Source organism: Mustelus asterias, chromosome 5, assembly GCF_964213995.1.
Source record: "Mustelus asterias chromosome 5, sMusAst1.hap1.1, whole genome shotgun sequence".
Classification (NCBI taxonomy): Eukaryota; Metazoa; Chordata; class Chondrichthyes; order Carcharhiniformes; family Triakidae; genus Mustelus; species Mustelus asterias.
Window position 1 is genome coordinate 93,092,610 of NC_135805.1, and position 72,089 is coordinate 93,164,698.

Here is a 72,089-nt window from a genome sequence, read left to right on the forward strand (position 1 = left end):
TTGATAAAATTCAACAGATGCACAGTTCCCAATTTAATCCTGGGTGACAAGTTGAAAATCTAGTCCAAAGTATCATATTACAATACATATATTTAAGAATGTCCAACTGAACATTTTATTGAGCCTGTAAATTAAGCTTGCCTTGGCTTGTCTCTTTTTTGAAATCTTTGAAAGTTGGGTTCAGTTATTATTCATCTATGACATTATGAGAATCATAGATAGAGTTCACTGTCAGAATCTTCATCCAAGAGCTGAAATGTCTAATACACGGGGGCATGCATTTAAGGTGAGAGGGGGAATGTTCAAAGGAGATGCAAGGGGCAAGTTGTTTTACACAGAGAGTGGTATGTGTATGGAATGTGCTGCTAGGGGTGGTGGTGCAGGTAGATACAATTGGGACACTTAAGGGACTTTTAGAGAACCACATGAATATGCAAGGAATACAGGGATATGGACCAAGGGTAGGCAGAAAATATTAGTTTAGTTTGGTGACATGTTTGGCATCATGGACCAAAGGACCTGTTCCTGTGTTGTACTGTTCTATGTTCTATTTCAGAATGTAAAACACTCAATTTCTTTACACCTATTACATTCTCAAATATATTCATCTCAAAATTGGCATAGCTGTGTCACTGGTAAAATGTTTTACAAACTCAAATCCAAATAGATTTTAAAAAATAAAGTGCTTTTACAAATATGCACTTTCGTGCAATCCAAACCACCAGCTTAATTTAACATTATGAAATCAAGTATTGACCTAAAATTCCTAATCCTTCGTTCTGCTGAAATTTGATTCTCCTGTGCACCTGTGTGTGAAATAAGTAATTAAAAGAACATCTGGCATTAAATAAAAACGTACTTTTCTCAAAGCATATTGAAATGTCACAATTATCTTCTCATTAGCTGCTTGGAAGCAGCACAGCCAAGTATATTTCATCAAATGTAGCATATTGTTTTGAATGTTTACAGTGCAACCATACGGAGGTTCTTGGCAATTTTATTTAAGAAACGTAAATAAAATAAATGTTTCAAAAATACTCAGCTAAAACATAACCCTTTCCATGGTGAATAATGTTGGGTGGGATTCTCTGATCTCGTCCCTAACTGCCCCGCTGCCAGCAAGAATGAAGAATTTGGCATTCAGCCAAAACTCCATTGGCACCGGAGAGTCCCAGCCGCGGACGTGGTTGGACATTTTCGGCGATTAGGTATATTCTGTATTGTGTAGATATAATACAGAATGTACACACTCACGATTTTCCAAATGCATAGCCAGTGGGTGAGCTACCCCCATCCCTTTGCATGTGCAAACACAATATAAAATGTGTCACCTTTTCCAAAACAGTGCATGCAGTACATTGAGTATTAAGTTATAGCACATAACCTAAGTTGTCATTCCTCCTAGAACTGGTTTCAACTCATTGCTAAAAAATTATAACACCAGTGCATAAATTATAATAGAATTTTAGAAATACACTAGAATTTTAAAAAGATGCTGAGCATTGATTGACAGTGGGCAAGACATTCATTTGCCCTTGGAAGGAAGTCCTGCCTTGGAGAGCTGTCAGCCAATCAGATTGGCTGACAGCTCTCTAACCCATCCAAGCACAGCACTGCATGGGGCAGAAGCGGTATTGCAGCATTCTGCCTGGAACTAAGTCCCAGGTCCATTCCCGAGTTAAGTACAGTGGTCCTGGGGATGGGATACTTGGAGAGGCCCCAGGGGGTCGGGAGAAAGGCGATCATAGCAGCAGGGTGTACGCCAGGTGGGGAGGGAGGGTCAGAGCTCCCAGGTCCCAGAGTGGAGGGCACCCCAAATCTGAAGAGGCCTTCAGATTGAGGCGCCCTGCCACCTTTCATGTCCATGATTGAGAAAGGTTGAAAAGCGGATTGCCCACCTGCCTATTCTGCCCGTGCAATGACCTAAGAATTGCACAGGAAATATTATATTCCAGGCAATAAGGCAGATAATTCCTTCAATTGGCTCAATAATTTTTGTTGGTGATCCACTCTTGTGCCCACCAACCATTGGTTGCAGCAGTGACCTAGAGCAAAGGCTGATGCAGCTAAAGAGCAAACGCGGGATGATGTATGGATGTGCACCCACAGTCATCACGTGCTATTTTACACTCTTCTGGGTCAGGCATGCACCCGCCCAGAGCACGTAAAATTCTGCCGTCAGTTTCATAAATGTATCACTTTTCACATCAGTCTACTTTTCACTTCCAGCAGCTACAATCAATAATGTTTATCTTCCTGTGTTCTGTTGCAAGCGCTTACTATAAATTTTGGATATTGTACATAGAAATGACAGCATGCTTTAAGGTATTCTATCGTCCTTGTCCATATTTTGTGCTGAAGCCAACAAATGCTGATAGAAAACCAAGAACAGTAACCAATAATTTAATGAAAAATGACTCAACCTAACATTCACTGCCTCGTGTCAAATTTATTAGCTGGAGGCTTTCAAAGTTTCATTCCATGCATTTCTTGAATTAATAAACAATCAGGTAATCAGTCTTGAAGTCTGCATTCAAGTTTTGAAGATAATACAGAGATAATATTGATTGTTCATTTTGCTATGACCTGTTTTGAAAGAGAGCAGCAAATCAGTCTTCGGTGGAACGATAAAGCCAAAGGATTAGGAGATGGCTGAATGACAAGATATTCTTGAGACATCTGTTGCAGGTCAACAAGCCTACAAACACTCAGTCAATTCAGAGAAGCAATGAATCAACTACTGATGGCAACCTGGTCAATTCATTTAAGAGAAGTCGAATGTGGGAAGGAAATTGGAGAAATCTATTCCCAAATGCTACTTATTCAAAACACTGGAACATATGAAAATAGCTTTGAAATGCCTGATTGCTCACTCACTGTATGATCTTGATTTTTAGTTAATGTAAATATGCGACTTCACTCTGAGAGGGCTGTCCTATGATGAAAGGCTGAATAAATTGAGTTCATGTTCTCTGGAGTATAAAAGAATGAGAGGTGATCTCATTGAAACATATAAGATTCTGAAAAGGCTGGAGAGAGGGTAAATACTGAGAAGTTGGGCTGCATTTTCAGCCCCCCCTACCAGGCATGTTTTGGGGAAGGGGAGGCATGTATATTACATTGGGTGGCTAGCCCACCGCATTCCTGCCCACCTCCGAGCTGACTCCCATTACAGGCTAGGTGGGTGGGCACCAAAATCGGCAGCCTGCCCGTCACACGTAAATAAATAAAGGTCTATGGTGAACGTGCAACAAAGCTTTGAAGTGCGGAGACAACGCACAAGTAAGGATATGATAAACACACAGGGCCCTTGTGGTGAGACTGCAGCATTCAGCCTGACAGTTCAGTGAATGAGACAGTCCATCGAGAAGACCAGCATCGGGTTAGCTGAGTGGGAAAGGCGAGTGACCAGGGTATGGGTCGGATCGACAGTGAGCGAGAGAGTGGCAAACAAAAAAAAAGCACAAAATCTTGTAAAACTCAGGTGGGAAAAATATTGGGCAGAGCTTCGGAAAAATGCACGAAAGAGGCTACAGTAATGCTCATCCAGGGTACTATATGAGAAGGAAGGTCAAAAGGATATGGTCAGAATGTCCATAAAGCTGAATTGGGATGCAATTCAAAATCTTTAAACAGCGTACAGAGCGATGGCTTCTTGATTCAGATGTATCCGAAATAGATAAGTAATCCATTAAAAAAATCACCGAGCAATTGGGAATAGAGGTGTACACAGGCTGAAAACATCAACAGAAGAAGAACTAAAGGATCCGCAGAAGATATGAACTACATTGGTAGACTGGTTCAGAATCAAGTTAAACATCCCTTTTAATTGACCAGAGTTCATGTCATTTTGACAACAACTTACAGAATCCATAGACTGTTTTGTCAGCAGATGCACAGAAAAGTGTACGTACTGTGATTTTTCAAATACAGAGCTAGCGAACAGATTGTTGAGTTAGTGATCGCAACCACTCCCATGGAAGCTTTCCAGAAAGACCTGCTAGACAAGCCCAAGATGTACATCATCAAAGAACTACTCAAAATGTATGTAAGCACCAAGTGATTCTCATAGGCGATTGAAGTAATGTCCTAAATATGAACCCAAACATTAACATGCTCAGGAGAACACCCAAACCCCACAAAATATGTGGAAGGTGTGGACCTCTGCACGCACCAAGGAAATGCCCAGCTTTTCGTCAATTCTGCAATGGAGGTTGCAGAAAAGGCCATTGGTAGCAGCAGTGACCTAGAGCAAAGGTTGATCCAGCTACAAAGAGCCAGATACTGATCCCGCAATGGGCATCTTCAAGCAATAAATATGACCATCTGGTATCCCGTTATAAACATGTACACAAAGTGAGAGACAAATCAGAAACTGATGATAAAATGTACAATGAGATGAAGGGTGGTGAATACTGGTTTCACATTGTCAATCTTGTGGGAAACATAAATACCATCACACCGTCCAAAGCGCTTGCCAAAATTCAAATTATCTGTCCAGCAAAAGTTGCTAATCACTTGTTATTGGTCAAGGTTGATACAAGTGCCAACATGCCACCCTTGAGAATTCTAAAAGGCATGGAAGGCCATGATGAAACCTGCTACTGTACAACTTGCAGTTTACTAATTCCATAGTCCTGGGGTGCAAGTACCCCAATCAATCCTCCTGGGTGCCACAGATATTCTATCTACATTGTGGAGCCGAAGGACCAATAACTACAGGCGTACCAGCATGCCGTGATTTCACACTAGTTACAATCCACAGAATTAGTCAGATCTTGTACGACAGATTAACTTCAGAAACTGCTCCTATTGCATCAGTTCAGGGCCCAATATTGAAATTTTCAACAAAATTGGCAGTTTCAAGGGGGCTGCAATGTTACGTTTGCAGGAGAATGCAAGCCTATTAATTGATCTGGTACATTTTGGCACAAAGCAAATGCCAGCAGCTCCAAAAGTAATGCTGAAAGATTCTACACTACAGAAACTGTGGAAAAGCATAACTGAAAGATAGCCTGATCAAATTCAGCATGTCTACCAACATATGAGGCCAGTTAGCCTTACTGGAATGAGCTAGGCATATCCCAGAGAGTCATTTTTAAAGACAGGCAGGTCATCATATCGGAATCTTTGCAACCTGATGTTCCTCAACAACTTCATCTCTTACAGATGGGCATATATCGGACAAGAAGACTTGCGAGAGAGACAGTCTATTGGGCAGGTATGAACAATGACATTGAAGATATTGTCAAGAAATGTGAAGCATGTCAAGAGCATATGCTAAGTCAGCACAAAGATTCACTGCTTCCCCATGAAGTTCCTACCCATCCTTATCCAAAATCACATTTGACCTTTTTCATGTCCGTCGCACTGACTCCACCTTCATTGTTGACTACTTTTACTAAGTACGCTATTATTCAACAATTGCACAATACATCAAACACAACTGTTGCTCACCCTCTAACTGCTATTTTCAGTCTATTTGGTGTGCCTAAAGAGATCATGGATAATGGTCCACAATTTACTGATAAACCATTTTAGGACATGTGGAATAGAACAAGTGGAATTCCAGTCACATTATTACTTCTCCTCATTACCATTGATCTTATGGCAAAGCTGAATGAATTGTTCACACAGTGAAATCCTTAATTCTCAGCTGTAGATAGACCAAGCAAGAGATACACATTGCAATCATAGAATCATAGAAACCCTACAGTACAGAAAGAGGCCATTCGGCCCATCGAGTCTGCACCGACCACAATCCCACCCAGGCCCTACCCCCATAACCCTACATATTTTACCCACTAATCCACGCATCCCAGGACACTAATGGACAATTTTAGCATGGCCAATCAACCTAACCCGCACATCTTTGGACTGTGGGAGGAAACCGGAGCACCCGGAGGAAACCCACGCAGACATGAGGAGAATGTGCAAACTCCACACAGACAGTGACCCAAGCCGGGAATCGAACCCAGGTCCCTGGAGCTGTGAAGCAGCAGTGCTAACCACTGTGCTACCGTGCCGCCCTGTTACATCTGAGAATGACACTTAGTCCAGCTATTCCATCACCAGCAGAGCTCGTGCCTGCAGACCAGTGCATACCAATTTATCTACTCTTACTCATTCTACTCTCCCAGAAACTAGAGAACAACTTTTAAAACTGCAAAAGAAGGTGACCAAATTTGCACAATAAAACTACAAGTACAGAATTACCACATTTACCAGTTGGACAAGTTCACATCGAGGATCCCACAGAAGGCACATGGCAACCAGCTAAGGTGACAAGGATTTGTTTGGAACCAAGGTCCTATGAACTCATTACAGACAAAGACTTAATAGTGTGGTGTAACTGAGGACAATCAGATCCATTTAGGTCCTCAGAAATTGTGCAGTTCTATTGCCTCTAGGATAAAATCCCAAAATACAACTTGGAACAAGACCCATTAATGACAATTCCACAGATCACTATGAGCAATTAAAGACACAACCAGACAAGCCCACCATTACAAGATTGTACCAGTAGATTACCTTTACACGTTAGAGACTCACAGATTTACCAGTTCTATACACATAGGTAATAAAAATGAACATGTATTGTAAATAGTTATATTTCATTGGAAGGGGGGGAAAGTATCTTTAAAAAGAACGGGGAATGTTGTAATATGTCTTTAAGAGAGAGCAGTAATCACTTTTGGGGAAGTGTGTCATGTGAGCCAACCTCTGTTTCACTTTGTCCTGGAGCAGTGTACAGTAGGCACAACCCTGTTCTTGATGTCTTCAAGCTTTCTATCCATGTATATCTGTTCACATATGCCTAGAATTAATAAATTAATCCACATCATATTTGTAGAATCCCTTTTGAGTGATTGGTGCCTCTATATCAGTAAAGCACACAAGACAGGGTGGGTTTCTTCCAGGTGTATAGGCTTCTGGCCACCTTTCCTTCCAGGGGTATGAGCAGTCCACCCCAGTATAAAATGCAGCCAGTTGTTTCTGCTGGCTGGGGAACCTAGAACACTGGGACACAATATCAGGATAAGGGAATGACCACCTCAACATTTTCTCCAGTAAATATTGCGTATTGAGGAAAGGAAAGGTAAGTATCCAACTTTGTGTTGCTGACAAAGAACTTCACCTTCAGCTCATATCCAGCACAGGCAGTGCAGTTTTCCAATAATTACAAGATTGTACACAACATTCCCCAACATTTCCAATATATCCTCTCACTGCATGAGTCTCTTGCCAAAAGCTCAATATAAGAAAATTACCCTCAGTGTGATAGCTTTATAATGAACACTTTATAACATTAAGTAATGGCATTGCCCATGCCACTGACTAGAAGGATATTTTCTCAGTCAATCAGTATTAATGCTGTCTATTTATCACTGAACACACAACTTTCACAAATTGGCTGATACTATGAATGTGAGTTAAGACATCCAATTAACACGATCATAATTCTGCAAATATAATGACCCAGACTTTGTTGCCAAAATAATGGGGAGTTTAATGGAATTCTCCATTATTAATCTGTAAATCTTTTTGCAAATTGTGATGAGGAAGCGGTACTGCATGAATTCCAAGTTGCCACAAGTTTCTGGATGGTTTGTGCCCCACAACTGTGAGCTTCAGGGAGATGGCAGTGCACCCTCAGCCCTCACTCTCCCCATCACTTTCATGGTTACATAGAACATAGAACATTACAGCGCAGTACAGGCCCTTCGGCCCTCGATGTTGCGCCGACCAGTGAAACCAATCTAAAGCCCATCTAACCTACACTATTCCAATATCATCCATATGTTTATCCAATGACCCTTTAAATGCCCTTACTGTTTTTGCATATTATTTGCTGATTAAATTTGTCGCAGAAAGTTAGAATTTGTACATCAAAGCGTAAATACCTTCTTTAGTGACACTTTTTATGTTCCTGAAATGTTGTTCAAACACTTTAGCTCAGAAATTTCGAAGTAACAGGATAGAAATATGATCCTGTGGTGTCCGAGTTTTCAGTGTTGCAGGTGCTGTTTTGTCCGAGATGGTGTCCATGTTGCACACACATAAACACAACTCTGTTGTGGGCTGAGCCTAATGGGGCTTTGGTAAGGATTAAACAAGAGGTGCCCTTTCCCCAGGTCAGGAGTGGGCCATTAACAAATGCAAATAAGGGGCCTGACACCTGCTTCCGCTCCATCTTGCAACTTTGGTTTATTGCCAGTGTGGCCAGCACCACAGCTGATTGCCTCTGAAAAAAAAACCTAAAGCAAGGCAGCACAGAATGAAAGAAAAGTTAGTGCTCACCTTAATTACACTGCCCTCAGTCCTGAGATCTCTGACCTCACTCCTGGCTCTGATGTCCAGATGCTCACAATTTTCCTCTGGCCCCCACCACAATGGCCTAGCACCTCCCTTCCCTATCCTAATCGTACCATGAATTCCATTAAACAAATGTCAGACCGCCAGGATGTACTTTCCTGACTTCCTATCCACATCCCCTGCCCCACTTTGAGGCCATGGAGTTCCACCTCAGATCCCCATTGAATGTATTCAATGTACTCAAGAGGCAGCTCCGTAAAGCACTTGTGGTGAATGGGATCAAAGATTATAGGGAGAAAGCAGGATTAGGCTATTGAGTTGGATGATCAGCCATGATCGTGATGAATGGCGGAGCAGGCTCAAAGGTCCAAACGGCCTCCTCCTGCTCCTATTTTCTATGTTATGTTATGATCTAATCACATAACTGAACATTGGCTCTTGCCACTCGCCTTCCATGTGATAATGAGGTCCCAGTCTCAAAATCCCATTCTCTTGTTTTGTCCCCATTTCAGTGCAGGCTGTTAACACGGGAATGGAAGCTGCTGAATTTCTAAGTCTTTAAAAAAATTATTGTTCTCTTTTTGCTCTCTTAACTCAACCTTTCGTTCCCTTTATCTCTCTTTCCAAACCTGATTTGATTCCAGTTCCTTCTTCATTGTTCCTGTGTCTTTCTGAGAGACTGTGTCCCTTCATTTACCAAGCATCCAGTTGCCCTCACTCTCACTTGAAGTAATTTACATTGCAAATGTTTCCAAGCTCAAGGCTGAGGGTCAAAGTTTAACTAGGTGGCATATTGTGAACTGCTTGAAGTATATATAGGCCAAAATAATTTACAAGACAGTCAGCAGAAAAAAGAAGCAGCAAAATTTGACAAAGCCACATCCTAGGGTTATAGGGCATATTTTTTTCAAATAACCTATAAAATAAGAAGGGGGAATTGATGCACGTCAATTGAACTCAAGGCACGAAGCTTCGGTAACAGAAGGCTTTTATTGCCTAACAATGGAACTAATAGAACGTAAGTACACCATCCCAGACTGACGAGGTCCCGCCCGAGCAGGGGGTCTTATACCTCTCCCAGGAGGCGGAGCCCGACTGGGATGTGCCACAACAGTAACAACCACAGGTGTATTAATCCCACCCTAGCCCAACAACAACATTAGAACAATCCCACAGTGTGAACACCCTAGCCCAACAACAACATTAGAACAACCCCACAGTGGGAACCAACGATGGTTCACCACAGGAATCTTCAGCTGCACAAATCTGTCTGACCTGAACAAAATTGCCCAAAATGAACAAAATGTTCACTATTAATAACAATGCAGAGTGCTGAGGACCACATAAGCATCTCAGTGCTCAACAAGAGCGGCAGACTATAGTTACAATAGGAACATGCGAGATTGAAGAAATCCAGACTAAAGTGTATTAATGTCACACAAAATAAGGAAGGTCATTCATAATATTCAAAACACTGAGGGATATGGAAACCATGTCCGTATGTACTTTAGGATCGGGTTATGTTGGAATTTCTTAATGTGTATTTTCTGACTGTAATATGATAGAGATTATGGATCGGGACATAATGTCTAATATTGTCTGAAAGCTATAAACAGAAATACAATATGCAATTTATTAGATTTTTCACTGACATCTGCGCAGATGTTGCTAAGCAGAGTCACAATCATTTTTGATAGCTACACAGATGACTTTCCTGGATGGACAGAAGAAAAAAGAGAAACAAACAGAGAATGATGAAACAATGAAGATGACAAAGATGAAGAAGGAGTAAGATGAAGAAAAAGAGAAATTGAATCCTGCAGTGTTTTTCAACTGCATCCACCTGATTTACAGCAGTAAATTTGCAAACTAAAGAAGTTGGGTGGAGATCCATTACATGGGAATTCTGCCCCATTGTCACTCACCCACTTTCCACTATTAGTTTTGGCAGCCTCCGGGAGGTCCAGCCTATTTTTGTTCTGTTCAAATGAGGGAAAAATTACATCAAATGTCATTTTTTCATCGTTGGCACTTCATCCATGCTATCTTAAATAAAACAAATGTCCAAGGTTACTAGGCGTTTTAGGGAAGGTGGAAAAAATCTAAAGAGCTGAACATTAACATGGATAGACATTTTGAAGCTTATTTCTAACTTATTTTTGATAGCATTTTTTTATTGTTGTTGTTAACTACTTTCATATCTGCCACCGTGCAGTTTGCTGTTGAACTGTGATTTCCTCTCACCAATTCAAACAGTGAACCAAAATGCCCCATTGGTAATGCTGTGGTTTCTTTGCCTCTGAGAAGGACAGGAGGAGGAATGCCAGACTGGTTAGGTAATACCTGAGACAGAAGCCAACAGCCCATACACCAAAATACACAGGCAAATACACCTTTATTTGCATGTGACTGATAGAGGATACTGTCACTAACTTAGTAATTCAACCTACAGCTCATTTCCACTACACGCACTGTGCTGCCAATAACTGTGAGATACTTGTAACTGTAATGCATTCCAAGCTGGACATGGTACCAAGCCCTTGATCTCCACCACCTAGAAGGAAAATTAGGGCAATAGATTCAAGGGGACATCGTAAAATTCCCCTGCTAGTTGCAGGCCGGTGTGAATTTCTTCACACATAGAAGCAAATACTGAATGAAATGTTCAAAAATAAATGTTCAAAAAGAAATATGACAGGCAGGAAATAAACTCAAACCACCTCAAATACAATCTGAACAATCCAAATGAACATTTGGATTGAAAGAAATTTGGAAATAAATTTCCAAATGAAAGAAACGTTCATTTGGATTCTTCAGATTGTATTTGAGGTGGTTTGAGTTTATTTCTGCCTGTCATATTTCTTTAACCAGGTATTAGTCAATAAATGTCTTCAACAATCCTCCATAGAGGAACATGGAATTTTCTGGTCAGCAGCAGCAAGTCTCACAGTTAATAGCAAATCAATTAGAACTTGAACACAGGCATTCAGTATATTAACAAGCAAGGAATGAACCTTTCAGCCTCCCAACTTACCAGGCAAGTGCTAATTGGGAAGTACTATTTGGAATTCTAATCATATAAACACAGTGAAAGCGAGTTTTACAAAAGACAAGGATGGTTTCACCAGAGAAGATACTGAAAAGGAGAGTATTGATTTTTGGCACAACAATGATACTCTTTCCTCAGTAGGAGGCATGTCTGGAAATAAGTAAGAAGGCAGTTGGGTATGACCTCAACTAAGAAAAGCAGTTGTGCAGAAAAGGTTTAATGATTTAAGAAGGCAAGTATGCAAAATTGCTAGATGATGGGATGACTGTTTATTTCATAATATACACTTTCTTCTTTTAAAAATATACCCGCGATACACAATAATGATAATCCAGATACAGTTATAGACTCAGGCTAAAATTTCAAATGACCTGTTCCACCGACAAAGGTATGGTGGAGGAAAAATACATGATTGCTTAAAGTAAAGGCCACTGAGCTCTTCCCAAGTTGTAGGTTATATGAGTATTGGCACAGTTAAGGTGTATTTGTGCCAGTCACCATAACTGAGGCCCAGTTCATTGTATCTCACAGGATCAAAGAGGCCTCAACTCTGCAGTTCCTAAAAGAACCATCAGGCCAGCCCTGCAAGGTAATCAATCACCTTTAGATTTGTTTGCCAGCTCTTTACCATTTTGGGTTTATATTAAGCCCTAACAAGCCCAACATAGAGCAGGTGTGGGTCCTAGCATTAGGTATAATGGGGAGGCCTGGCAAACTCCCACAACTATGTTAGTGCCACAGAATTCAGAAAAATGTTTCTACAAAAATGACTGGAACACTGCCTGTCATCATAACACCCGCTGTCTCTGGGAATCAAGCCAGAAGAGCAAGCTCCGGGCTAGATCAGCTTTGACCTTTATTTTGGAATATATCTTTCAGGTGCAAAGAGGTTAATTATCAGATTTAATCCTGAAGTCAGAAGACTAAGAGATGGGAAATAGAAATACGAAAATCAATCAAGCTCAGTTTCAACCTGCATGCACTCTCAGTTACGACATATTTTTCTGAAATCTGTAGGATGCATCACTTGGGAAATTGTGTTGTCATGGTGTCACTGCCTGGATCTCAGAAGAGTGCAATGAAATGGAAAATTACAAGGAATATTTCTAACAGATTTTGGTAAATATTTGATGCAATGATTGAAAGTGTTGCTGATTTTGTTGTTGAGGTTATGCAGGATTAATCCAGGTTCAGTAATGTCACCCCAATGAGCAAATATCTCCAGTAATTTCAGGACTTGGTAGTCACCAACCAGTTAACAACCAGTTAATCCAGACAAGGGCTAAGCAAATCTGTGAGAACGTAGCTCTTTTCCACAGAACCTCGGCCACAGCTTGACATGAAAACGCAGAAAATTTCAACCTCCATTTATCTGCAAAGAACCAAGAGAAATAATTCATCAGACTCACAACACCTCCCATCTTAAATTACTATTTTAAAACACATGATCTGTTTCTTGTTGTTCCGCTACTAACCTAAGTGCATTCATTGTCACCAGAACTCACCTTTCCTTGTGTGTATATGTGTGCATGTGTGTGACTGTATGTGAGGGAATGAGTGTTTTTGTTGTGTTTGCATTTTGGGTGTTATGTGAATAAACATTTTCCTTATCTTTTGATTTAAGCTTACCAGGAAACCTGTTTTATGTTTATTCTTTAAAGACACAGCACTCATAAGGTCTAAAACACGCTCTTGTTGCAAACAACTGAAAGGTGAGGGAAATGTAATTGCACCATCTCTCCGTATCTTTAATAAAGTTCAGATGCAGTATTTAAGGTAGAGTATGATCAAAGCATTGTAATGTTTGATCATTAAATCCCCTGACTTCTATTGTTTTGACAATGTAGTTGAATATCTTATTGGTTTTATTGATTTCTGCTCTGTAATTGGACATGCCTATGTCACGAACCCGGCTGATGTTAACTGCGAGGGTGTTCCCAATTTGGAAACACCAGTTCATGGTGGTGTATAGTTTTGTCTACAGGAACAGTGCAAGGAGCCACATGTGATACCCAGTGAGAACAGTAATCATAGTATAACACTTATTAAGGCCTATTCATTACAATAAAGAAAAGACATGGACAGGATTATGATAATCTAAGACAGTTACATACAAGACTACTAAACTCGCCCATGCAGTTTAAATAGGAATTATCCTTCTGATCCAAAGTACACTTACAAGATCTGAACTCTTTCAGGACTTCCCTCTTCCCATATAACATCCAATCCAACAGGTCTACAAGTAAAGGGCAGCTTATAGTTACCACACTGTATATGATTGAGTAATTTTTCTGGGGAAGGTCTCTTCTTGGTTCAGTGAGGAAATGGGTTTTAACTGCTTTCATAAAAGGTACTCTGCACGCTTGCTTCTGGCCTGCTAATCACCACCGGCTTACAGGCTGCTAGGTGGACTGCACCTCAGGCTGCGAGAAGGATAGTGCCCACTGCTTCCACAAAAATGTTGCCAATTATATTATTGTTTTCCTTTGAAGATTGTCTCTACATATTTGGCTGTCTGGCCCCTCTAATTCTATTAATCCTGACATTAGCATACGCACATCTTCCCTGAACAGTATCATCATCTACCCCAGAGTTTCCTATTAGCAGAATGATGTATTTCTTTTTAGTCTATCTACAACTGCTAATCTCGTTATTGGGATTCCCATCCTGTAGAATACCTTTTGAAATGCTGGTGGCTTTGAACTCATTGGCACATTCAGGACACCTAGCATCAGTCAACTAAGAATTTTATGTGTCTCTTAGCTTTATTCTCAGCTATTTCATGGATTATTCATGCTGTCTACATTTTCTTTCTATGTGGATCATGCTATATTAATATGTGTTAAAATACATCTGCCATTGTTCTGCCCATTTATCTCCAACACATTACAACAGGAACAAAGAGGTTGAAATTTGTTGGTGGGGTTTTATGGCCCTGTTGCAGTGGAGGCAGGGCAAAAAATGCGGCATGCCGTTCAAAAATCCATTGATATTGGGGGGACCGGAAGATCCTGCTGACGGGGGGGCGGGGGGCGGGATGAAAAGTTCTGCTGCTGGTCAGAAAAGAAATGGGGCTTGTCTAAGTCTGACCTTTTACACTTGGCAGGACCTGGGAAATCCCTGTCTGGGGTTTTGTGTTTTGGCAAGACCCTACCTTAAAAGTATTTTTTTTGAAAAAAATCATTAACATATATTGCACGGACAGCCTGTTGGTCTAATCAAAACAAAGTGGACTTCTATATCTGGTTAACATTCACACTATTAACAAAAGTTGCAGGTTTCAAGGTCAGAGAGATTGTTATACTGATTTCATCCCTGAGGGATGGAAGCAGTCACATTGGAACCAATAACCATCTGTTCTAAATAATTGAATATAGCCAAACTGTCCTTTGCATTGACTTTGTAAAATCAGCTACACTATTTTATCTTTAAACTCAAAGACCGCTTGCAATTCCAGAGAAATATTTAGCAATCCAAAAATGGATTTTTCTCTCTGGCTCACATGACTGTGACTCAAAAAATGACAAGAATATTGCGGTGCTAATGTAACTGGCACATGCTTACAAGGAGATGAGAATCTGGTGAACTGATGCGGCAACAATAATCTCTCCCTCAATGTCAACAAAACGAAGGAGATTGTCATCGACTTCAGGAAGCGTAAAGGAGAACATGCCCCTGTCTACATCAATGGGGACAAAGTAGAAAGGGTCGAGAGCTTCAGGTTTTTAGGTGTCCAGATCACCAACAACCTATCCTGGTCCCCCACATGCCAACACTATATTTAAGAAAGCCCACCAACGCCTCTACTTTCTCCGAAGACTAAGAAAATTTGACATGTCAGCTACGACTCTCACCAACGTTTACAGATGCACCATAGAAAGCATTCTTTCTGGTTGTATCACAGCTTGGTATGGCTCCTGCTCTGCCCAAGACCACAAGAAACCACAAAAGGTCGTGAATGTAGCCCAATCCATCACGCAAATCAGCCTCCCATCCATTGACTCTGTCTACACTTCCCGCTGCCTCGGCAAAGCAGCCAGCATAATTAAGGACCCCACGCACTCCGGACATTCTCTTTTCCACCTTCTTCCTTCGGGAAAAAGATAACAAAAATCTGAGGTCACGTACCAACCGACTCAAGAACAGCTTCTTCCCTGCTGCTGTCAGACTTTTGAATGGACTTACCTTGCATTAAGTTAATCTTTCTCTGCACCCTGGCTATGACTGTAACACTACATTCTGCACTCTCTCGTTTCCTTCTCTATGAACGGTATGTTTTTGTCTGTATAGCGTGCAAGAAACAATATTTTTCACTGTATACTAATACATGTGACAATAATAAATCATATCAAATCAAATCAGATGACAATGACTGTAACATTAACCTTATAAAACTACAATTAAAACACAAATTAAACAAAATTAATTGGAACTCCTCATATCTGCTTACTCTGTTTTCTCTCATTTCCAATTTTCTGTCACTATTCAAATTTTATTGGCCCTTTTATCGATTGTAATCCACCCCATCATTCTAAATCTTTTTCTCCACTAAAAAGATAATTTTAAAGTATATTTTTTTTATGTTGCTTCTACTTTGGAAGTTTAGGAAATTAGGCTGGTAAACAAGCAGATTTTTAAAAATCTTTCATGAGATCTGAGTGTCATTGGCTTCGCCAGCATTTATTTCCCATCTCTAATTACCTGTGAGAAAGTGGTGGGGAGCTGCCTTATTGATCCACTGTACTCCATCTGGTGTAGGTACAACCACAGTGCTGTTAGAAAGGAAGTTCCAGGATTTTGATCCAGTACCAAGGAGCAGGGATATATTTCCAAGCCAGGATGATGCATGGCTTGGAGGGGAACTTGGTGTCCCCATGTATCTGGCGCCCTTCTCCTGGATGGTAGAGGTCACAGGTTACAAAAGGTGCTGTTGAAGAAAATGAATGGATGGTTGAGTTGTTGATGTTGGGGAGAATGTTCCTTTTTGTGCAGAGCTGACAAGATAATTTCTCCTGTAACTATTTCCTGAGAAGGACCAGCTACATGTTGCATCTCTAAATTAGATGATGAATCCTGGTATGAACAGGAATTTGGGAGACCTGAGAGGTGAACATTAGACTCAGATTCCTGAAGGAATTCAAGATCTAATGATGGTATGTCTGCCAGGAGCTTGGTACACTTTCTGCTAAGTCAGTGATCAGCCAGCAGGGTTGAAAACATTCTGCTTCATTATGTCCATATTGACATCTTAATTGTGCTGCTTGGAAGACCAGTAGTAGAGCAGGTGATCAATTAACTTGCCCATTCGGGTCAAGTCATTCACTCATTTCTGGCACTGAGTTGCTGGTCTGGAATTGTGGAGGCAGCTTTAACTGCTTCAGCTATTGGTCTCCACTGTGTCTCGCTATGGTTCAGTATGGTTTTGTTGCCCTATACGCGGACTAATCCTGTTGACTTTTTCTCATTACTTGTTAAAAGTTGTCCATTGCAGCATCAGTAAACATTTTAAGCACATTGTCCTACTGGTCTTCTGGCTGCTGTTGCTGATCATTTCTTCTTTTATGCTCTTTATTGTCACTTGCTTTTTAAAGATGCCACAAGCTTTTAAATCCTATTACATCATTTGAGTGCCTGCTTTAACAAGCAAAGGGTCCAATCACTGGAAGCTGTCCAGATGGGAGCCCAGTGGAAATAGAGTGGGATTTTCCGACTGGCGGGATGTTCTGGTCCCGCTGATGGCAACTCCGCCGGCGTGGATTTCCTGCAAACGGTGGGAAACCCCATTGACAACAGCAGGACCAGAAGATCCTGCCACTGGCCAATAGTGGGTTAACTCCACGCTGCTAAAATACTTTTCAAATAGGAAGAATAAGCACTTTGTCAGATTTTCGGCACTTCCATCCTTGTTCCACTGGTATTATTGAAAATGGGTGAACCCAGACCTGCTGACAGGGATCAACCTGCTCTGGTTTGGCAGATGTACGCACCTTCCCATCACATGATGGATCAGGGCCTCAGGCCTTTCCACACCACTATTACTTTTTAACACAATAACAACTTGCAACTTGCCCTTAATGCCGCAAAGTATCTCATGCCATTTCAAAGTTGGACAAAAATGGGAAATGTGGATGTAGCCAAGGCCAAACTGCGTGGGTATAAAGCAATACAAAGGATTTTTTGACTGGGGTCTCAGAGTTTAGGAGAAAGTGGTTGTAGTGAAGAGAGAAGGGGGCTATTAATATGGGGAGTGGCTGGCAATCTGGGCTGAACAAAGTTGCTAAGACGATCAGGACACAGTTGTAGAGGCATTTGAAGATGACAGTAATCTCTTGAGATTGATGCATTGAGGAAGAGGAAGCCATGGAAGTTGCAAAGCCACTGAGGAAAATGTGATTATAGGAGTTAAAGTAATAACTATTCCACAATACAGTTAGAGGTATTCAAGACACCTATTACAAATTTGGTCTTGGTTCAAATTCAACATCAAGCTTGTTATGTATTATTGTCAGGAAGTATCTGATAATGAAGCTGTGATAAAGTCTCTTACTCTCTTACGGTGGCACAGTGGTTCGCACTTCTGCCTCACAACGCCAGGGACACTGTCTGTTTGGAGTTTGCATGTTCTCCCCATGTCTGCATGGGTTTCCCCCGGGTGCTCCGGTTTCCTCCCACAGTCCAAAGATGTGCAGGTTGTGTTGATTGGCCAGGCTAAATTGACCCTAATGTCAGGGATTAGCAGGGTAAATATGTGGGGTTATGGGAATAAGGTCTAAGTGGGATTGTGGTCAGTGCAGAATCGATGGGCCAAATGGCCCCCTTCTGCACTGTAGGGATTCTATGATTCATAATGCTCATTTATCTTCCTCTTTCAAATGCTGAATTGATCTGCTGTGTATTGCAAACATTTTCTATTTTAGTTCAGATTTCTAGTATTAGAAGTTTTGCCTTTTTCATCATTAATCAATTGTTTATTTGAATATACTGCTTAAACTGTATTTCTAAAGGTGGGTGACTCAGCGCTAAGACAGCTTCAAAATCAGAGTCAACGCATTTAGAATTCAGGCTGTGGAAGCACAAGGGGCTACTAGGTGAGACCTGCACTGTGGATGGGGAAGGTAGCGCTCACACATGAGCGGGCTGTTGTGGGGAGACCGATGTTGGGGGAAGAGTTTCTATATCACCCGGGGGAAACCCACACAGACATGGGGAGAACATGCAAACTCCAAACAGACAGTGTCCCTGGCATTGTGAGGCAGAAGTGCCACCGTAAGAGAGTAAGAGACTTTGGGCCTGATTTTACCAAAACTTCGTGCCCGTTTTCGGGTGCGAAATCGCGATAAAGTTGGGCATCGGGCCTTTAACGCGATCTGCACCCGAATCTGAGCAGATCGCGCCTTTACCGGCACCTGATTCGGGCGTGGGTCCGGCAAGAGCCCGAATCAGACGGCACAACGATTTAAATGCATTTGCATGCATTTAAATCGACTCAATGAACTGCGCGCCCAACTCTACCGCCAAATCCCACTTCACCGTCTTCTGGCCCAATCCGCGTCCGCGCTGTTACCGACCTGCAAAATAAAAGTCTGAAGTTGCCGCTGCAGCCTCCGAAGAGCGGGGTCAGAGACTGCAACGGCTCCCTGACCCAGGTCATCCTCTGGTCGGGGCGGGAGGGGGGTGGGAGGAGGAGAGGGGGTGTGACGTCTCATCCCCTGGGGGGGGAGGGGGTGGGGGGAGAAGGGGTGTAATGTCTCATCCTCTGGTCGGGGGGGGGGTCGGCTGCCAGTCTGCGGCTGATCCCTCCTGGCACCATCACTACCAGCCACAGATTACTCTTCCCTGCAGGGACAAGAGAGCGGGAGAGATGGCTGTGGCTGGTAGTGTACCAGTGATGGTGTATCCCTTTACACTGTGGAATCGGCCGGTTCTGCTTCATCTTCTTAGCGAGGAATCGCTTCATCCTGAAGGTTTTGTGGGATGGCATGGCCGCACGTCCACTCCGGCAGGAGGCATCGGCCGCAGACAGGCAGCGGAACCCCCGACCAGAGGATGAGACATCACACCCCCTCTCCTCCCGCCCCCCAAGGGGATGATACGTCACACCCCCTCTCCCCCCGGCCCCCTCTCCCCTCCCCCCCAGAGGATGATACGTCACACCCCCTCTCCCCCCCGCCCCCTCTCCCCTCTCCCCCAGGGGATGATACGTCACACTCCCTCTCCCCCCCCGCCCCTCTCCCATCCCCCCCGGGGGATGATATATCACAAACCCCTCTCCCCCCGCCCCCTCTCCCCTCCCCCAGGGGATGATATGTCTGATGCGCGATATAACTCACGAGGCTAGAGATGCTCGAGGAAATAAAGGCTTTTATTTACTATTACAATGGAGCTACCATATATAATACACGATCCCAGACTGAGGGGTCCCAGACAGAGCAGTGACCTTTATACCTCTCCCAGGAGGCGGAGCCCGACTGGGATGTACCATAATAACTATATTACAGGTAGAACAGCCCAACCCTAACCCCAAAAGTAACAAGTAGAACAACCCAACCCTAACCCCAACAGCAACATATATACAGACTCATAGTACTGGCCAGACCCTGGCTCAGTACTACCTGGTGGGAACCAACGATGGTTCACCACAATGTCACACCCCCTCTCCCCCCCGCCCCCTCTCCCCTCCCCCCAAGGGATGATACGTCACACCCCCTCTCCTCCTACCCCTCCGCCCCCTCAACAACTGTGTCCTGATAATCTTAGCAACTTTGTTCAGCCCCAATTGCCAGCCACTCCCCATATTAATAGCAGAGGCCTCAAGATGGGTCGGGCCAAGGTCCACCCAAGTCATAGGCACACTTGTGCTTCTAACGGGGTTGAGGTTTTGAATGTAAGGATTGAGGGGTCATGAAATGAGGGAAACCTCAACATCCTGCTAAACCAGGACTTTTGGTCCCACTGTTGTCATTAGAGTTTCCTGTGAATGCACCTGTCACCACCATGAAGCCCGCGGCAGTGGTGTGCCATCAGTGGAACTGGACAATCCCACCAGTGTGAACGGCCAGAAAGTTCCAGCCTAAATGTCTAAAGTCTAATTTTACCAAATATTTTGGTGCATTTAAAAATGGTATTTGATTTTCCAGAATTATGAAGGAACATGTTCAGGAATATGTCCATGATATGATGTGGAGATGCCGGCGTTGGACTGGGTTGGGCACAGTAAGAAGTCTCACAACACCAGGTTGAGGTCCAGCAGGTTTATTTAGAATCACGAGCTTTCGGAGCGTTGCTCCTTTGATGAAGGAGCAGCGCTCTGAAAGCTTGTGATTCCAAATAAACCTGTTGGACTTGAACCTGGTGTTGTGAGACTTCTTACTTCTTCATGATAGCCATTGTTGTAGCTTTAAGGAGCTAGCTTTCGTTACTTTCTGTTACCTACGACTATCTGTGATGTATGTGATGTAATAAATAATAGCAGTGCTGCTTTTGTATACAGCTTTCACTTAACTCAGTGACAACATTAAATCAATCAGTAGCATACTATAATGTGGTTCTATTTCAAAATATACAGTGCCTTGTTACATGGTTGTAACATCAGATAAGAATATCCTTGACTGAAAGGCAAGAATTCAAGGCCAAGCTTCAACTGGACTTTGCCTTTGTTTTTCTTCTGCAGAGCTTATTCAGTCAGACATATAATTGTTTGCAATAATGTATTTATTACAAAAGACAAATAAGAAAAACAATATTGATCAGATGATGTTATCTTCAGGAAACAAATGTAAAACAGTGCTGTGCAATTTAACTTATTGTGTAATGATGTGTTACTTTTCACTAAGTGCTCATGTTCAATTTACTTTTCCTGGTACTCCCTATATTTGCTGTCTGCGCGGAGGATAGAGTTGCTGCCTGATTGCATTAAAGCTGCTTTCCAGCTTGAATCACCTGAGAGAGGACTTATGTTATAAAAACATCACTCCCATAATTGATGAGCACACATTCCATTAGCTGTTGCTTTTTAGTCTTCAATGCACATCAGATGTCAAAAAACTTTTAACCTTCTCGTGGGAGATTCGACCTGATTTGAAAATGACATGACAATCAAAAACCTGGGCCAGGGCAAAAAAAAATAATGTGGAAATGATATGTCAACATTTCTCACAAGTCAAAGTACAAATCAGCACATTTAGCTGACATAGGTCCCTGTGTAATAGATAGGTTTTAAAGCATTATGTCACATTTCTGACAGAATTAAGGACAAGTGCCAAACAGAACCAGAATTGTGTTTTTCCTTTTATTCCCATGTGGGATTTCAATGATACTGACAAAGTGAGAAGTTAGTGCCCATCCCTAATTGCCCTTGGAAAGTAGTGGTGAGCCACCTTCTTGGAGTTGCAGTTCATGTAGGTACACCCACAGTGCTGTCAGGGAGGGAGTTCCGGGATTTTGACCCAGCAACAGTGAAGGAATGGCAATATTATTTCAAGTCAGGGATGGTGTGTCATTGTAAGGGTACTTCCAAGTGGTGGTTTTCTCAACCAAGTGCTGCCCTTTTTCTTTTAGGTGGTAGAAGTCACAGATTTGGAAGGTATTGTTAAAGGAGCCTTGGTGAGTTGCTGCAGTGTATCTTGGTACAGCTTGTTGCCATTGTGTGTTTGTGGTGGAAGTAGTGAATTATTAAGGTGGTGGATTGAGTGCCGACCAAGAAAACTACTTTGTCCTAGATGGTGTTGTGCTGTTGGAGCTGCACTCATCTGGGCAAATGAAGACTATTCCATCACACTCCTGACATGTACCTCATTGATGGTGGACAGGCTTCAGTGAGTCAAGAGATGAGTTACTTGCCTCAGAATTCTCAGCCTCTGACCTGCTCTTGTAGACACATTATTTAAATGGCTAGTTCATTCAAGTTTCTGGTCAATGGTAACCCTCTGGATGTTGATGGTGGGGAGTTCAGTGATGCTAATGAAGATCATAGGGAGATGGCTAGATTCTCTCTTGTTGGAGATGGTCATTGCCTGGCACTTGTGTAGACAAATATTACTTTCATTTAGCAGCGGAATCTATTTGCAAATATCTGACTTTGGACTATTCAGGGTTAGTAGAGAAGTAGGGAAATGGTAGTTCATAAATAAAAAATGCTCAAAATATTGCTTTGCTTGACATAAGGGTCATGCCTTCTCAGCAGCTGATAGATACATGACTGGTCTGTGGTTGGGATTCATTAAACAATTGCAGATGTGGTCCCTATATTCAAGAAAGGGAACAGGGACAGCCCGGGAAATTACCGACCGGTGAGTCTAACCTCAGTGGTTGTAAGTTGATGGAGAGGATCCTGAGAGACAGGATTTATGATCATCTAGAGAAGTTTAGTATGATCAAAAGTAGTCAGCACGGCTTTGTCAAGGGCAGGTCGTGCCTTACGAGCCTGGTTGAGTTCTTTGAAAATGTGACCAAACACATTGACGAAGGAAGAGCGGTGGATGTGGTCTATATGGACTTCAGCAAGGCGTTCGATAAGGTCCCCCATGCAAGACTTCTTGAGAAAGTGAGAGGGCATGGGATCCAAGGGGCTGTTGCCTTGTGGATCCAGACTGGCTTGCCTGCAGAAGGCAGAGAGTGGCTGTGGAGGGGTCTTTCTCTGCATGGAGGTCAGTGACCAGTGGAGTGCCCCAGGGATCTGTTCTGGGACCCTTGCTGTTTGTCATTTTCATAAATGACCTGGATGAGGAAGTGGAGGGATGGGTTGGTAAGTTTGCTGACGACACCAAGGTAGGTGGTGTTGTGGATAGTTTGGAGGGATGTCAGAAGTTGCAGCGAGACATAGATAGAATGCAAGACTGGGCGGAGAAGTGGCAGATGGACTTCAACCCGGATAAGTGTGTAGTGATCCATTTTGGCAGATCCAATGGGATGAAGCAGCAGTATAATATGAAGGGTACCATTCTTAGCAGTGTAGAGGATCAGAAGGACCTTGGGGTCCGGGTCCATAGGACTCTTAAATCGGCCTCGCAGGTGGAGGATGCGGTCAAGAAGGCGTACGGCGTACTAGCCTTCATTAATCGAGGGATTGAGTTTAGGAGTCGGGAGATAATGCTGCAGCTTTATAGGACCCTGGTTAGACCCCACTTGGAGTACTGCGCGCAGTTCTGGTCACCTCATTACAGGAAAGATGTTGAAGCCATTGAAAGGGTGCAGAGGAGATTTACAAGGATGTTGCCTGGATTGGGGGGCATGCCTTATGAGGATAGGTTGAGGGAGCTTGGTCTCTTCTCCCTGGAGAGACGAAGGATGAGAGGTGACCTGATAGAGGTTTACAAGATGTTGAGAGGTCTGGATAGGGTAGACTCTCAGAGGCTATTTCCAAGGGCTGAAATGGTTGCTACGAGAGGACACAGGTTTAAGGTGCTGGGGGGTAGGTACAGAGGAGATGTCAGGGGTAAGTTTTTCACTCAGAGGGTGGTGGGTGAGTGGAATCGGCTGACGTCGGTGGTGGTGGAGGCAAACTCGTTGGGGTCTTTTAAGAGACTTCTGGATGAGTACATGGGATTTAATGGGATTGAGGGCTATAGATAGGCCTAGAGGTAGGGATATGATCAGCGCAACTTGTGGGCCGAAGGGCCTGTTTGTGCTGTGGCTTTCTATGTTCTATGTTCTATGTTCTAAAGTCAGGAGTTTAAAAAATATTACTTATACATATGTGCAATAAAAAAATCTTACAACTGCATCTTGTCATTTTCGTCAATTATAAATTCCTATTTCAAATTTATTTATTCATTAAACTCTTCAGAGATGGTACAGTGTTACCAATGGTAGTAGGTATAAATGCAATGTAAGTTTACATAACAAGTATTATAAATGTAGACACAGAAATCTTTTATAGATATATGAAAATAAGGAATGGATCACTTTAATGATTTCCTGGTTTGTGAGCCCACTTTTACCTGAAGGCCTTGATTCTTGATTTCGCTTGATTCTTCAGAGTATCATTTATACTCCTGAACTCCCACCGTAACGTGGACAGAAACCATAAAGAAATTACTTAAACAGCTGTTTGCATCATTCTCTGGAAATTCTGTTGATCATCCACCAAAGTTATGGTGAGATTCTGGGAGAATACCTTTGGGAATGTTGCTCTTCTGTGTGAAATTCCATGAAAAACTAACTGACATATAATAAGGCAGTTGCTAATGACTGTGGTACAATGAGAAACAGAAGTCATGCCAATGTTTATTGCTGTTGGGCTTTTTTTTAAATTCATTCGTGGGACATGGGTGTCGCTGGCTGGTCAGCATTTATTGCCCAACCCTAATTGCCTGAGGGCAGTTGAGAGTCAGCTGCATTGCTGTGGCTTTGGAGTCACATGTAGGCCAGACCAGGTAAGGACAGCAGATTTCCTTCCCTAAAGGACATTAGTGAACCAGATGGGTTTTTCTGACAATCAACAATGGTTTCATGGTCATCAATAGATTCTTAATTCCAAATTTTTTAATTGGCATTTAAATCCCACCATCTGCCACGGTGGGATTTGAACCTCGATCCCCAGAACATGAGCTGAGTTTCTGGATTAATAGCTTAGCGATAATACCACTAGGCCATTGCCTCTCCCAATTTCTGAGAGCAGAAGTGTAATTTTAATTCAACACTACATGAAGCCATTGAGCAGCAAATTGAATTACGGTAAAGGTGATCAGGGTTAACATTTTGCTCATCCAAAAATATGTAGGAAGGTTTACTGAAGTGTCAAAAGATTTGACATCTTTGGTCAGCATTTTCTCTTTTCCATCTTCCATGATAAACAATAAGCTGTCAGTGTTTACTGATTCGATGGAGGTAGTCAAGGTCAGGGTCCGTATGTTCAATCATGGATCGACATATTCGGTCAGAACTACATCAAAGCTCCATTCATCATTTACCTTTTTGAACACCACCACCATTAGGATGAAAAATGACTACAAGATGATCTCTCTGTAGATTATATTTTTTTAACAAGCAGGTTGTGTGTTATTGCAGTGAGATGGCTTATTTTATCACAAAAAGGCAGCCCGGCATCCGCATCAATTGACAACGCTGCTACAAATTGTTTCGAAGTCCACATTTTGAGACCTAATAACATGATAATAACAGCAGTGTCTGGAAGATGAAACAAACTGCAGAAGTGTTATCAAGCCTTCCTCTTTCAAGTGTGGTTACCTATGAACAAGATTTGATAATAGAAATGTCTAAACAAAATCTAACTTTTATAATATAATTTGATTTAATTAGGTTTCAAATAATAGATAAAGGTAATAAAATACAATGTTATATAGGGGGACATATATATTTTGCATATATATACACATATATTTTAACACAATAAACCAAATTAAAACAAAAGCTATGTCAAAGAAAATATCTTTGTAAAACAATGAAGTTAAATATAAGTTTAAAACACTGATTGATTATAAAATGATTTTGAACCAGAAGAGAGATACAGAAGTTTTATTCATTGTCTTGTGTTGAGAGATCTTTTCAGTCTGAGCTCAGTCTGCACAGTCTTGTCCCTAAGCAGTAAGGTCATGGGTTCAAGCCCATCTTCAGTAACCTGAGCATGTATCTAGGCTGATGCTTCAGTGTAGTACTGAGGGAAGGCTGCTTTGTCAGAAATACTGGGCGGGATTTTTCAATTTTCTATTCGAGTGTCGGCTCAGGTGGGAAAAGTGGAGAGTAGCTGGCAGCACTGACAGCTTTTCTCACCTTATGTTTGGACGCTTTGAACAAAAAGTGATTGAACTGCCCTTCGCACCTTTACAGAACTCCCCCCCCCGCCCCCCCCGACACCACCCCCACTGATCCATGGAACTCCCCCGCTGCACCCCATGAAACTGCCCCTCCCTTCACAGAATTCTTCCCCCCCCCATGAAAAACACCCCCACCATGAACCTCAACACCCCCCCCCCCCCCCCGCCCGCCCTTGGGGCCCCCACCACAGAACACCCAGCACTCCCCCACTCAACCTCCATCTTCTGGCTGTCAGCACGTGGTAGGCAAGATTTCTGTGTTTGGGGTCCTAAATCACAGGGAAGGTCCAATGCCTGGTGAGTTAAGTGTCTGATTTGGTTGGTCCACCCCCATGGAAACTGTACATATTTCCACCACCAGTGAGCATGACCTACATTGAAAACATTAAATTCCTCTCAAGATCTTGAAATGCAGAATATCTATTCACTTGTCTCATAGCAATGTGTTGAGTATTTCTGTGTGCAAGTTAAAATTGTGCTTTTTCAATTCGTTCACAGGGTGTGGGCATCACTGGCTAGGCCAGAGATGAACATAAAATACTGCAGATGCTGGAATCTGAAACAAAAACAAACAATGCTGGTTTGACAACATCTGTGAAGAGAGAATAGAGCCAACGTTTCGAGTCAGGATGACCCTTCGTCAGAGCTGTGATGAAGCAGCTCTGACGAAGGATCATCCAGACTCGAAACATTGGCTCTATTCTCTCTCCACCGGCTAGGGCAGTATTTATTGCCCATTTCTGTTTGCCCTTGAAAAGGTGGTGGTGAACCACTGCAGTCCATGTGGTGTAGGTACATCCATAGTGTTGTTAGGGAGGAAGTTCCAGGATTTTGACTCAGTGGCAGTGAAGGAGCGGTGATATATTAACAAGTCAGGATGTGTGTGGCTTGGAGAGGAACATGCAGGTGGTGGTGCTCCCATGCATCTGCTGCCCTTGTCCTTAATCTAGGTCGAGGTTACAAATTTGGAAGTTGCTGCAGTGCATCTTTTAGGTGGTAAACCGTTGCCACCGTCTGTCAGTGGTAGAGGGAGTGAATGGTTAATATAGAACCGTAGAATCCCTACAGTGCAGAAGAGGCCATTTGGTCCATCAAGTCTGCACCAACTCTCCAAAAGAGCATCCCACCCAGACCCTCCCCTCTACCCTATCCCAGTAACCCCACGCATTTACCATGGCTAATTCCCCTAACCTACACATCCTGGAACACATAAGGGGCAATTCAGCATGGTCAATCCACCTGACCTGCACTCTTTGGCAGATGGAGTGCAACTCAAGTGGGCTGCCTTGTCCTGTTTCGCTATCATTCAAAACTACATCACTGACTATGAATGCTGTGGGAAATCCTGAGTTTTTGTACGGTGCTATGTAAATGCATTTTATTATTAAAAGTAAGAGAATAACTATGAAATGTACAAACCATTTTCTATGCATTTTTTACAAATACTGACTTTCAGCACCAGATGACTTTTGGAAATCAGAAGGATAACATCCTACATATATCTTGCCCAAATTCACATAGTCAACCATTCTGATTGACCCGGTCCTATGTTTACTAAGCATACATAGTGGAGACTGAGGTTCCATGTAGGGTCTTGTCGTAACTCATCACTAGGCATGTGAAAATGCTTCCTTTATTGTGATAAAATAAATTTGTGGCTGAAAAACCTGTAGAACATGAAAGTGGTATTTAATCTGTGCCTGGCAGTTTGATCTCTGTTTCAAAAGGATCATGAGCCTTCCCTTCTAAATCAAAAACATCCTCCCAGCTGAGGAAATAGGTTATTAGCAGTGATTTATCCAAAACCACTGACAGATAACTATGCAGCAAAACAGAGTCACTGGTCCCATGTTTCCTTCAAGCCCTGGAGCCAAAAACAATCAGAGGGAAATCTCTCCACTGGTTAAAGTCATACCTGGCAGAAAGGAAGATGGTTGTGGTTATTGGGAGTCAATCAACTCAGTTCCAGGATATCACTGCAAGAGTTCCTCAGAAATCATAGAAATCATAGAAACCCTACAGTGCAGAAGGAGGCCATTCGGCCCATCGAGTCTGCACCGACCACAATCCCACCCAGGCCCTACCCCCACATATTTACCTGCTAATCCCTCTAACCTACGCATCTCAGGACTCTAAGGGGCAATTTTTAACCTGGCCAATCAACCTAACCCGCACATCTTTGGACTGTGGGAGGAAACCGGAGCACCCGGAGAAAACCCACGCAGACACGAGGAGAATGTGCAAACTCCACACAGACAGTGACCCGAGCCGGGAATTGAACCCAGGACCCTGGAGCTGTGAAGCAGCAGTGCTAACCACTGTGCTACCGTGCCACCCTAAGGGGAGTGTCCTAAGCTCAATCATCTTCAGCTGCTTCATCAATGATCTTCCATTCATCATAAGGTAAGAAATAGGGATAAATATTGCATGGTGTTTCATTTGCAACTCCTCAGATACTGAAGCAATCAATGTCCATATGCAGCAAGCCATGGGCAACATTCTGATAAAAACATGCTGAAAAGTGGCAATTAACATTTGCACTCCACAGGTGCCTGACAATGGCCATTTCCAGCAAGAGAGAATCTAACTCTCCATTTGATAGTCAAAGGCATTGAGATTTCTGAATCCCCAACAACATCCTGGGGGTTACCATTGACGAGAAACTTAACAGAACTAACCATAAAAATTCTGTGGCTGCAAGAGTGGGTCAGAGATTGGGAATTCCATGGTGAGTAACTCACCTCCTGATTCCCCAAAGCCTGTCCACCATCCGCAAAGCACAAGCTAGGAGTGTGATGGAATATTGTCTACTTATTTGGATGAGGGTGCCTCCGACAACATTGAAGAAAGTCAGCACCATCCAGGGCAAAGCAACCCCTTTTAATCAGTATTCCATCCAACACCTGAAACATTCACTCCCTCCACAACTGAGACACAATGGCTGCACTGTGTGCCATTCACAAGTGGCAAATCACCAAAAGTTCCTTCAAAAGCACCTTCCAAACTCATGACCTCGACCACCTAGAAGGCCAAAGGTAGTAAATGCATGGGAACACCACTACTTGCAAGTTCCTGCCACACCCCATCCTGACTTGGAATGATGGGCGGGATTTTCCGGCCTTGCTCATCCCAAAATCGTAATATCCTGCCCGAGGTCAACGGACCTTTCCATGTTCTGCCCCTCGCCTGCTCCGATTCCTGTGGCAGGCGGGGTGGTAAAACTCCGGCCTATATTTCTGTTCTTTCACTGTGACTGGAGCATACTTTTCCTAACAGTACTGCGGTTTTACCTACATCAGATGGACTGCAGCAGTTCAATTAAGAAGCAAACTTACCACTTACTTCTCAAGGACAATGAATGATGAGCATCCAATGATGGCATCCCATGAAGGAATAAAAGAAAACTTCAGTCTAATTGTAGCCTAAGCACGAAGTCCAAACCCAAACAAATGGCTTAATTCTTAAAAATCTGTTGCAACACAAGCTTGACATATCCTTTCAGGGACTGAGTGCTTCAGAGAAAAGCAAACAGAACACAATCATAATAGAATAATTCTATCCCCTGTGATTTTATGGCCCTGTTTTAATCCATAATATTAGACAGAGGTATAATATCAGGTTTATACTGTATAATTGATGGATTATAAACATTAACACCGGAATTCGCTGACCTCACCCGCTGCTGGGATTCTCCAGTCCCGTTGCAGTGAATGGAGTTTTGGCTGAGCACTAAATTCTCCACTCTCGCTGGCAGTGGGGCGGGGGCAAATAAGATTGGAGAATCCTGCCCTAAATCTTTGCATCTGATGCTTCACAGAATTAAATCAAGGTAAAACAGATGTACTTGTCATGGATATTCAGATAACCATTACATTTGGAAGCTCGATTGGCTTAAACAATTCCAAACTGTATTGATCCAAGGCACTGAGGGAAACAGGCACAAGATGATGTACACACATCAGCCACTCTTTGGCCTCACCTAGCCAACTCATTCCTTATCCTAGCTAATAAACGGTAATATTAATATAATTCACTTGTTTGCATGGGTAATTTGCAATTGTGATTCAAGACAACCAAATCTGATAGATTTTAGGAAACTAGAAAACTATGCCCCTTTTTTCCCATTTCACTTGAGTGTTTCAGAGCCTCCCTCCGTTGTGGTCATTTCTGCAATACTGTTTGGATAAGATCAATAAAAGAATAGCAGCACAATAAAAGCTGGGACAACGGGCTTGGTTACAGACAGCAACGTACTTTAATAGAAAATAGAAAATGCTGGAAAAACGCAGCAGGTTGGCCGCATCTGTTGAAAGAGAAACAGTTAATATTTCAAATTCAAAATGAAGAGTCATATTAGACTTGAAACATTAATTATGTTTCTCTCTCCACAGATGCTGTCAGGCCTGCTGAGTTTTTCCAGCACTTTCTGCTTCTGTTTTTATTTCCGATTTCCAGCATCCACAGTATTTTACTTTTACTTATAGCAATGCCTCAGAAAGGTGATCCTAATCCAAGCTCTCTACCTCAGGAGGGTGGAGTGAGACACTCATGATGATTATATAACTGGGAGGTGGAGAAGGGCAAGATTGGAGCGAGATGTGGAAAAATGGTGAAAAAAATGATTGAGGGACTTGTGTTCATTACAAAGAAATGGACCATTAGTGGATCTGCAGGTCTAGGCATCACTATGGTTAAAGCTTGTGTATTTGCAGATCAAATAATAACACAAATGAAATTTGCACATGCACAAAAAATTATCATCTTCAAATGCTAATAATAAATGCTGTTGACAAATAATTAACTTGTCTTCCTCGTTTGTTACTACTGAGGCAGAGTGCAACATGAAAATTAATAGTTGTGAGTAATCATATTGTCAGTTGTTCACTGGGGCATATCTTGCTGAAGTTTGGTTTTCTGTTTTTCTGAACTGTAAGTATTAAATTAATTAGAGAGATGAAACATCTAGAGAACTCACTGATTATCCTTTTTAAAGACTAACATCTCGATTGCACTAGGGTAACATCATGACTCTAAATTTCACATTTTGCTCAGTTAACATACGTATAGGTACTGAAGTGAAATTATACATTTATATATGTACGGATTTTTCTGTAAATTGTGAGGTTGGGCCTGGAAATGAATTCATATTGTGCCCATTTTATAAGCATAAAGTAGGTGGCAAAGTGTTCAATATGGTCGGCCCACTCCACATTCCCTTGCCCTTCCCTCCCAGTTGCCTCCCTGCTAAATCCTAAGAGCCATTCTCAACCACTCAGTAGTCTGAAATTCAATGCCAGTTCACCAGTGGTCTGGCTGGGGATACCCAGCTTGTGCCTGAAGCCCACCAATCCTATGTAAATAAGACTGAAAGCCCGACTTTGGGCATGCTCTTTTGAGAACAGGGATTGTTTCCTGCACACTTGGGGCTGTCCACTTCACATAGATTGAAAGGGAAGTTATCTGACCATTGCTTGCCACTCTCGCAAACATGCTTATATTTAATTTTCATTTGATGAGCTTGCTGTAATATACATCATTTACATCACATTATGCATTTTCTTTCAAAGGCTATAATGCACATCAGTTACATCATTGTAACAACCTTTGACACATATAACTCTTGACCCCAGTCTCATTTTGCTCTTTTTCAGACATTGTGGTTGTTTGTATTGTTGATGGTACATGCCAGGTAGTGCCAACATGTATACTGACCAGTGAAGGGAAGCTTGACAATCCATTGCTAAATTTCTCATGCAAGAAGCCACAAATTTTCACACACAATGCCCTGTCCTTTGTAGACAAAAGAAACGTCCATACATTGCATCTTTTTAATGAAAGAAAAGCTTAGGGAACAATCATTCTCTGCTTCATTCCCTGGTTCATTCTCCAGGTCAACACCTTGACTAATCAGAGTCAATCTCCCTGGCTTGAAGTTGAACAAAACCAAACAGTTAACTGTTCCAAACTGCGTTCTCCATGGCAACGCCTCCACAGAGTTCACTTACCAAACGTTCAGCACATTCTTCTCATGCGGTATAAATTGTTGTGACCCTGTTCCTGTTGGAACTTTCTTGCAAGCTATCCTGATGTGTGCAAGATGAAAAGCTTTGATAGCATGTCTATTTTTCTCAGCAGTACTTGTCAGGGATGGTTTTAGATCAAAGATGGCAATCTATATTTCTCTCAGCCACAGGTTATTATTTTCTGTTTTTTGTGACGAATCAAATATTGAGATGTACTGATCAGATATTTTGCCGGAAGCTGTAATCCAAATTTTCCCCATTTTGTCAATTTAAAGCTACACTCAAGTATCCTCCCATTAGAATATAGCCAAACTTAAAAGAGGCGTAAATGGGCATTATTCATCTCCTTCAGAATGGGCATTATTAATATTCGAGGATGCTGCAAGGCTTCAAATTTCACATGACATTGATGGAATGTGCAGATTCAATGAGCCAAATTATCACTTATAATTCAAACTGTTGTGTTAAATAAAAACTAGAAGGAGTAGGCCATTCGGCCCTTGGAGCCTACTTCACCATTCATTTTTATCATGGCTGATCATTGAATTCAATGTCCTGATCCCCCCTTCCCCCAAACCCCTTGATCCCTTTAGCCCCAAGAGCTATATCTAATTTCTTCTTGAAATCAGATAATGTTTGAACCTCAACTACATTCTGTGGTAGTGGATTCCACACATTCACCACCTTCTGGATGAAGAAATTTCTCCTCACCTCAGTTCTAAAAGGTTTACCCCTTATCCTTAAACTATGACCCCTATTGGAAACATTCTTTCTGAATCTATCCTGCCTAACCCTGTTAGAATTTTACAAGTTCCTATGAGACCCCCTCTGACTCTTCTAATCTCCAGTGAATATAATCCTAACTGACTTAGTGTCTCCTCATATGAAAGTCCTGCCATCCCAGGAATCAGCCTGGTAAACCTTCGCTGTGTTCCCTCTATAGCAAGGACATCCTTCCTCAGAGAAGGACACGAAAACTGCACACAATACTCCAGGTGTGGCCTCATCAACCCCCTATACAATTGCAGCAAAACATCTCTATCCTTATGCTCAAATCCTCTTGCTATGAAGGCCAACATACCATTTGCCAACATGCCATATTAAATAAATATTATATATGAAAGGAAGTTAGAGTAATACTACCTTCTAATTAACATGCAATATTATTAACATACCAGGGGTAAGGCAATATGGGCGACCTACAGGCTACAGACTTGAGTATATTTTCCTTAGTTGACACTTCATTACAGTACATAAAGTCTGTTGCATTGTTTGAAGTGTTAATTTTAAAATGTCATGTTAAATCAAGATCCTGTCTTTCTGCTCAGTTTAACATAAAAGATCTAGTGGCATCAATGAAAGAAGAATAGTGAGTTCCCCTGCTGTCTAGGCCAACATTTCTCTTTCGGCAATTATCTCAATGGTCAATTATTCATTCATTGTCCATGAGACATTCTGGTTGTTAATTGCATGCCAATTTTGTCTTAATAATGACACTGATTCTATTTCCAAAGCTGTCTGTTAGTTGCTAACTCCTTCAGGGCATTATGGGGACATGAACAGTATTTATACCATGCATGTATATGTGCAATTTGCTTGCAGATTGATATAGTTCAGAACCTGAATAATGCTGAAAAGAGAGTTGTGTTGCCTAAGCTTTTCATCCTGCACTTATCAGGACAAACACAAGAATACCAAATTTCAAACAATTTTGACATTTATATCACAGGAGAAAAGGATGCTGATTGGTTGGCAAATTGAGTCTGATTGGCCGTGGCATTGTGCCAATCAGAGTTGACTTGCTAACCATTCAGCACAGTTTTCTCCTTCAGTGTAAATTGTCATGATCATTTAAAGTTTGGCATTCGTGTTGTCCTGATGAGTGCAAGATGAAAAGCTTTGGCAACATGTCTCTCTTTTCAGCAATATTGATATGGTTGTTGTTGATATATTGATGCCCCAAAACATTTATCTGCAAGTTCCAAATCAAAATAAATCGCTATGTAGAAAGCTAAATGTGAATGCCTTACAAGTCTAGCCAATTTTCAATTAGTTAGATACAAATGGAGCCTTTTTGAGAAAAAGTAACTATTTCAATGACTGAAGATCAATTTTTACAAACCTTTGATCAACTTACCCTTTCCTGAATGCCTTTGTGAGGCATGTCTAAATATGCCTATATTCTGTGCATCTTCTTTGCCTCTTAAAATATTAATGAAACTTCTTTGCTTAGTAGGATAATTCGTTTTAAAGATAAAAAGCAAGTTTCCACTTTTACTTTTTTCTGTTGTTATTGATTTATGACCAAAATGCTCCCCCGGATGTTTAAGATTCTTGATAAAAAAGCAATTAGTTGAAAGCAACATATTCATATCAGAATAGGAACACATTGCATTTTGGGAGAACCTTGGTCTATAAACCAATACATTGTATGTGTTTTATGTTGTCCTGGGTAGGAGCTTTGAAGATGGCAATTGGCTAGATTTAAATGATGATAAACAGCACAGGAACCGAATTCTGTTTGTCATCACTTAGTCTGAAATGTCAAGTCTGGTTGACACAGTGAAAAATATGGCCACCTTTCTTACTGCATTTCATTGATAACTTGTCAGTCAGTAGATAATGAAATAGTCTTATGTCTGGAAGAGAGAAAAGTGAAAAAGTGAAAGAACCAGATATTAAGTTTGAAATTTGAATTGACGTTGGGAGACTGAAGGTGGTGAGAGGCTGACATATCTACAAATGGCTGCAATATTAGAGTTTTTTTAAAAGTTAGTGAGCATGATCTGTTTTTGCCCTTTTGCAGCTATTGATCTACATCTTTCTGATCACAGTAGTCCAACAGACAATATGCCTGACACATCTGCTGATGGTTTTTTTGGGAGGTTTTCCAGGAGTGGCATGGTGGCGAAGTGGTTAGCACTGCTGTTTCACAGCACCAGGGACCTGGGTTCGATTCCGGCCTCAGGTCACTGTCTGTGTGGAGTTTGCACTTTCTCCCCATGTCTGCGTGGGTTTTCTCCAGGTGCTCCGGTTTCCTACATGGGGCAACAAGATAGGGCGTGGGTGGGATTGTTGTCGCTACAGACTAGATGGGCTGAATGGCCTCCTTCTGCACTGTAGGGATTCTATGGTATGTGTGTACATTCTCGAAGATTTGAGAACACTGCTCATCAATCAGTTCCTTCCTGCTATAAAGACTTCTACAATTTAGAAGTAGAATTGACCTATGCCAGAGAAAGATTAGGATAATATTAACTTGGTACCTGGTTAGCATGGGGCAAATTTAATTACCAAATAGCTCATACAGTTAGTCTATTTCACGTTGCTACTTCCCTATGGGAAGAAAAAAAGCATTCTTCTGATTATCTCTTCTAATTTTCTAATTAACATTTCATAAACTTATCTATGCTTTTAATCATTTGGAACCCCGCATCATGTCCTTTCTCTATCATTTTTTCTTCAGGTGAAAAAAGACAGTCTTTTAAAATGTGGAGTCACCTTTCCAATTCTTCTGTGAATCCTTTTCAATGCATCAATTTATATTTGAAATTCGGACACCAAAATACTTCAACTGTGGCCTTGTCAATAATAAAGGCAAGTGTCTGGAATTTCCAGCGAGGGTATCCTGATCCCCTTGCAACTACAGGGGAAACTCCATACAATAGTCCAAAGATGTGCAGGTTGGGTGGATTGACCATGCTAAATTGCCCCTTAGTGTCCCAAGATGTGTAGGTGAGGGGGGTTAGTGGGGTAAATACTTGCGGTTACAGGGACAGGGTTGGAGTAAGAGAGTCGGAGCAGACTTGATGGGCCAAATGGCCTTCTTCTGCTCTGAAGGGATTCTATAATTCTATGAATTATCATAAATATATTTTCCAGGAATTCATGTAAATCATCCATTGGGGTCCCAGCAGAGAGTTGTAAGAAACTTACAGCAATTTACCTGAGTTATACCAAAGTGACTCGATGGACCAGATGGCCTCTTTCTGCACTGTAGGGATCATTTGGTCACCTGAGGTCTTTCTTCAACTCTCAATGCCCGAAGTTAGTTTTCCCAACTATTAATCTTTCTCAACCCTCGCCCTCCACTTCTTTCCTTTTCTTTCTCCTTCCCCTCTCCCAAACTGTATTTTCCCTTTTCCCAGCCCCATCCTCTTACCCTCCTCAGTCATCCTTTCTCTTCCTTTCATCTTTTTCCAAGCCATCTTTCTCCCATCCTCCTTTAATTAATTTTCACTTCACTTCCAGGAATTCTGCCTTGAAGAACTTAATTTGTTGTATCTTTTACCCTGTTTATTTCCATTGTGTTCAGTTTTCCTTCTTGTGTTTGATTATGTGTTTGTGTCCATTACTTCTTCCTGGAACAACACCAGTTTTTCCTTTACTAATGTCACCTCTGCCTGGCCAACTTGTTCTCATATTGAACATTTTTATTTTCCTTTAACTCCACTTATATCCTCCAGATAAAAGGAGCTGCTTTAGGACACCACACGCAAACCAGCCTCCCATCCATTGACTCTGTCTACACTTCCCACTGCCTCGGCAAAGCAGCCAGCATAATTAAGGACCCCATGCACCCCGGACATTCTCTCTTCCACCTTTTTTCTTTGGGAAAAAGATACAAAAGTCTGAGGTCACGTACAAACCGACTCAAGAACAGCTTCTTTCCTGCTGCTGTCAGACTTTTGAATGGACCTACCTTGCATTAAGTTGATCTTTCTCTACACCCTAGCTATGACTGTAACACTACATTCTGCACTCTCTCTTTTCCTTCTCTATGAACGGTATGCTTTGTCTGTATAGTGCTCAAGAAACAATACTTTCTCACTGTATGTTGATACATGTGACAATAATAAATCAAATCAAATCAAAAAACATATGCTGGATTTTTTGGTGATATGTATGTATTCTTTGATCCCATTTGACAACTCTCCCTAACCTCTGTTTCCAGTGTATAGATGACTGTGTCCATGCCACTTCCTGCTCTCACCCTGAACGAGAGAATTTCATTAACTTTGCCTCTAACTTCCATTAATGATTTATGTTCACATCATTCATCTCAGTCTCTACCCTTCCCTTCCTTTGACTTCTCCATCTCCTTCTGTGGGGCTAGGGTATCCACTAGGCTATCTTACTCCTGACTCCAAGAGATGCTTTATTTACAAAGTACCACATAGAATTTTACAACCAAGAAACAGGCTATTTGGCTGCGGAGGCCTGTACTTTAGGCTCCGCATGTGTATCCTCCCATCTTCCATCATCTCAACCTTTCAACATAACCTGCTCTCTTTCTCTTTCTTGCACACATTTGACTTCTACTTTGCATTATTCTTCTTCCCAGCTCACTTCCAGGAAGAACTCAATTCCCTTCTTCCAACTCCTCTTCCTTGACAGCTCCGACTATGCCATTGTCCACATCAGAGTTCCCAAAATTGTTCGCTTTTACCTCAAACAAGATTGTTCAGTGCCACCAATTTGGATAGATCCGAAACCATGCCCATTTTATTTCCTGGACATGTCATCATCTTCCACTCCATGAGCCTTCATATTTAATTTTTTGTATTCATTCAAGTTATATGGGTTTCGCTGGCTAGACCAGCATTTATGACCCATCCCTAAATGCCCTTGAGAAAGTAGTGGTGAGCTGCCTTCTTGACCCATTGCAGCCCATGTGGTGTATGTACACCTGGTGTTGTGAGACATTAACCTGGTGTTGTGAGACTTCTTACTGTGTTTATCCCAGTCCAACGCCGGCATCTCCACATCGTGTATGTACACCCACAGAGTGCTGTTAGGGAGGAAGATCCAGGATTTTGATCCAGCAGCAGAGAAGAAGAGTGATATATTTCCAAATCAGGATAGTGAGTGACTTGGAGGGGAATTTCCAGGTGGTGGTGTTCCCATGTATCTGCTGCCCTTATCCTTCTAGATGGTTGTGATCATGGGTTTGGAAGGTGCTGCTGAAGGAACCATGGTGAATTCTTGCAGTACATCCTATGGACTGCCACAGTGTATCATTGGTAGAGGGATTGAATGTTTGAGCGTTGAATGACAATCAAGCTTTGTCCTGGATGGTGTCAAGCTTATTGAATTTGGAGCTGCACTAGTCCAAGCAAGTTGAGAATATTCTGTCACATTCCCTACTCATGCCTTGTAGGTTCTGGACAGATCTTGCGGAGTCAGGAGATGAGTTATTCACTGCAGAGCTCCTAGCCTCTGAACTACTCTTGTAGCCACAGTAATTATATGGCTAGTCCAGTGATGTTTCTGGTCAAAGGTAACCCCCAGGATGTTGACTGAGCAGGATTTAGTGATGGTAATGCCATTGACTGTCAAGTGGCGATGGTTAGATTCTCTTTGCAGATGGTCATTGCCTAGCATTTGTATTGCTCAAATGTTACTTGCCACTTGTCAGCCCAAGCCTGGATACTGTCCAGATCATGCTGCATTTGGACATGGACTGCTTCAGTATCTGAGCAATCATGAATGGTGCTGGACATTGTGCAGTCATTAGTGAACATCCCCAGTTTTGACTTTATGATGGGGAGAAGGTCATTGATGAGCAGCTGAAGATGGTTGGGTCTAAGACACTATCTGAGTAACTCCTGCAGTGATGTCCTGGAGCTGAGATGATTGACCTCCAAAAGCCATACAACCATCTACCTTTGTGCTGGCTATGATTCCAACTCGGGGAGAATTTTTCCCCGATTCCCATTAACTCCAGTTTTGCTAAGGCTCCTTGATGACGCACTTGGTCAAATGCATCCATGATATCAAGGACAGCGACACTCATTTCACCTCTTGAGTTCAGCTCTTTTACGAATTTCAACCAAGGCTGTAATAAGGTCAGGAACTGTGTCCCTGGGGGCACCCAAACTGAACATCAGTGAGCAGGTTATTAATAGCAAGTGTCACTTGGTTGCAGTGTTGTGACCCCTTCCGACACTTTACTGATGATTATCCTCTGCTATTTCTGCCACTTTCTGTACTATCCCAGCACCGGACACATTTAACCTTTACTTCCCCTTTCAAAATTCTAAACAGGCCATTACCTCCATTTTATTCTTAAGTATATGCCCTGAGCTTCCAAGCTTTAATATTCCGTTGCACTATGAATTCTGAGAGCTGATATAATTCTGCAGTGTCTTCCCAGCTGTATACCATCCTGCCCTCAACCTGCTGATGATCTTACGGAGGCTGGCAAGGCCTAGGGCAGCCTATCCATCCTTGACCCATTTGAAACCCATAAGTGGCAAATTATTGGCCACCTAAGGGATGCAATCTCAATTGCAATCTGTGTGGTGGACCTCAGTTGTGCCTTTGTCCTATATGGACCACCGTTGTGTGTGTTTGTCATACCTGGACACATCCCCTTCCAGTTTGGTTCCTCCCCTCGGCACCTAGTATAAAGGTGGCTGTCTCCTCCTCCTTGTTCAGTCCAGGTTGGTTATTTGTTGGGATCTGCTCCTGATTCTGTTGTGAATAAAAGCCTACACTTATATTGGCATATCGGTAGTCTTTCGCCTTATTGATAGCGCATCAATTTTATTCACAACAGTTACCAGTATGGAGCAGTTTCTAAAACCCGACAAGTTAGCATTAGACCCTCAAGATCACCCCCCCCCGCCCCCCCCGTTATTTGATAACCTCACCCCGGATTGCAGGCCCATAGCCACCAAGAGTAGGCGCTATAGTGCGGATGACCGGGCCTTCATTCGGTCCGAGGTACAACGGCTGTTCCGGGAAGGGATTATCCAGGCCAGCACCAGCCCCTGGAGGGCGCAAGTGGTCGTTAAATCGGGGGGGAAACACCGCATGGTGATTGACTACAGCCAGACCATAAATAGGTATACTCAACTAGATGCGTATCCTCTTCCCCGTATCGCAGACATAGTCAACGGCATCGTGCACTATAGGGTTTTCTCGACGATCGATTTGAAATCGGCTTACCACCAGCTCCCTATCCGCTCGGAGGATCGCCCATATACTGCCTTTGAGGCGGATGGCCGCCTCTACCAGTTCCTCCGAGTCCCCTTTGGTGTCGCCAATGGGGTCTCAGTCTTCCAACGGGCCATGGATCAAATGGTAGACCAGCACGGGCTACGGGCCACTTTCCCGTATCTGGATAACGTCACCATCTGCAGGATCATGATGCCAACCTACAAAAATTCCTTCGTACGGTCACTCTCCTGAACCTCACATAAAATGAGGCGAAGTGTGTTTTTCGGACACGCCGCCTCGCCATCCTTGGGTACGTGATAGAAAATGGTGTCCTTGGCCCCGACCCAGCCCATATGCGTCCCCTTATGCAGCTTCCCCTCCCTACTACCCTCAAAGCACTGAGGAGATGCCCAGGCTTCTTCTCCTATTATGCCCAGTGGGTTCCCCGTTACGCAGATAAAGCCCGTCCGCTCCTAAAATTGACCTCTTTTCCCCTGGCGGAGGAGGCCCGTTGGGCCTTCGACGACATCAAAGCGGACATCGCGAAGGCCGCAATGCACGCTGTGGACGAATCCATCCCATTCCAAGTGGAAAGTGATGCGTCTGACTTTGCCCTCGCTGCCACCCTTAACCAGAGGGGCCGTCCGGTGGCCTTCTTTTCCCGGACCTTACAAGGCCCTGAGATTCGACACTCCTCGGTCGAGAAGGAGGCCCAGGCCATCATGGAAGCCGTCCGGCACTGGCGCCATTATCTCGCGGGCCAACGATTCACCTTAATTACGGACCAGCGGTCAGTTGCCTTCCTGTTTAACACCAGGCAAAAGGGCAAGATTAAGAATGACAAGATCTTGCGGTGGAGGATTGAGCTCTCCACCTACAGATATGACATCATGCACCAGCCCAGGAAGCTCAATGAGCCCCCAGATGCCCTGTCCCGTGGATCATGTGCCAGCGCCCAACTAGACCAGCTACAGTCCCTCCATAACGACCTCTGTCACCCGGGTGTCACCAGATTTTTCCACTTTGTCAAGTCCCGTAACCTGCCCTTCTCCCTTGAGGAAGTCCGGACGATTACCAGGCAATGCAGGGTCTGCGCTGAGTGCAAACCGCAGTTCTACCGGCCAGGTAGGGTGCACCTTGTAAAGGCCACTTGCGCGTTCGAGCGCCTTAGCATTGATTTTAAAGGCCCCCTCCCCTCCTCTAACCGCAATGTTTATTTCCTGAATATCATTGACGAATACTCATGTTTCCCTTTTGCCTTCCCCTGCTCGGACATGACCACGGCTACAGTGATTCGGACCCTGAACAAGCTCTTCACCCTGTTCGGCTTCCCAGCCTATGTCCATAGCGACCGTGGGTCCTCTTTCATGAGTGACGAGCTGAGGCAGTACCTGGTCACCAAAGGCGTTGCCTCCAGCCGCACCACTAGCTATAACCCCAGGGGCAATGGTCAAGTAGAGCGGGAGAACGCAACCGTCTGGAAGGCCGTTCTATTAGCGTTACGGTCTAGGGGCCTTCCAGTCAGCCGTTGGCAAGACGTCCTTCCGGACGCATTACATTCCATTAGGTCACTCTTGTGCACAACGACCAATACGACCCCTCACAAGCGGATGTTTTCGTTTCCCAGGAAGTCCTCCTCGGGTACTTCGCTCCCGGATTGGCTGATGTCCCCGGGACCCGTCCTGCTTCGGAAGCATGTCCAGACCCATAAGGCAGATCCCTTGGTCGAGGAGGTCCAATTGCTCCATGCTAATCCCCAATATGCTTACGTAGCGTACCCTGATGGGCGGGAGGACACGGTTTCTGTCCGTGACTTGGCACCCGCGGGTGCCCCTGAGGTCACCACGTCCTTCCGCCCCACGGTCCCTGGTGTCGTCCATTCGGAGACTGCTACGCCTCTTCCTCCCTCAGTCCCTGTCCCAAATGTAGTGCGCCCAGAGCCTGTTGCGGCCCCCCACCCCCCAGCTCCGGTTCCCACTGTTCCCCATACACCACCAGGGCCACTGCTCACTCCTCTCGCCCCTGTGTACAGCTCGCTTGAGTCGCCGGAGCCGTCGCCACGCAGTACCCGATGACTGGACGGGACGACGGATCGGTCCGCTTCACACCATCTGGCGCCTTCCCTCGACGCTCACTGTGCGGAGCCTGGGCCGACATCACACCCTGCTCGGACGACTCTGCGACCTGCACTATGACGATCGCGACGGCGGATCAAGCCACCAGTTCGGCTGAACTTGTAATATTGTTTCCGCTTCACCCCCGTGTTGTTTTTTTAAAAGGAAGGGGTGAACGTGGTGGACCTTAGTTGTGCCTTTGTCCTATATGGACCACCGTTGTGTGTGTTTGTCATACCTGGACACATCCCCTTCCAGTTTGGTTCCTCCCCTTGGCACCTAGTATAAAGGTGGCTGTCTCCTCCCCCTTGTTCAGTCCAGGTTGGTTATTTGTTGGGATCTGCTCCTGATTCTGTTGTGAATAAAAGCCTACACTTATATTGGCATATCGGTAGTCTTTTGCCTTATTGATAGCGCATCAATCTGGTCATACATTGCATCAAAATATGAATGAAATATTCAGTGATGCAATTGCTGTTATATCGACATGAATAATTTATACACGTTGCCTGTAATCAGAGTCCCTTCCACGTTAGGTGAAGGACAGATCTCTATGCAATGCTAAGCTGCTAATTCAGACACAAGAGAAGTCTGCATTGAAACAGAGGTTAGGGCACTGCCAATCTGTGTCTTTCATTGAGATAGGGGTTACCTGCAATCTTTGTCACTATCAAAACACATAAGCCACGGCAGCAGAAATTCATTTCCAGAGGAACTAATTTAGTTTTGACTGTGGAGTCAGAGATTGGAATACGAGAGCACTGAACTAACCCTGCACTATAAAATGCAGTGAGGTCATTTAAATAAATCTTTGACTTTCCCATCACACACACATAATGCATCTTAAGCAGGCAGGGATCAGCAGTATACAGCATCAGTGATTCTTAAAGAGCTACCAGAGGAAATGACTCCAACTTTTTATAAGGACATGAAACAAAGTGTCCTAGTAGGGCAGAACCATTCCAAGATGCTTTTTGAAGATGTTTCTGCAAGGGATAAAATAGAAGTCTAAGGGAGCCTAGATAACTTGGCATAAATCAACAATGCTGACTTACAAGGCATTTTTATAGTGCATTACTATAAATCATAAAGCAGCATCACAGAGTGAAAATATATTGATCTTAAGAACTGTTCTGGTACTTTCTAAATACCCATTCCAAATATTTAAATGAGAACATTTCTTGAGATTTGGGATAGTGTTGTCATGAGACTAGAAATCTGGATGGAAATTTGATCCACTGCATATTAGGTAGCTATGATGCGGAGATGCCGGCGTTGGACTGGGGTAAGCACAGTAAGAAGTCTCACAACACCAGGTTAAAGTCCAACAGGTTAGGTAGCTACCAGACCTTCTAGGCTGTACTACTTTCTATTTTAGATGCTATTGGATGTACCTAGGTCTTGTTTTCTAGTTATGTGCATATTAATTATAGGATAAGGACATGTTCTATTTTATCAGAGTGACAGCCTTTTACACAAGGCAGCAGTTGAACAAGGGTAACATTGGAAAAACTGAAGTCAGTGGGTTCAGGGGGTAATAATTCATTGATGGAATCATGTCTGGCACAGAGGAAGATGGTTATAATTTTGGAGGTTGATCTTCACAGTTCTCCGGCATTGCTATAGGAGTTTCTTAGGGCAGCATCCTGGAATCAGTTAACTTCAGCTGCTTCATCAGTGACCCTTCTTCCATCATGTTGTTAGATGTGGGGATGTTGACTCATAATTACAATGTTCAGCTTCATTCACAATTCCTTGCTAATGAAGCAGGTTTAGTCCTCAGGGAGTAAAACATGGACAGCATCTCGGATTGGGCTGATTAAAGACAATTAATATTTGTGCCATATAAGCAATGATCATTGCCCTTGAGATTCAATAGGATTACCATTGCCTTCTACCCTACTATTAATATTCTAGGAGTTGCAGGAAGGTGTGGGGGAGGGGTGTGGAGGTCACCCATTACTAGAAATGCAATTGGAACAGCCATGTTAATGCAACGGTTCTGAGAGTAGATCAGAGATGAGGCATTCTGCAGCAAATGGCTCACTTCTTGACTCTCTAAATCCTCTCCAACTTTACCATGTACAAATTAGGACTATGCTCCAACAACACGCAAAATGTTCAGCACTATCCTGGATAAAGTAATAAAATTGATCAGAACCCCATCCGTTCCTCAATTAGCTGCAGTTCATGATGGTATCTACAGGATGCATTGTCACAACCTGGCATAGATTCTTCAGCAACATTTCCCAAAATCCCAACCCCCACCAACTAGAAGGACAAGGGCAACAAGAGCATGAAAATACCATTGAGTTCCCCTCCAAGTCATGCACCATCCTCACTTAGATACTGATGCCACTCTTCCATTGTTGTTGGGTGAAAATCCTAGAACCTCCTTCTGGAAGCGCCTTCTTCGCGCAACTAGGAATGGGCAATAAATGTCAGCCTTGCCCGAAATGTCTTCATTCAAAAGAAATATTTGAGAAATAATTGAATTAAGTGACCCATCCCTGATAGGGGCATCCACCCTATGTCGCTGATGCTGTTGTCCATCCTTCTCCACCAGAATCTTCAGTTAGGAGGGAATGACAGAAAGGTGTCCAATGAAGCAGTACACAATGAAATATCACTGGCAAAGCAAAGTTAGCAAATAGAATGTAGCTTTAGGTTGTCAGTAATTTGTTTTTTGAAACAGCAGAAGGAAAACAGATGAAGAATGATGCAACAGATTGTTCCACAGAGATCAAGGGTTTTAAGAAACAGGATAAGGCTCCTTTTGCACCATTATAAGGCTCAACATTAATTTTCTCTTGCCTTAAAGACTTCTGGTGCAGGACTAGTGTGTACCTATTGAGCACAATGGTGATTTCTGGCTGATCATGGTATTTTATGTGAGCTGAGGCCGCATGTATGTCAGTATCCCGTGATGTGAGCAGGCTGTGTCTGAATTATATAATTTTAAACATCTTTTTAAAAAGTCAGTTTAAAGTAAGCCATGAGAAAATGTCAAAATTATACTGACAGAGAAAATAATATATTTTCCACTTGTGTTGTGAACTTACTTTCAACACATTGCTAAATTGTTTTGTAAAGATGGACGTGTAAAATAAAATTAAAAATAATTGTACATGATATCTGGTCTTTTATTTCTAAAATGTCTGACAACACCCCCTCATCCATCCATTAAACTAATTATACAGTATGGCAGAAGAACATTGCCCCTTACTGACCAATTAATCTGTCAAAGGCATGAGAAGATTATTAAAGGAACGCAGTCTTCACCTGATAATTAATTTTAACATTTTTGAAATTATCAGGAGCGGGTTTTATTAAAATTCAATTTGTTCAGCAAGATTTTGAATAGTATAATTATTTTTTTTGAATTTTTCACTAGGAAGATATAATTTGTCAGATAGAAATTTTAAAGCTGAACACAAAGCAACATTAAATGATCAATTACAACAATCTAAGTGTTTTTAATTATAATACAAGGCCTGGTTTTTGGCTCCCAAGTTACTCTTTGATATTGACAGCAGCACTCTGATTATGTACAGTTCAGATTCAGGGTTCTATGATACAAAAATTCAGAAAGCTTATTCTAAATTCTCTCTTCCTCTTTAAGTCATAGGTACGAGCCAAATGGTGATCATAGAATCCTTACAGTACGAAAGGAGGCCAATCGGCCTACCGAGCCTGTACCAACTCTCCGAGCATCTTAGCCAGGCCCTATCCCTGCAACCCCACCTATTTATCCTGCTAATACCCCTAACCTACACATCTTAGGACACCAAGGCGCAATTTAGCATGGCCAATTCACCTAACCTGCACATCTTTGGACTGTGGGTGGAAACTGGAGCACCCAAAAGGAAACCCACACAGACACAGGGAGAATGTGCAAACTCCACACAGTTACCCAAGGCTGGAATTGAACCCAGGTTCCTGGTGCTGTGAGGCAACAGTGCTAACCATTGTGCCACCAAGCCACTGTTTATATGCAGTGAATTATTGGTATAGTTGGCATTTTGTGACTCCCTCAATGGCTCTTAATCCAGGGCTTGGCTGAATCAGACTGAATAACACAGTTGCGGGATCAAACTCCATTCTGGTTGTTTTAGCTGGGTGGCTGCATGGATGTTACAACTGATTTTAGTGTTATTGACCTAAATGGCAGGGAAAATCAGTTATGGTTCCTGCTCATGACCACTTCGAATGACTCCCTCTGAACTTCTGAAATAAAAACAGAAAGTGTTGGAAAGACTCAGTAGGTCTGGCAGCATCTATGGAGGGAGAAACAGAGTTTACAGTTTGAGCCCAAGATGACGCTTCTTGGGAGAAATGTGATTGGTTTTATGCTGTTGAAAAGCAGGGAGGGTTATGTAGAACAAAAGACAGATCTGGGAGAGATTAAATGACAAATATGTTTTGGAAAATCAAACAAATGAAGTGGAATTGTGATAGTGAAGAAATAAAGTATTCGACCAGAGTGAGTATTAATGGCAGAATACTGGATAGCAAAGCATTAAAAACAAGATAGAGACTGGCACCTGCCAAAAAAAAATCACATTGGAGGACAGAGTTCACAGTCTGAAGTTGAACTCAGTGTTGAGTCCAGAAGTCAGTAAAGTGTCCCATCAGAAGATGAGGTGCAGTGAGGTGCTGTTCCCAAGCTTGTTTCACTGGAATATTGTAGCAAACCGAGAACAGAAATGTGAGTGTGAGAGAAATGTGGTGAATTAAACTGGCAAGCAACTGGAAGCTCAGGGTAATTCTTCCAAATGCAGTAGAGGTGTTTCACAAAACGGTCATCCAGCCTGTATTTGATCTCCACAGTATAGAGGAGATTGCATTATGGGCAGCAAGTATTGTACACTAAATCGAAAGAAGGACAAATAAATTACTGCTTCATCTGGAAGGAGAGTTTGGGGCCTTGGACATTTAGGTGAGATAAAGGGGCAGGCGTTACACCTCCTGCAATTGCAAGGGAAGGTGTTTTGGGAAGGAGACGATGTGTCGGGGATGATGGAGGAGTGGACCAGGGTGTCGTGGAGGGAATGGTCCCTTCAAAATGCTCACCGGGGAGGGAAGAATAATTTTTTTGTGGTGGTATTACACTTCAGGTGACAGAAATGTCAGAGGATGATCCTTTGAATGTGGAGGCTGGTGGGGTGAAAATGAGGACAAGGAGAACCTTATCAATGTTCTGGGGGAAGGGGAAGGGGCAATGGCACAGGTGTGGAAAATGGGTCAGACACAGTTAAAGGCCCTGTCAACCACAGTAGGGGGAACCCTTAGCTGAGGATAAAGGAAGGCTTATAAAAGTGCCATTTTGGAAGGTAGCATCAATAGTACAAATATGACAGAGAAACTGGGATAGTGGAATGAAGTTCTTAGAGGAAGCAGGCTGTGAGGAAGTGTAGTCGAGGTAACTAATGGAGGTGGATGTTTAATGAGCATTAGTTGATAGCGTGTTGCCAGAAATGGAGACAAAAAAATCAAGGAAGGGATAAGGGAGGAAGGCGGGACTAGGCTATTGAATTGAATGATCAACCATGATCATAATGAATGGCGGAGCAGGCTCGAAGGGCCGAATGGCCTACTCCTGCTCCTATTTTCTATGATTCTATGTTTCAACTGTGTCATTCATTTTTGCAAATGAAGCTGAGGCATACTTTAAATAAAACATTTGCCTGCTAGAATCTGCTGTGTATAATATGATTTGTGGAAAAATCAACCGCGGCTTATGATCAGACTGTTTAGCTGAACTGGCCCTCAGGCTTAAATAAAACCTCCCATCACTTATTGCACAGAAATGCAACTGCTAAACAGAGGCCAGATTTATTTGTCTTGGCTGTGGCATTTTGATTTAGTGTTCTCAGCTGGATTAAAATTGAGTTCATTAAAGTACCTACAACAGTTATTAAAAGTTCACTGCCAATCAACCAAGACATATTACTTGCAATACTTTTGCTAAGATTATACTTGAACAGACCTTTATCAAAAGTGTCAAAATATAAAAGGAACATTACTGAACATGCTAAACAGAGAAAATAGAAAATTAAAAGTGCTGACACAAAGCCTGTCAGCCAGATGATTTAATGTTTCACTTGATATTCATTATTTTCTGCAGAGAAGCAAACGTGATTTTAACTATCCCATTGAACACAATACCTTGTTAGCAGCACGCACAAAAATTGCCCATCTGAAATGAAATCTTGGAAAATAATTTTCTCTTGCATCTGCTTCATGCATCCATGTGGAAAATTACTTTTTTTTATGAAGGAAACCTTCAGTGACTGCACGTCAGCAATAGCAAGAGGGCGACCTTCCTTTCTACTTAAAATAACAATGGCAGCAGCATCAGTTTCTAATGATTATAACACCTTTAACACAAGGAGCATTATCAAACTATCAAAACATTTGGCATTATGAAAGCCACATAAAAGGATAATAGGGAAGATGACCAAAAGCTTAGTCAAAGAGGCCATAAGACCACAAGATGTAGGAGCAGAATTAGGCCATTTGGCCCATCGAGTCTGCTCCACCATTCAATCGTGGCTGGTAAATTTCTCAACCCCATTTTCCTGCCTTTTCCCGTAATCTTTGATCTCCTTACCAAGAGGTAGATTTTAAGGAATCTCTTAAAGGAGGGAAGAGCAATAGAGAGGCAGGGAGATGTTGGGAAGGAATTACAGAATTTAGGACTGAGGTGGCTGATAGCATGGCCACTGATGGTGGAGTGATTAACATTTGGTATGCTCGAAGGTGTTAATTAGAGGAGCGCAGATATCTTAAAGGGACTGGATAGGATCATAGGGACAAGGCCAAGGAGGAATTTGAAAAGATTACTTTTAAAATCGAGGCACTGCTTGATATGGAGCTGGTGTCAGTGGGTGAGCACAGGCATGATGGGTGAACAAATCTTGATGTGAGTAAAGACATGGGCGGCAGAGTCTGGAATGACCAGAAGTTTAGAAAGGGCAGAGTATGGCAGTCCAACCAGGAGTGCATTGAAATATCCAGTTCTCAAGCCAACAAAGGCATGAATGAAGGTTTCAATAGCAGGTAATGCTGAGGCAGGAGTGGAGTCAGGCAATGTTGCAGAAATAGGTATTGACAGTCTCAGTCAAGGCATGGATACATGATTAGAAACTTATCTCAGGGTCAAATACGACATCAAAGTTTTGAACCTCAGAGTTGCCAGCGAGAGTGATGGAGCTGATAATTAGGGAACAGTTTGTGGCTTAACTGAAAATAATGACTTTGGTCTTCACAATATTTAGTTGGTGTTTTATGTTCATGTATTAATCTTGCTGGAATAATTGAAATGTTATTTGCTGCTGCTTGTTTTTTTCTGAATTTTTACTCTTTTCAGACAATTTCCCTGAAATTTCCCTGAAACCTGCAGAGGTTTGTCATGAATTGTCATCATAACATCAGCAGGAAAATAGTGCAACTGCAGAAGAAAAGTCATGAACTGCTTGCATTGGCCCTTAGTGCTGATTCTTTGTAGGTTCCTACCAGTCTCCTTCTGAATTTATAGTAAATAAGTCATAGTAGAATTTCCAGACCCTTATATTGCACTCAGGTACAATTTGATAGGCATTGGCAGTCCCCAGATATTTCATCCAACTGGCCATTCTTTTTGCCTGAGTCCTGGCTACTTATTCATGCCAAGCATCAGAAATAAATTTAATCCTGGCCTCAGAAATCCCTGATTTTCACCACTAGTGATCTATAACATCTGATCATAGTTGTCTGTTATCTGTCTGAAGACAAAACACTGCGGATCATTTAGCTCAATTAGCTCAGGAAAACTTTTGTTCACTGCTGACTCAACCTATTCACAAGAATATTCAACTATGGGCAGTGGGGAGGGCTGAGAGAGACCCGATCATTCTCTGGTTGGTGGGGGGGGCAGAGGAAGGCCAGATCGTTGTCTGGTGGAGGGGGGGGGGCGGAGGGAGGCCCAATCATTCTCTTGGGGGGGAGGAGGAGGAGGCCAGATGGATCTCTGGTGGGGGTGTGTGGGTGGGGCAGGGTGGACCACTGCCACTCTGTGGGCGCTTGGGTGGGGGGGAGGGGGGCAGGGAGTTGCGATCGACCTGGGTAGTGGAGGAGTGAGTGGATAAGGGGGACAGTTATGTTGTGGGGGTGGGACGATATCTGTGGGGGCCATCGCTCCCGCCTTTTGCTGCCAGGCCATTTTATCCGCTTTTTGTGACCTGGGAGCGATGTGACAGGGGCGCGTTTTTTCAATTTTTTTTCTCACTGCACACGCATAGTTCAAAGCTCCGATCGGAGCAACAGTGTTTCGGGTGCGATAAGCCCCGCCCACAGCGCGATTCAGACTCGCGATTTTTCTTTTCAGGCTAAGTGCGTATGGGGGCACCTGAGCGCAGTTTTCCAAGTCGGATCTGAATTGCGCCCAGATTCAGCACTTAGAATGAAAATGGTAAAATCGGGCCCTATGACTGCAAATTAATGCATGCCAGTAACTCAATACCTTTGGATGCAATGTTGCTATGTTACAAGTTTCCTCTGTCACAGAATTAATTACCTATTGTGTTAATTGTTACTTTGGTGGTATCTAATGACCATTGTGTGCAGAGTTAGTGAGGGGTCAGATGGACTTGGCAAGGGTGCACGCATGGCCTTTGCCCCTCCAGTAGTGTTTTGCATGAAGGAGAGGCCTATGTCTGGTAGTGGGCCTGGGAGTGATTGTGGGAGGGTCCCTGTGCTGAGGGGGATGTGTTTGGCAGTTTTTGAACCCTCATTGGCCCGGACTCCGATGAAGCATGGAAACCAGTGCTCCCAAAACCTGTGCATGTAACTCAGAGCAGGCCCACATGAACCCAGCTAGTGTTAAAACAGAGACAGGTTTTTGCAAGAGAGGAGAAGTTGGGGCATGGATGAAAAAAGGATGAACGTGAAGGCTGTATGTGAGAGTGATGAGAAGGGAAAAATAAGGTTACTGCCATTGCTTCAGTTATTTTAAAGGAACTGATTTACCAGAACTGACCATACAATACACAGGGTTGTCACTAAGGGTTCAGATAAACGTAATATTAGTGGATCAATGCCATCAAGACTGCTGTGATCAGAAATGAGGAAGTCCTGGAGAAGTGCTCCAATTTGTTGAAAATTGTACTCATGAAACTCGGATTGATTGAGAACAGCTGTGAGATGAGAATTGTTGGCTAAATCCTTAAAGAAAAGGAGCGAGAATTCTAGCTAAGGTAAAACAGTGCTTTGAAGGATTTTGTGAATGAAATTGGTGCCATATATGCTGAATGGACTGACTGATGAATTTATAAGATATATCTTTGTTATATCTGCTATTTAATGCATAATTTATGATTTATATTGACTGAAATTTGCCTGTTAATTCATATTTAATTTATGTTGATTTTGGTTTGATTGTTAAGCTGTAAGAAGTGAAATCTTGCCTGTTGGTTTTCTCATTAGGCTCATTCAGTAAATTTAGTTATTTTGGTTTGTTGGTCTTCATGGGATCATAACAGTAGCAACTATAGAATGGTTCACAGTGCTTCCATTTTTTATAGAGTACATTATCTACATTAAGGATCAACCTTTTCAGCAAACTGTGATATTGCAGCTAAAGGATTAAAGGTTTATAGAATAAGCCATTGGAGAAGAGAATAGAAATGGTTTCATAGATAGTGTTGAAGGATATGAGGACTAATTCCATGAATCAGCATTCTAGGGGTGACTGGCACTCAGAGGAAAATAGTAGACATATGGCCTGTGATTTCCTTTGCATTCAAATTATGGAAGAAAATTGTGCGCTGCGAACCTTCAATTTTCTGAGCTGTAGTTCCTGATGATCAAATCACTTCTTTATTCTGAAACATACTTCTGTGATTCCAGCATGTTGTTGAACTATGAACAGTAAACCAGGCTATTGACAACAATTGCAACAGTGACAGATTGTTTAATTGATGGTGAAGATAGATCAGAAGGTGGCAATATTTGAAAAAGTATCTGAGGCAGAACAGGTATTTGACAGATAGTCTATTTGATTGATATTTTGAAGCTTCAAAAGGGATTGGAATCTAGCTGAGTGTTTTTTTTTCAGGGATTGGCTGTGTGTGTGTTGCTCCAGGGGTAGTAGTTCAAGGTTTGGGCAATTTTATTTCATTTGCATTTCATTGGCAGGCAAAGATTGGACACCCCCATAGCCTGGAGGGTTCAGCAGGATCTCATGAGTAGAAATGGAGGGCAGCAGAAACCCACTCAAGTACTCCCTGGCTCCACAAGGACAAGTTTAAAACATACATTTTAAAATCTTTGCTTTATTCAGCAGGTCAAAACAGCTCAGTCAGTGATTAAATCATCATCACGTTCCCAATAACTTTAGGGGACCTCTATTTACATACATTATTGAGGCTCTCATCTATGTCAAGCAGGCACCTAGGCCTGCTAATGAATAGGCCCATTTAAAGCAGTGGCAGATGGAAATGGACTGGGAACATATTTTGAAGTTAATTTAATTGCACAACTGCCCTATTCCTGCTGGGTGAGGTAACAGCCATGTGGTCTAATGTGTGATTTGTTTAACTGAGAGAAATTTATTCTACTTAAAAACTATGCACACATTGCTGCTGTTGCTTATAGCTACTCCTGCCAGGAGATCTGCTATCGTGACATGTCAGATTCATCTGTCTTATGTCATCCTCACACGTCCACTGTGGCTTATCTGCAGCCAATCTGTGACATCCATCATCCATCTATGCTTAGTTCCATCCCTCTTTCTGCCATCCTCCACATTTCCCTCTAAACGATCTTGGTAGTTTTTCAAAGAACAAAGAGCAGTACAGCACAGGAGCAGGCCCTTCGACCCACCAAATCTGTGCCGACACAGGTGCCTCTCTAATCTAACATTTTCTTGCCTCCACATAGTCCATATCCCTCTATTCCCTGCCTATTCATGTATCTATCCATTCACCCTGTGTGTGAAAAACTTGCCCCTTACATCTTTTTTAAACTTTCCCCCTCTCACATTCAACATATGCCCCCGAGTAATTGACCCTTCGACCCTGGAATAAAAACTTTGACTATCCACTCTATCCAAGCTGTCATAATCTTGTTAACCTCTATCAGGTCCTCTCTCATCCTCCGACATTCCAATGAAAACAATCCAAGCTCTGATCAATTCTGATCAAGTGGCTTTTCTTTTCTGGATGTCTTTTTTTCAGAATTCCTTTTGTTCTTGATACTTCAAGTACCTTTTTATTTGATTTATGGTCTGCATATGGATTTTTTTTTAAGCATACAAATTTCAAAGGCCTCTATTTTCTTCCATAGACCTTTATTTATTGTCTAGGTCTCTGAGGCACACAAGTAGGTGGATACAAAGTAGCATCTTATAAGTTACAAGCTTGATTTTTTTTGTTGTTAACACATCCTTCATCTTCACAAAATTACTTCTGTTTATCTCTATCCATCTTCTAACTTCTGCATCACATCTGCCACCTTCTGTTATCAAATTTATCTACTTGTTCCAATTTGACATCATCCATTCCAATCTTCACTTTAGTTTTTCCAGTACATTTCTTCTGACGACCATTGTTTCTGTCTTTTTGGTGTTCTCATTCAATCCATATTCTAACATTCTAGATTTTACATGATCCATGATATTTTGTAGGGTCTCTTCTGATTCTGAAGGAGCTCTGTATCTGTCAGTGTAATGCAAATTTGTTATACTCTTGCCTCTAATTTTTTACCCTTGGAAGTACATCTATTTTTTGAATATTTGTTCTGTGTACAGGTTGAATAATTTTGGTGACAATGCACAGCCTTGTCATGCTCCTCTCTTCACCTGAAACATATCTGATTGTCCCTCTTCTAGCCTGATGCTTGCTATTTGGTCCTAATATAGAGTCCAGATAAATCTCACATCCTTACGGGCGGCATGGTAGCACAGTGGTTAGCACTGCTGCTTCACAGCTCCAGGGTCCTGGGTTCGATTCCCGGCTCGGGTCACTGTCTGTGTGGAGTTTGCACATTCTCCTCGTGTCTGTGTGGGTTTACTCCAGGTGCTCCGGTTTCCTCCCACAGTCAAAAAGATGTGTGGGTTAGGTTGATTGGCCAGGTTAAAAATTGCCCCTTAGAGTCCTGATGCGTGGATTAGTGGGTGAATATGTGGGGGTAGGGCCTGGGTGGGATCATGGTCGGTGCAGACTTGATGGGCTGAATGGCCTCCTTCTGCACTGTAGGGTTTCTATTCTTCTTCTTACTGTCAATGTCACATTTCAGCAAGACATCTATTAATTTTTGGTGATAAACATGACGGAATGCTTTTTCGTAGTCTATGAAGCATATGCAAATGTTCTTGTTTATTTCTAGATATTTATCAAAGATTGTTCTTGGATTAAATATTTCTTCTCTTGTTCCTATTCCAGGGCCTGAATTATTCACCCATCAGGGACATGCATTCAGCAAGTTTAGAAGCTCATGTGGAATGAGTTCCCCGCCGCGATCAGTCCAGGGGTGTAATTTCATTCTCGCTGGCCAATTGACAGCCAGTCAGGATGAAACACACACTTTGAAAGGCTGAGTGCTGCCAGGGAGGATGGGAAGAGGCAGGCGCCAAGAAAAGGGAGCATGCAGGTTAGCATTTCCAATGTGCATCCTCCGGGAGACAGCCGCTGTGGAGCCATCGGAGGGAACTGCAGACCTGTGAAAAATAAATAAATAGCGACAGGAAAATGATGCCGCGAGTATCCAGGCAGCACAATCACACACAAGCCTTAGTCTCCAGCCACATTTGTTAATTTTATTTAAGTCCTGACCTTTCATCCCATTGAGGTTGCAGACTAAATGTAAAGGCCACTTGGCCAATCAGCCCGCCTTCCAATCATAAAGGAAGATGGACACCATAAAATTCTGGTCAATTGGTCCTTAAATAATTTTAATTGACTTCTTGATTGTCGGTGAGCACACTTCCGACTCTCGCACGCACTCACTGACTGAAATATTGTGCGAGTCTGTGATAACATCAGGATATCGGTCTGCATTCCTCACATAAAATTCTCACCCAAGTCTAAATCCAGACTGTATTTCACCAATTGCTGCCTCAAATGTGTTATTATTCTTTTTATCATAATTTTCAAGATCACTCTCATGAGATGACTCATTAAGTTTATAGTTCTAAAATGATTGCACTCCATTGCTGAGGTAACTTAATGAATGACTGTCTCAAACCTTTTGGAACGTGTCCTTTGGTATATCTTTGATCACAAATTTCTGTTCTCATTTCGAATTTTGTTTCTCTAAGAACTTTTAGATGTTTAGTTGTTATTTCATTTATATCTGGAGCTTTTCCTATATGCATTGATTTCAAAGCATTCTTTACCTCTAATATTGTAACGTTTGGGCCAATGCTTGTCTCTACAACATGAGGACTCCCTCAGTTTGGATCATTATATAATTCACTTATTTGTTATTTTTTGTTACTGCATCCCTTTCAAACAATATTTTACCATCTTTGTCTATTTTGCACCCACTATCCCTTTCTTTCTAGCTGTCAAAGATTACACTTTCTGGTGCACAACTCTCATTTTGCAATTTCGGTCCAACCCCAATATTTCATCATACATCCCATTATCTCTGTAACCTGCCTATATGCATTCTTCATTTTCTTTTCAATTTCATCTTACTCGAGTGTGTTTTTCTTCCCTCTCTCTGTTATTATTGTTTGCATCTCTATCATCCAACTTGTCTCTTTTTCGCTTCCTCTTTTGGTAATATTTCCTTTGCAGCATGTTGTATATTGTCTTTTATATTTTATCATTTGTTTTCTATTTCTGGTTCTTAGGCCTCTGTTTGTTCTGGTTCCTCAATCCTGAGACATTCGTAATTGCTTTTAATTTAAGGGTGAATGCCTCTCTGATGTCTTCATCCTTCAACCTATCAAGGTCTAAATGGTCACACATCTTTTTCCTTTTTTTGGCATTTTCAGTTTCAACTTAATTTTTGCTACAGGGAGACAATGATCTGAATTTATATCTATGCTGGGATACATATGAATATTTTTTATGCTGTTTCGAAGTTGTTGTTTTGCCATCACATATTCTATGCACATCACCTGGATTTCTGCGCATTCACAGTCTTTTTGCTTGCTTCAAGATGGTGTTTGCCACCATCAGATCATTTTCTTGACAAAATTGTATCAGCCTCTCTCCTCCTCCATTTCTCGATCGAAGACCATATTGATTGACATGCATTGCTGATGTTCCTTCACTGATTTTAGTGTTGAAAGCACCCATTACATTACTACATCAGTTGATTTAACTTGATCAAAACACCTTGGGATGTCATCATATAATGCCTCTATTTCCTGCTGGCTGATTTTTTGTGTCAGGGCATAAACCTTTGTGCCATCCAAATAAAAAAGCTATCCCTCAATCTTAATCATGATCGCTCTTTCTGAGATTGACTAGTAACCTTAAACTGATTTCTTCTATCTTATGTTTACTAGGATTCCTACTCCATTTTTATGCTTCTCACCTCCTGAGAAGTAAAGCACATTGTTCTTCTTTGCCATCTGACCAGATTTTAACCATCTTACTTTTGCAATTCTTAGTATGTTAATAACAATGGGAGGTATATTCCGTGTAACCTGCATCATCATCTACAGCAACAGAGGCAGCTCACCATCAGCTGGCAGCAGGATCTTCTGGTCCTGCTGTTGTTAACAGAGTTTCCATTGAATCCACCCTTCACGGCTGTGAAAAACGTGGCAGGGCTGCGCCGTCAGTGAGACCAGAAGATCCCGCCAATGCGAACAGCTGGAAAGTTCAGCCAGTGTCTATCCATTACATATATGCAGTTGTGAAGCTTTCCTACTTGATATAAAGTCCTTATATTCCATGTTCCCATTCTCAAGAAACTATCACTTCCATTTAATATAATGGGCTCAGAAACTGATCGCTCTTGTGAGCTTAGGTAAACCTCATCAGAAATCTGTTGGTTACTAGTTGGGCAAGGGGTACAGCAGAATTGACTGCAGGATCCCCACTCTTCTGTATCTCGTATTCTTCGTCTATGTCTTTCCTTGTATAACTATGTGGCTTGTACGGTGCGAGGTCCCAGACGCATTCCAAGTAACTGGTCAGATTATCTTACAAAGCATCATGACTGTGCCCTTGGGTGTATCACACATCTTGTTAGTCTGCACTTTCTCACCCATTGTCCGACTAGCATGTTAAAATCTTCTGACATTCACAGATTTTATGTACATTAGAAGGGACTACATCGCTATTCCACATTAATCAAAGCTGATGGTCCCCTCACTTAATTTTGCACCACTGTTCAGTCAAGATCCTGGGGTATGACCACTGGAGCGCACAACCAACTACCAAACATAGTGGCTGGATTCCATTATCATTTTTTTAGTCCACTTGCTGCCCAGCAGTCAGACTGGTTGACACACTGGCTGCCAACGAGGAAAAGCTAGCAGTAGATGATTGTACGAGAACACCATTGTGAATGATCCTTGTCAAGCGGGAAAGGCCAGGGTGATATTGTACAGGGTGGCGCACAGGGAAACTAGCATGAGGGGAAGTTGGAGGCCACCCAATTGCAGCAGTGAGGAGATGCTGTGATCGCAGAGAGGTTTGTTTGAGGGGCTGGGAGCAGCACTCCTGCTCCTCCTGACTCCAAAGCAGTGCTCCAAAAAATATGATCCTGCTTGATCCAGCTGCTCTCCTCTCCATTTAACAGCTGGGTTTCCTAAGCTCCTGCAAACTCGACTGATAACTGTCACCGAGTGTTGGATACCATTCAGTAGGTTTTCATGAAGCTTTCATAGTTTTAAGTAGGTTAGCTGTGTGCATTTATTAACTACAATATTTATGTAGACATATACAGTAAAGGGTTCAAGCTAAGAGTTGTCTCTATGCTTGCTTATGCACATGGCTTTGTCCAACACTAGACTGACCCCTAGGTGCAGGTCAGATGTTCTCTTATATCACTGTGTGGGCAATACTTCAGTCCCACGTTAATCCAATATGTACCAAACCCTTACACTACTGCAACCAAGAAGTTTAATTCAAGTTCTCAACTACTAGATCTAGTGAAGTTTCTTGCTCCTCTAGGTTGGGACCCAGACAACACAACCTGCCACCATAGAAGTGATGGTGGGTGGATACACATAAGTTGGATTCAGGTTTTGCAATTTTTAACTTCCCTTTGAGTCCCTCCTGTCCATTGTAGGGAAGTTAATAGTGACCCAGTGAATCACATAAAACAATGATGCAGATTGTATTTGGCTCAGTACACATGTGAAATTATTGAACCATGTAAAGTTTATTTTCGACGGAAGCATTTGTGACCTACAGTCATCAGAGAACTTTCTTGAAACTGAAGTTTGATTCATCAGGGATAACGTGCGCGTAATTATAAAGAGATGCGATTCCATTTTTTTTGGAACAGAAAATTTCAGTAATTGATGCACCAGCAAATTCCTTTGCCAAATGTTCTAATTGATTCACTGCAGAGTTACAGACACACACAATTCATAATTTCATCATAAAAGAGATTCCATAGCATTTCGCTGATGTGACACCTTTGGTAATAATGAAGTAATCATAGTCACTTTGAGTTCTCAAATGACTGTAACATTGCCAATCATTTCTGCTCCTTAAAAATAATTCTGTTTCACAGCCAAGCCTTTGCTAAAAGAACACCAATGTCAACTAACTCAGCATAAATTGCACACAATGTAAACAGCATTTGCTCCCATCTCAACTTCACTTATAATTAAAACTTCAATGCTTCAACATGGATCTCTGCATAATGCACAAGCTTACCACTGCTAACTGCTAAAATTTGAAATATAGTATAAAGGTCCCCTTCTGTCATTAGTTGACATTTATATTTGGATGGGTAAATATCAGATAGAATTTATGATGCACATATTAAACGATCAAGTTGGCCTAACATGCTAATTGTATAATTGGATTCTTTCTCAGTCACGCTGAGTTGGGTGAGGTAATAAAACTAATGCCTTAGGAAAGGCAACTCACCTCTACAAAAGGAGATAGAAACATAGAAACATCGAAAAACTACAGCACAAACAGGCCCTTCGGCCCACAAGTTGTGCCGAACACATCCCTACCTTCTAGACCTACCTATAACCCTCCATCCTATTACGCTCCATGTACTCAACCAGGAGTCTCTTAAAAGACCCTATTGAGTTCGCCTCCACCACCACTGACGGCAGCCGATTCCACTCGCCCACCACCCTCTGTGTGAAAAACTTACCCCTAACATCTCCCCTGTACCTACCCCCTAGCACCCTAAACCTGTGTCCTCTCGTAGCAGACATTTCCACCCTGGGAAAAAGCCTCTGAGAGTCCACCCGATCTATGCCTCTCAACATCTTATACACCTCTATTAGGTCTCCTCTCATCCTTCGTCTCTCCAAGGAGAAAAGAACAAGCTCCCTCAGCCTATCCTCATAAGGCATGCCACTCAATCCAGGCAACATCCTTGTAAATCTCCTCTGCACCCTTTCAATCTTTTCCACATCCTTCCTACCGTGAGGCGACCAGAACTGAGCACAGTACTCCAAGTGGGGTCTGACGAGGATCTTATATAGCTGCATCATTATCCCCGGACTCCTAAACTCAATCCCTCGATGAGTTGCCTTTCCTAATGCAAAAGCTGGCTAAATATATTTTTCCATCATGAGGGACAAATAAAATCCTCCTTTCTAAATTAATGGACAGGATTTTTGTAGCTCGAGTCAGGACATTTCCAGAAAGGTGGAGGCCAAGAACAAGTTGGGTGCACCGAACTAGGAAACAGATCAGAGGCAGCGAAGGGTGGGGCGAGTGCCAAGGCGGGCTGGTTAGGAGGCAGCCTTGTGTGGTGAACCATAGATGGTTACCACTATGGGTACTTGTATATATGTTACTCTTGTTGCTGTTGGGGTTAGGGTTGTTGGGTGTTCCACCTGTTATTACTGTTTATGTGGTACACTCCGTTCGGCTCCGCCCAGGACTCCGCCTTCTTACAGGAGTATAAAGGTCACTGCTACGTCCTAGTAGTCTTTAGTCTGGGATAATATTGTTGAGTAGTGTGCTCCTATTTGTAGTGAATAAAAGCCTTTATTCCCGGGTACGTTCTAGCCTCCCGTGTGAATCAATCGTGCATCATCTTGGTTAGCTGAGAGTCCTTATAGCTTCTGCAGCAAACTAGAAGGAACAACTTCAAAGAAAAAAAAATATTTTTCTAAACTTAATTTCCTCCAGTCATCAGGTTTCAGGTTTAAATTAAAAACAAACTGAACTGCAGAATGAGATCCCAAAACATAACAGAAAGCAATGTAACCATTTAGCTGTGCTGAAGCAGGTCAAAGTTTATTTCGAGTGTTTTCTTTAGTTTTATGTGGCTTCCTGAGTTGTTAAAATCTGGGACCCAATAGCAGCTATCTGAAGGTGAGTATTGTGCTTTTCGGAGTTATATAAGATTACACAGAATACATTTTTGGGCAAAGGACCTAGCAGGGAGCTTAGCCTGAATCAGGAATATTCCTGGTCAATGCAAATGCATACAACTTCTTCATCATAGCTGCTCAGGCTGGAAAATCTACTGAGGAGCCTTTTAGTTTAATTAGAAACCTATCTTTTCTTTTATTTCACACAGTTAGTCAAATTTAATGTAGATTAATTTATGTTAAGTTGCAAATGGAACGATTTGAATTCTTTGTTTCGTGACTAGATCTGTGTTATTGGATTTAGTTTTAAATAGTTGTTGACTGCGAGGTGGCTACACTCCAATCATGATTTACCTGGTGAAAACCAGGAAGTCTCAAGACTTGTGACTTGTAGTTGATTTGCATTTAAATTGCTGATGTAGTGTGTTACGTATGTGGGGCGTAGCCCCTTTAAGAGGACGGGTCAGGTGACCCAGGGCAAGGGGTGATCTGCCGAGGGTTGAACATGTAGTTGAGGGCTGGAGTGTGAGAAGAACAGTTCAGGAATAAACTCCTATTTATTCTTGTAACTTGCCTCCGTGTCCATTCTTTGGAGCTACAACTCCCCTCGCCACCCCCCCACCCCCGGGCACCTCCCTCAACCACTAGTCTCAGACTTAATATAGCTTTATTTCTTGGTCAGCTGAAGTGGTTTCATTTATAAATGAAAACATTTGTCCCCTCCTTTTCAGCTGTTAACTGGTTTTTTTATTATAACAGATAGAATTATATCCAGGTGGGATAAATATTTCAAAATGCTACACTTGATTAAAAGCCACTCAACAAAAAGTGGCTTATTTCCAAATAATGCTATTTTAGTCCCTTCCTATTCTAGCTGAAGTGAGGAGTAAAATCATGCAGTAGTTTTCCAGGTTTTGTAATATGGATGGAAATCAATGCAGTAAAGAGTTAACTTTCTTCTGAATCAATGCATACCTGAAGCATTGCAAAAATCGAGCAGCGTTGCAGCAGCTGGAAGAAGGAACTGATCTGAATGAACTTGTGAAAGTCAGAGGAATTGAAGTTCTGCAGCAGTTCCGCAATTGCTCACTGCTAATCTGATGGACCATCCACTGAAACCCCAGTTTTTGGGCAAATTTCCACAGGGGCTCTTCCCCTTGCCTGCCATGATATTGGCCCAAAAGCTGTGAAAACCCCAGAAGTATTACATTACCAACATTATTACATTATTATTAGAAAATCTTACTACACACAAGGAGACCATTCAGTCCATTGTGGCTATACACTAACTCTTGGATACACTAACCAGGGAGTGCTGAGGCAAAACCTGTTACGAGAGTTGGGGATTGTGTGGAGGCTTCCTTGAGGGTTCTTGGAGCAGTACTCCTCCCTTGTCTGACACTCAGGGCACTACAAGAGTCCCTGTCCTTGGAGAACCAACAATTCCCACTGCAGGAAAGAAACCAGGAATCCTGGGAGGGTCTCCCATTCATTTTCTATGAAATTTTAGTCATGCGCCAATGATCAAACCTCATGGTTGTGTTAATTAGGCCCCACCAGCTCTTAGAAAAAGCCTCATCCCTGGCCTTATTCCAGAAACCTTTTAAGTCTAAAAGGGCTAGAATGAGGTCACATGATCCAATCTTGATATTTTAATTTCATCCCCAACTCACTACCGATTTTTTGGGGGGGTGGCGGGGCGGGGGGGGGGGGGCGGGGGCGGGTGAGGAGGTGAGTTAAAATTGAAGGCAAGGGGCAGAATTTTCCCTGTATGCTCCAGAAACGCATTGTCACGCTGTGGGCAGAATTTAGTTTCTGCGAAGCGTTAGGCCTCATCATTTAGAGAACTCTCCGGGAAGCCCCACAATATTTTGAAGCAATCAGCTATTTAACTGGCCAACATTGAGCGCACCATGCAACCAACGCTCTGGTCGATGGAAATCTCAACCCGGGAGCTGATAGCCAGAAGTTGGCAGCTCGGCATTGCAAGTAGTGCCACGGGCAGTGGTGGCTATGCCAGTAATGCTCTGAGGCACTCACCAGGGGTCATCTCCGGATCCCTGGAAACAGGTGAGTGGCAGGGATTAGTGGTTGTAAGAGGGGGGCCATCAGCGAGCGGGGAGTCTGGAATGCAAAGTGAGGGGTGTGGCTTTCATTGTCCCCCAGGCACAGTGCTGCAGTGATCAGAAGAAATATTGCAGCGCTCTGCCTGGAACTAATTCCTGGGACCATCAAGGGGCGGGAGGATAGGGGATGACTTAGAGTGTCGAGCTGGGGCGGTGGGGGGGGGGGGGGGAAGCGTGTGATTGTGGTCTCACGGGATAGGCCAGGGTGCGGGTGAGGCACAGGAAAGGCTGAGCCTCCCAGGTCATGGCTTCAGCTGCTTCATCAATGACTTGCCATAAGTGGGGATGTTCGCTGGTAACTGCACAATGTTCAGCACCATTCGCAACCGCTCAGATACTGAAGCAGCCCGTGTCCAAATGCAGCAAGACCTGTGCAGCATCCAAGCTTGGGACACACACACACATGCACAATCCTGCAGACAGTACGTCATTTCTGACCCTCAAATGCCTGTCCACCATCTACAAGGCAAAAAACAGGAATCTGATGGAATGCTCTCCACTTGCCTGGATCAGTGCAGCTTCAACAATACAAGAAGTTCAACACCATCCAGGACAAAGCAGCCCACTTGTGTGGCACCTTATCCACCCCTTTCAACATCCACTGCCTCAACCATCTATGCAGTGGCAGCCGTGTGTACCATCTGCAAGGTGCACTGCAACAAATCACCAAGGTACCTTTGACAGCATCTTCCAACCCTACGACTCTTACCATCTAGAAGGACAAGAGCAGCACTTACCGGAGAACACCAGCTGCAGTCCTCCTCCCAAGTCACTCACTATCCTGACTTGGAAATTATTCATTGTTCTTTCACTGTTGCTGTGTCAAAATCCTGGAACTCCCTCCCGAACAGCAGTTTGAATGTACCTGCACAAATTGGACTGCAAAGGGTCAAGAAGGCTGCTCACTATCGCCTTCTCAAGCATAATAAGCAATGGACAATATAAATGCTGGCCTAGAATTTAAAAATGCACTGTGCACAGTTTTGCTCTCCTTACTTAAGGAGGAAAATACTTCCATTGGAAGTGTCCAGAGAAGGTTGGGCAGGTTGGGCCAATACCCATTAGAGTTTACAAGAATGTGGGTGATCTTATTGGACTATATAAGATCATGAGGGGACTTGACAGGGAGATGTTGATGGATATTTTCACATGAGGGGGGAGTCTAAAACACAGGGAACACAGTTTAAGAATTAACGGTCTCCGAGATTTGGAGAATTATTTTCTCTCTGAAAGTTGTTTGTCAGTGGAATTCTCTTCTCCAGATCTTCGGACACTTACCTCGCTTAGCCTACATCTAGAATCACAGCATTGTGGCTGACTCTTAAATGCCCTCTAAACAATGGCAATGGGGGATGGGCAATAAGTGCTGGCCTAGCCAGCAACACGCACATCCCATGAATGAATTTTTAAAAATTAGTTAGATCTGCTAACCATTGCATGTGGGTTTCATTGCCACCATCTAATCCTCCCTCCATGAAAATTGCCTGGAGTTGGAGCCAGGGAACTGGCGTGCTTGTGAGCATCACTATTTCTAATGCCTGCCCTCCTCTGTTTTCAATCCCAGTGGGGCAAAGATCAAGCCCAAAGTTTGTGTGTGTAAGATTAGAAAACTCACTCAGTAATAGAAGTTTATAGAAGTGATAGAAGCCTTTCACCTCAATGCAAAATTTGATACACCAGAGCTGGAATTCTCCAGCAGTTCACGCCTTGCCACCGCTGCAAGTGAGAAAGGAGAATTTGGCACTCAGCCAAGTTTCCTTTCACTGCAGCGGGACTGGAGAATTCCAGCTGCAGGCGAGTTTGAAGAATCCAGTCTAATTGGCTCAGTAATACTTGACTTTCATCAGCTTCCGTAGCATAACTGACTGGCTGCATTTTGACAGATGGAGGCTAGGAATTTCCTTGGATCTTTCTATCCTGACACCCAGGCCCTACTTAAGAATTCAGCAATATAGAGTTAAATCCAACCTCTGCTTTACAACAATGAACAATAAGATGCAAGGCGGAACGAAGATAATTAAAACTGATGTTTCTGTTATTAGAAATTGATACTGAATTGTCTATTTACATAGTTCATTAAGCATCAAATGATTGATTGTGAGATTATGATAAATTGCACAAGCTAAATCTTCTAAATGAAAATGGATGTGTAATGTTTACAATTTAACTAAGCTTGGAGAAGAATAATTACACTGACCTTTGTTAATAATGCATGAAATACACAATGGTATAATCGGCTTTCTCAAAACTTAGTTTCTAAGGATGCAAGGTTATTAAAATATCTCAAATGCATACAGAACAGACTGATCTTTAAAGGATATTTTCATTTCATTGGCCAAAAGGACCATTTTTTTGAGCTAACTTTACATTTGTGGTATCACCTTTATTTTTGATTTTGACTTACCACTCTATAGCTGAAATTAAGGGAGACAATCTAACCTTCTTGGGCCTGGGTGGAATAAGTAAACTAAGAATGGATAGTTATGTCTTTCATGCTGTGAAGCATTGGCTCAAAATTTTCACTCAGGGTTGGAACCCTTACTTCACTTACACACTTAACTTCATCTAATTTTTTGGACAACCTTCTGATGGACGATCCTTCCAAACTGACTCAGCGCTGGGAACCTCAGAGGCATAAGCAAAGGGAACCTGTGCAGAAGCAGTGTCCCTTTTCTGCGGCACCAGCTGCTGTATTCTGGTAAGCAAATAGTTTAAATATCCCAAAGCTTCTTTGAAAGGCCAAGGACAAAAGGCAAGGATTATGTTCACTGGAGTTTAGAAGAGTGAGAGGGAATCTCGTAGAAGCTTATACAATTCTAACAGGGTTAGACAGATTCAGAAAGAATGTTCCCAATGGTGGGGGAGTCCAGAACTAGGGTGAAAGAGGAAGTTATTAGCCAACTAATAAGGTTTTAGACAGAGCACATAAGGCATTGACAGCACTACCAGCAAAAAGTTAAATGATTCTTGAAATAAAAATAATAAGCTAATGAAATAAATAGTTTACACATATGTGGATGCAATAAAATAATTAAATAGGTAACCATGATTTTATGACATATGTGCTGATATTTTAAATGCATTTTAAAAATTGAATGAATCGTTCATTTCAGCCAAAAGCAAGTTACCGCAAAGAGTGACGGTAAAGGCAGAAAGCTCAAAGCCAAAGGCCTGAGAACCTCAGTAGTAAGCAGGATTCATATCAGAAAGTTTCTGGAGAGGGAACACATTTTGTAACTTTATGAATAGGGATATTGGTTGTTTAGACACAGAATAGAAACATCCCAGGATGCAGGATCACGTGTCTATCCAGACTTGGCAATGAGCCAATGGGAATGTTCACTTTGACCTTTATGTTGAGTGTCCTTAGTTACTTAGCAACAGGGAAGTGGACTCAGCCAAGATGGGAGTCAGCGTCCGGATTAAATGGACAAAGGAAATATCATCGTGCAGAATGGTAAAATGCGGTTGGCTGAGTTACTTGTCAGGAAATATTATTGATGTATATTTACTAAATGTAATTGATTTTGAATTAATATGAAGCGGGAATGATTGTTAAGAAAATCTATAATTGATCTGTTTTTGATTGTATACATTAGATTCATCAGAGATGTTCTGCCGCTGTATTCCAGAGCTGCTTAACCCTTTGGTGCTCTCCGAGCAGATGCTTATTGTGTTTTTTTTTGTTTTAAAATAAATGTTATGTCTTTATACAGAGATATTTGCCTTGTGAGATTTGTATCGTCTCAACCCCGCAACATAGGGGTCATAGTTTGAGGATAAGGGGTAAACCTTTTAGGACTGAGGTGAGGAGAAATTTGTTCACCCAAAGGGTGGTGAATGTGTGGAATTCACTACCACAGAAAGCAGTTGAGGCCAAAACATTGTCTGATTTCACAAAGAAATTAGATATAGCTTTTGGGGCTAAAGGGATCAAGGGATATGGGGGGGCACGGGGTTATCAGGATATTGAATTTGATGATCAGCCACGATCAAAAGGCTGAATGGCCTACTCCTGCTTCTAGTTTCTATGTTAAGGAGTCACAGATGAACAGAATGATGAAGAAAACATTCGGCATGCTTGGTTTCATTGGTTAGAACATTGAATTGTTGAAGTTGTACAAGACCTTAGTAAGGCCACACTTGGAATACTGTGTACAGTTCTGGTCACCCTATTATAGAAGAAAGGATATTATTAAACTAGAAAGAGTGCAGAAAAGATTTACTAGGATATTACCGGGACTTGATGGTTTGAGTTATAAGGAGAGGCTGGATACACTGGGGCTTTTTTTCCTAGAGCTTAGGAGGCTTAGGGGTGACCTTACAGAGGTCTATAAAATAATGAGGGGATAGGTCAGCTAGATAGTCAACATCTTTTCCCAAAGGAAGGGGAGTCTAAAACTAGAGGGCATAGGTTTAAAGTGAGAGGGGAGAGATACAAAAGGGTCTAGAAGGGCAATTTTTTCACACAGAGGATGGTGAGTGTCTGGAATGAGCTGTCAGAAGCAGTAGTAGAGGCGGGTACAATTTGTCTTTTAAAAAGTATTTGGACAGTTACATGGTTAAGATGGGTATAGAGGGATAAGGGCCAAATGCAAGCAATTGGGACTAGCTTTGTGGTAAAAAAAAAAGGGCGGCATGAACAAGTTGGGCCTAAGGGCCTGTTTCCATGCTGTGAACCTCTATGACTCAAAGTGGGTAAAGTAAGTGGTTGAAGGACACGACATCGGGATGATGGGGTCTGCTGAGAGCCCTGCACTTTCCTCTGGGCCCCATTGATGGTGTCCATAATGGAGAGCTGTCTGCCTCTAATTGGCCATCAACTCTCGGGGGTGGTGATCCCCTACAATTAAATATCCCCTTGTGGAGCTAAGACCCCCAGCAGTAGCATTCCCGCTGACAATTAGGGGCTTCATTCCCTTGGGGGTGGTTGGAAACCTGGTTGGCGGGGGTGCCACCTGTTTTGGTGGTAGGCATTGGGCCTCCTCAGCACCCTGATTAAATTCCGTCCAATGTACTGACAATTAGACAAACAGTAAGATGGCACTGGGCAGGATTACCTTCCAAGTTCTTATTTGTTCTAAAAACAAAATTAGCACATGAATAAAAAAAACACAGAAACATGTTCTGGTTAGTGTCAAATGTCAGTGTAATTTTAATGGTGAATTCCGCATCAGGTTCAGAACAGAAATGCAAATGAATAAAGATTAAAGCTTCAGATTTTGCCACATTGTAGCAAATTTCATGTTCTCTATATCAACGTTCACTGTAGTATCTGATTGAAAGTAAATCATATTTTCTGGATCACTGAACTGAAAACTTAAAAGGTTACAAGTGAACACGATATATTATTTTAGTTTTATAAATTATTAAAAGATTTTGAGAGTCAGCACTTATCAGGTTAGATGTGCTCTCACCATTTTATTTTATGAAGAAGAAAGATGTTATTACTAGTTTAATGCATCAATGGACGGAAGCGTGGCTGATTCTAGTGGTGTCCTCTACGGCTGCTTGAGAGCATTTTGTGACATAAAAGTTTGAGTGCAGTGGCGAATTTCACTGCCTCTGGTAGTGTAGGTCAGATGTTTGACAATCCCCTTAGGCCTTTGTAGTCCAAACAGCATATCTCAATCACTGCCCTTCCACTGAGGCTGAGCCTTATCAGGCATTACTCCTGCATCATGATTAGATGACTGACCCTAAGAGAATAATAATAAGCAATTTACACTAACAGATAACCATCACAGTCATTAACGCGAGACCATGCACCAAAAAAAATCTTTCCAGTTGAGAGACAGCGTGCCTGATGCGGAATTCACCATTCACTTTTCAGTTGGCTCCAGCATACTGTCTCCCAAGTGCCTCATGATTGCTCATGTATTCAATTAGCAAAGTTCGACCATGAATCCATTTTAAGAATAGTAGCACTACTCAGACTAATGGTACAAGTGGTTGAATAAAGGGTGTTATTACTTTCTACCAGCATCATGTTGCCCAGATGTACTTTGTTGCAGAACAAAATGTTACCCTCGGTATCGATGATACTGCTATCCTTTTCTTGCTCCTAGTAAATGGAGCTTTTAATGCGGCTCTGTTTAAAGCGGTGCAGTTTTTCATTTGTCAAATGTCTTTTGTTATTGCAGCCTTGTCCTATGCTGTTTGACTTCTGTGAACTCTACATATGCTCACACTAACAGCTTGAAATTAGACGACCCGTGTCAATTAACACTTGCGTTTCATTTGTAAAATGAAAACAGAGCAACTTTTCTCTTCTTGAACAGGTTTATGGCGCGATTTCATCTGACATTCCATTCCCAAAGGCCAAGCCGGCTTGTTATTCTTCACTTGTAATCATGTCTTGGATTTCTCTCTCTCTCTACAGCATTGGCAAAGCAATTACACCAAAGCCCCCAGACAGAAAGCCTTTTGATGTTAGGAAGGTGATGGAGGCAGAAATAGATGAATAGAGGAATCGGTCACAAAAGAGCTTTTAAAAAAAAAGTATTCCTTGCACCTTACTCTGCGTACAAAAAGAATAAGAATAACCAATCATTGAACTGTAGGGCAAAGGTAAAAGTGCTGCATATGTTGGAAATCAGAAATATAAACAGAATATGCTGAAAACACTCAGCAGCTCAGGCAGCATCAGTGGCAGGAGAAACCCTTTCAGATTGATGCCTTTCCATCAGAACTCTAAACTTGAACACGCTGAAATTCTTACCATAACATTGGTGAATCTAAGGCAAACGCCACTTTGGTGCACAAATACCAGTGTGAATAAATTAAGGGCAAGATTTTCTCCAATGTCAGTGGGTCGATGTTGGGCAGGAAAAGCGACATTGAGGCCACCAATAGCAATGGCGGGTTTTTTGCCACATAGTGCAAACCTTTGAAGAGAAAGAAGGCAGGCAGAGTTCCACGTTATTTCAGGCCAGCTTCTGATGCGTCCGCCCCTCCATCAACTCATTATTTAACAGGGGGGATATAATTCCAGTCTGTGCGCCTGATATGAGATGTTAATTTATTGCAGTGAGATTCCTGATGTTGAACAGCTGGAAACGCAGCCTATCACAAGGGGACAATCACAATCTGTTACGTCGACGTGAAACGCGACGTTGGCCTTTTCACAATATTCTCTGCTCTTGTTGCCAAACCAATCTGAGCTGCGGCACAGTGGTTAGTACTGCTGCCTCACAGCACCAGGGACCCAGGTTCAATTCCCAACTTGGGTCACTGTCTGTCCGGAGTCTGCACAATCCCCCCCGTGTCTGTGTGGGTTTGCTTCAGCTGCTCCGGTTTCCTCCCACAGTATGAAAGACGTGCTGGTTAGGTGCATTTGCTATGCTAAATTCTCCCTCAGTGTACCCGAACAGGCACCAGAATGTGGCGACTAGGGGATTTACACAGTACCTTCATTGCAGTGTTAATGCAAGCCTTCTTGTGACACTGATAAAATTAAAAATCAAAAAAATGTAACCGGAAGCAAAATATCTTGGCCTAAGACACTACATACACCACAAAATCATTTTCTGGGACTTTGTGTTTCTCCAGAGACCCTTAAAAAAAAATCTAAAATAGCTGGGACTAAGCAAGACATGCTGACCTGTCTCTCTAAATGCAATAAGTTGAGCTCAGAACATTTTTATTTCTCTGAAGAAAAATTTTAATTGGCTTTTTTGGGGGCAGAGTCTTGGTTAAATACCTCACTGTCATGTTCTTGTTTCCTCAATATGCATCACTGCTTTATCCATTTTTACATGGGCATGGGGTTTGGAGTTCAGTGATGAAAATCATGCTTTTATCCATTTTCTGACAACTTAAATATGTTTAATCATTTAAGTTGTAATAACTTAAGACAAAATCCATAGACAAAAGATTAATCCGGGATAGTCAGCACGGATTCGTGAAGGGCAAGTCGTGCCTCACAAATTTGATTGAATTTTTTGAGGAGGTAACTAAGTGTGTTGATGAAGGTAGGGCAGTTGATGTCATATACATGGATTTTAGTAAGGCGTTTGATAAGGTCCCCCATGGTCGGCTTATGATGAAAGTAAGGAGGTGTGGGATAGAGGGAAAGTTGGCCGATTGGATAGGTAACTGGCTATCTGATCGAAGACAGAGGGTGGTGGTGGATGGAAAATTTTTGGACTGGAGGCAAGTTGCTAGCGGAGTGCCACAGGGATCAGTGCTTGGTCCTCTGCTCTTTGTGATTTTTATTAATGACTTAGAGGAGGGGGCTGAAGGGTGGATCAGTAAATTTGCTGATGACACCAAGATTGGTGGAGTAGTGGATGAGGTGGAGGGCTGTTGTAGGCTGCAAAGAGACATAGATAGGATGCAAAGCTGGGCTGAAAAATGGCAAATGGAGTTTAACCCTGATAAATGTGAGGTGATTCATTTTGGTAGGACTAATTTAAATGTGGATTACAGGGTCAAAGGTAGGGTTCTGAAGACTGTGGAGGAACAGAGAGATCTTGGGGTCCATATCCACAGATCTCTAAAGGTTGCCACTCAAGTGGATAGAGCTGTGAAGAAGGCCTCTAGTGTGTTAGCTTTTATTTAACAGTTTAAGAGCCGTGGGGTTATGCTGCAAGTGTACAGGACCTTGGTGAGACCACATTTGGAATATTGTGTGCAGTTCTGGTCACCTCACTATAAGAAGGATGTGGAAGCGCTGGAAAGAGTGCAGAGGAGATTTACCAGGATGCTGCCTGGTTTGGAGGGTAGGTCTTATGAGGAAAGGTTGAGGGAGCTAGGGCTGTTCTCTCTGGAGTGGAGGAAGCTGAGGGGAGACTTAATAGAGGTTTATAAAATGATGAAGGGGATAGATAGAGTGAACGTTCAAAGACTATTTCCTCGGGTGGATGGAGCTATTACAAGGGGGCATAACTATAGGGTTCATGGTGGGAGATATAGGAAGGATATCAGAGGTAGGTTCTTTACGCAGAGAGTGGTTGGGGTGTGGAATGGACTGCCTGCAGTGATAGTGGAGTCAGACACTTTAGGAACATTTAAGCGGTTATTGGATAGGCACATGGAGCACACCAGGATGATAGGGAGTGGGATAGCTTGATCTTGGTTTCAGATAAAGCTCGGCACAACATCATGGGCCGAAGGGCCTGTTCTGTGCTGTACTGTTCTATGTTCTATGTAAAAGATTGGCTGTGACTGTGGTTTTATGGGTGGAAGGATGGGTGAATTGGTGGGGTGTGAGTTTCCCACTGTAACTTTGGCAGATACCCTGGCCAGGATGTTCTGGACCCCCCGGGAGTGGTGGAGA